Raw genomic sequence first — 72,089 nt, forward strand, 5'->3', positions numbered from 1 at the left:
CTTAAATAGTATTTGATTTCCTCAAAATTTGATTTTGAAAGTGAAAAAAAAAAGCACAATTCAGAGTACTTTGTCCCCACTGACATCTCTGTAATAAGAGACATACACATCTTACATATTATAAGGATTAACAGGGGTAGGGAACCTGCATCCTTGAGGCCACATGTGGCCCTCTAGGTCTTTGAGTGCAGCCCTTTGACTGAATCCAAACTTCACAGAACAAATCCCCTTAATAAAAGGATTTGTTCTGTAAAATTTGGACTCAGTCAAAAGGCTGCACCCGAGGACCTAGAAGGCCACATGTGGCTTTGAGGCCAAAGATTCCCTACCCCTAGAATAGAAGACGTTCTGGTGATAGCTATTTAATTTTATTCAATTAATCAAGTCAATAAGCATTTATTTTATGACTACATGTGTGTGCATACCTATGCGTATGTGTGTATAATACATATATATGTATAAACACATATATATAAAATATAGTCAATATGCTCATTAGCACATAGACCACAAAACAGAGTTAATGCAGAGGGTCTAAAGTTAGTAAAAGGGACCAGCAGGGATGTGCTGGAGCCGGTCTAACCTGCTTTCTCCCGTGATTGCTAAATTTTCAGTTTGAGCATTCACACCTTAGAAAGCTGCAAATCATGACTTGATTTGTTTTATTGTGCCTAAACTTAAGTGATGGAGAAAAATCTTAATGCAGATTAAACTTAAAAATATGTCATGGGTGTGTTTTTCCCCCCATGGAAAAACAATTGTTAAACATTTTCCAGCGTATCACTCTGCCCTATTAATATCTAGAGAGCCAGAATCTGAAACAAAAAATCATGCTTTTACCATGTATGGAGGGTACTCCATCCTATGAGTCCAAATTTTAATGAGGTATAGTTATGTAAATCCAAAATAGCTCCTCTTTCAAAAGCTTCTGTTCTTTGGAGGCCTTGACTTGTCACTCTTTCCAAATCTGCCTTCTGATGCTCCTCTCAGTCTTCTGAGCCCATGCCTGAACAGCCAACCACCTAAGAGAATTCTGCCTTATGTAAGTGTCTAAGATTGTGAAAAAGAGGTGTTTAAAAAAAATGGTGGTTGCTATCTTCTGAATCTCTTGAGGAGTCTTTCTCCTACTTGAGTAGCTGCTGAAAGTAATTCTGCCTTATCTAAGTCTAATAAGATTCTTGAGAAGAGGTCTTAAAAAAATGATTTATTTGATATAGAATAATTTTATATATACATGCATATACTATGTCATCTATACATACATTTATGTTACACCTTCATGCTATTTTTCATTCATCTAACAAGATAGAGAAGTAAGATGAATATGTAAAGGCATAAAAGGGGCACCGTGAAACTGTGATATGAATGAATGGCCCACCAGGCCCTTCTATCAGCCCTGCAGCTGAAATCTCTACTGTGTGTTGTCTCCTCCATTAGCATTTGAGGTCCTTGATGCCTGGGAAGGTTTTTCTTTTCAATCCCCAGATCTTTGCACAGTGCTTGGCACATAATAAGTGCTTAATTAGCACTTTTCTTTCATTCATCCACACATACATTTAGAATTAGTCATAGTTATCTATGGTAATGATTTTCTCTGCTCTGTCTGCAAACCTAGTCTGTCTTGGAACATGAAATAAGAACTTGTCTGATTTTTCTTTTTCTTTCTTTCCCTTTTTTTTTTTTGCAGTTGTTTCTTGTAAGCTTTTTTGTCCAGGAGGTTATTTTAGTAACATCCCAGGATTCAACCAATGCATCAATAAAGAAAACAAAAAATGGAATAAATAGCATAGCCAATTCCTTTAAGAAATGTGCTCTCCTTTTTATTGGAAGGAGGATAGAACCTCAGATAGCCACACCTTTGTCATCTGCCTTGGAAGAGCTAAAAGTAGTTCTCTTTTGGTATCTACAAGTTTAGTTTTTATCAAACTTCATTGAAAAGTCAGGCCCAAGGGCTGAATTCAAGAAAAAGAAATAATAGGGAATGGGAAGAGATTAATCAAATATCCTTTTGCTTGCTAAGCCAAGTTCTTTTGAAAGATTCCTAATGAAAAGTTTGAATAAATAGGATGATGGGGTACACCAACAAAAGTGGAAAGAGACTGGACCACGAGGGCCCAGAGGACTGAATGCCAGATGAACCCCACACTAGCAGTGTGATGTGGATTTAGAAGAATCCCTTCTTCTGATTCTCAATTTCCTCCTTTGTAAAATGAGGTTAATAATGTGTGCCCCAAATATTATAATGGTGGTTATATGGATCAAATGAGTTAATATGTGTAGAAACATCCTGTAAACTAAGGCTGTCTATAAAAAGCCAGTTATTATTATTATTAATTGTGGTAGATTAATCCCCAATTAACCTGCTAGTGAGGGAATTGTATCATGAAATGATGAAATCCATAGCTATTGATAACAAACACAATGTGCATCCTCGTTTTAATCTCCCTTCACACCATATGATGCAGAGATGCCAGATTTAAGTTTCACTTTATAATATTCCACTGGCATCATTCAGATTCCAGGAAAAAGGACAAAGTGAAAATAAAAAAATTTCTGGGAAAGAGAGGGAAGAAAAAAACAAAAAAAGAAAGTTATGTGATAACTTTATTATATATTTAAAAGGAATGGCAAGTTGTACACAACAGATTTTCAGTTTCATGTACTATCATCTTTTCTTCTATTCTACTATGTTATGGAAATACTTATTTTATTTCTTAAGTTCAGAATAAAATAAATTTTTTTTAAGAAAGAAAGGAGGGAGGAAGATGAGGAAGGGTTTGGATAATAAATAATGATTGATATTTAAATGATATTTCAAAGTTCATGAAGATCTTATGTCCATTTTTCCATTTGGTTCTCTCAGCAGACCTGTAAGGTAAGTGCTATGGTATTATTATCCCTGGTCTTTAGAGATGAAGAAACTAATACTGAAGGTTAAGTGAGTTGCCTAGAATCACACAGCTATGGAATGTATATACCCAGGTCTTCATAATTCCACTGTGTCTCTCTGCCTCATTAATCACCAGATGGATTATCAGAGAGAAGAGAGAATAAAATTATTTTACACTCAACACAATAGGAGCATTGCTTTTCCACTATCATATCCCTGGCTCTGCACTCTATAAGATAACTTATGGAATCATCAGGTTGCAGTGATTCTGCATAAAGAATAGTGATTCTGGAGTCTTTAGACCTGGTTAGTTCTAATGTTTTCCCTTTGTTAGTCTTTCCTATGTATCTTGTAAATAGCTTGTTTGTGTATATGTTTGCTTGTTGTCTCCCCTATTAGACTGTGAGCTCCTTGAGGGCAGGGACTCTTTTGCTTCTTTTTTTTCTTTTCTTTTCTCTTTTTTTTTCTTTTTAGGCAGTTGGGGTCACACAGCTAGTAAGTATCAAGTGTTTGGTCTGAAGCCAGATTTGAACTCAGGTCCTCCTGACTTCAGGGCTGGTGCTTTTACTTCTTTTTGTAATCCTGATGCTTAGCATGGTGCGTGGCATTTAGTAGGTGCTTAATAAATGCTTATTGACCAACTAGTTTTGAGTCTGCCCTTTTACAATTGAAATAAATATTTAAAGTGCTTTGCAAAACCTGAAGTACTATATAATTATTATTGTTGTTGTTGTTATTGTTATCATTATCATTCATGTCGCAACTTCTCTGGATCTCAGTTTCCTCATTTGTAAAACAAAGTGGTTGGATTGAATTATGCCTAAGGTCCCTTTCAGCACTATATAGTATGCTGTCTGTGATGTACCTTCAGATCAGGAGGCTGGTAATTAGTTTGACTTACAAGCCAAGTGTTCATGGGTATGGTTAAACAAAAAACATTCCTATATGGGAAAAGGATATATGTAACTCATAAGAACTTTATCATCATTAGGGCAGTTGGAAGGAATATATACAGACAGAGGTCATGGATGTGAGTTGACTATGGGGATGATTTCAAAAAAATAAAATTAAGGAATCTATGGTCATATCAAACAATTCTCTAAATCACTGTTGATTAGAGAAATACACATCAAAACAACTCTGAGGTATCATATCACACCTATCAGATTGGCCAACATGACAAAACAGGAAAATAATAAATGTTGGAGAAGATGTGGGAAAATTGGAACACTAATGCATTGTTGGTGGAGTTGTAAACTGATCCAACCATTTTGGAGAGTGATTTGAACTGTGTCCAAAGGGCTATAAAATGTGCATACCTTTGACCCAGCAATAGCACTTCTAGGTTTGTGTCCAAAAGAGATCATAAAAATGGGAAAAAGAGCCACATGTACAAAACTATTTATAGCAGCTCTTTCTGTGGTGGCAAAGAATTGGAGATTGAGGAGATGCCCATCAATTGGGGAATGGCTGAACAAGTTGTGGTATGTGAATATAATGGAATACTATTGTGCTATAAGAAATAACGAGCAAGCAGACTTCAGAAAAACCTGCAAAGACTTGCATGGAGTGAAGTGAGCAGAAGCAGGAAAACGTTGTATACAGGAACAGCCACGCTGTGTGATGACTAACTTTGATAGACTTAGCTCTTCTCAGCCATACAAAGATCTAAGACATCTCCAAAAGTCTCATGATGGAAAATGTTATCCACATCCAGAGAAAGAACTATGGAGTTTGAATGCAGATTGAAGCATATTATTTGCTCTTTTTTTTTCTTTTGTTTTGTTTCCTCTTTCTTGTGGTTCCTCCTATTGGTTCTAATTCTTCTTTTCAACATGACTAATGTGAAAATATGTTTAACAGGAATGTATATGTAGAGCCTGCATCAGACTGCATGGTGTCTTGGGGATGAAAGCAAGGGGGAGAAAATTTAAAACTCAAAAGCTTATGGAAGTGAATGTTGAAAACTAAAAATAAATAAATAAATTTTAAAAATAAAAATTAAGGGAAGAGAAAGAGGGATGCATTGGAAGAAGAGGGAAGAGAGAGGTAAAATGGGGGAAATTATCTCACATAAAAGAGACATGAAATGAAGAGCTTTTACAGTGGAGGGGAATATGAGGTGTGGGGTATAGTGGGCAACACTTGAACCTTACTGTCATCAGATTTGGCTTAGAGAGGGAATAATATACAGAGGGGAGAAGGGGAGAAGAGAAAGTGAAGGAGAGAATTTGGAAATCAAAATTTTTTTTTAAATATTAAAAAAAATTTTACACGTAACTGAGAAAAAAAATAAGACAAGAGAGGAAAAAGAACAGCGACTTCTAGGCAAGAAACTGTATAAAGGCATTATCAAGGAGATGGCTGATCAAATTAGATAGCTAGCTGGAACAATGGATAGATCATGAACCTGGAGTCAGGAAGATCTAATTTCAAATTTAACCTCAGACACTTGTTAGCTGTATTACTGAGGGCGCATCATTGAACCCCTTTGTGCCTCAGTTTCCTCTTATGTAAAATGGGGAAAATAATAGCAGCAACCTCAGAGTAGTTGGAAGGATAAAATTTGACAATATTTCTAAAGTGCTTTGCAAACCTTAAAGCATTATATAAATGCTAATTATCATTATTATTGTTAGAAAAGATGAAAAATGATGGTCAGCTTGAGTACTGCACTGGTACCCATGAAATATGAAAAGAGTAGACCCTTTCCTTTTCTGCACTGTGGCTGCAGCCCCATGTGTGCTCAAACTTCAGAAGAGGCTTGCCTCTAGTATTCTTTGATGTGGAAAGAAGGTATGGCTTGACCCCAGTGAGACCAATGAATTGCCAACACCAATTCCCATCAGCAGATATGGAAGCTGATTGAAGATGGGCTGATCATCTGGAAGCCTGTTACTGTCCGCTCTAGTGCCCAGTGCCAGAAAAATACTCTGGCCTGACAGAAGGGCAGGCACATGGGCATTGGGAAGAGAAAGGGTACTGTCAATATTTGTATGCCTGAGAAGGTGACCTGGATGAGGAGAATGAGGATTCTGTGCTGTCTAATGTGAAGATATTGTGAATCCAAAAAGATTGACTGCCATATGTTCTACAGACTGTACTTGAAGGTGAAGGGAAATGTGTTCAAGAATAAGCAGATCCTCATGGAGCACATTCATAAATTGAGGGCAGACAAGGCCCAGAAGAAGCTCTTGGCTGAACTGGCTGAAGTTTGCTGGTTCAAGACCAAGGAAGCATGCAAGTGTTGGCAAGAGTGTCTACAGGCTAGGAAAGAGGAGATCATCAAGACTGTCTGGGGAGCAGGGGACCAAAAAATAGTTTTCCCCTATTTCCTCTGTACATAGTACACTTCTACTTGGCTCATGCAATAAAACTTGACAGATTCTCAAAAAGAAGAAAGAAAGAAAGAAAGAAAGAAAGAAAGAAAGAAAGAAAGAAAGAAAGAAAGAAAGAAGAAAGAAAGAAAGAAGAAAGAAAGAAAGAAGAAAGAAAGAAAGAAAGGAAGAAAGAAAGGAAGAAAAGAAAGAAAGAAAGAAAGGAAGGAAGGAAGAAAGAAAGAAAGAAAGAAAGGAAGAAAGAAAGAAAGGAAGAAAGAAAAGAAGAGGCTAGATCAATGCTTCCAATAAGTTGGGTAGCCCTCTTATTGAAGATTTGTGGGAGAAGACAGGGAACAGTTGCACAGGATGAAGTCTATTAATATTATATGATTAATATATATATATATATATATATATATAATTATATATAATATATTAATGATAGGGGAAGTACCTATAAATGAGATTGTGGATACATTTATGTATGGAAGATGTGAATGACAATCTGGCACCTAGTGTAGTGCCTTGCACACAATAGACACTCAATTGTTGTTGATTGATTGAATTTAACAACTGGCATATAGTATGTTCCAGATAAACTAGTTTAACTGGCAGTTTGTGTTTTGTCTTCCAACACCATGACTTTGCCCAGGCTGTCCTGTATGCCTAGCATGTACTACCTCCTCACTTCAATTCTCAAGAATCCTTGTCTCGCTTCAAGGTTCGTCTCACAGTTCTGCCTCACTTAAATCCAATTCATTTACAAGTCAAGATATCACCCTGCTGATGTCATCGGTTGTCTTCGAGAACCAAGGATGAAGGACAAACAATTGCCATCTTTTACATGAGTTATTAGTGATCACTCCTTCTACATTCAAATTATTTTATAATGCTTTATTTGTGTATTTGTGTGCATGTTGCATTTCTCTGGAGGGCAGTGATTGTTTCCTCTCTTATTACCAGTGCACAGTAATGTGCTTCTTACATCACTAATAATATTAATTATAGCTATCATTTCTATAGCACTTTAAGGTTTGCAAAGTGCTTTACATGTATTATCTCATTTTAGCTTTACTACAATCCTGCCTTTAGTCAACACCAACCATATGAGTATCATTACTATGATTGCTATTATTGTTTGAGCTGAACCCGATTTTGTACCCAAATGGGAGCTCCCAGTGTAGAGATGCCATCCACAAATACAGGGCGTCTCAAAGTCTTAATGCAGTTTTAAGCTTTAATAGTTGAAAACTACACTAAAGCTTGCACAGTAGGAATGGAATAAATTCTTATCAAATGTAATTTTATCATCATCATCATCATCATCATCATCATCATCATCAAGATTACTCTTCCCAATTTTGTTGAGTAAATAAAAACTATTAACACATGCTTTCTTTTGTAGAGAAGTGCCATTAGCTGGCTTTGGCTAATGGTGACTTCTAGGCATATCCCCACACCCTAGGGAGAAACCATCAGCCCTTCAGAAATCATCCCTGGAGGATACAATGCCTAGACTCTGTGTCCTCTACCCCACAAGGCCAAAAAGATTTGCATGCTGGAAAACCTTGATTAAAAGTGAAAGAGTTTCAGAACAGATGGTAGGGGGACACAGCTGCTCACACGCTGGGGTAGCTAATGCTTGGCCAGAGAAAGGACGCTCGCAGAAGATGGACACATGGCTGGATGCACCTTCAGACGGTCTTACAATCTGGGGAAGGGGCCCAGAGTGAGAAAGAAACAAAACCAGATTCACAGCAGCTTTATAAGAAATACAGGACCTAAGAAAATGGAAAAGGAAGAGACTGCTCTTACATTCTTCTTCCCACTAGTATTTGAATGGGTGGGGGTGGGGGTGGGCTCTTCCACTTGTTATAGGCTCACAGAGTCACAGAGTTAGCATCGGAAGGGGTGTTAGGAATCATTTAATTGTATCATCCACTTCCATTTTCCTGATGAGGAAAATGAGTTTCATAGAGATTAAATGACTTCCTCCAAAGCCATATAAGTAGCAAGTAGGTTTAAGTACATAAATCCTGGTCATTTGACTTGATGACATCCAGTCCTCTTTCCACTATACTATACTTCCTTTTATTTTGAAAGGTTTCCAATAAGTTGGGTAGCCCCTTCATTGAGGATTTATGAGAGAAGATGCACAAAGGTTACACAGATTGAAGTCTATTAATATTATCCTGTGACACTGGAGACAGTACCTTTCAGTGAGACTGTGAAAATATTTGAGTTTTAGAGGCTAGGTAAGAGTTGTCTTGGGGAATGACCAATCAGAGGCAACTTGGAAAAGGCCAGAAGAATGATGATTTCTGATCCTCCAGCTCCCATACTCTGTGATCGGAATAAAGAGGATTTGACAACAGGCATCCATTCCCTTGCCAGTCTAGTGGCCTGACACCTTGATTAGTTGTGGTAGAAGGTTTCTTTGATATTAAACAAAGGCTGCCCACGGGCTTTTCCCCTTGTTCTTTGGGAGAGTGTCCTTGCTTCATTCCTGGAGGCTGCATTTGGAATCTTCATTTCATTTTTTGGAACTTTTTTCTGAATATTTGAAGGCTTTTCTATCCTCCAGCTACCGGCCCTGAAGGTCTTTTCCAGTTAGTCTGGCTTTGGTCCCTTTGTAGTCTTCCATGTGGATGAAGGAAGGTGAAGCTGGATGAATGGGATGGGGGGAAGAAAAGTGAAGAGGGGGTAATCTAAAGACTGGAAAGTAGGGATTTAGATGATTTCTCACTTTACACCATTCCTTCAACTCTCATCTTACCCACATGCAAATGCCACTCCCCAAAGAAAATCAATGCTTTTGCTTTAAAAAGGGAGACAAGGATCCACTTTCACTGTCATTATGGCAATTGGCTTCTCACGGGAAGGAGATGGATTATCATAGACTTCTCTACCATATATGTGTATGCCTCCTTCCTAGCCCTGTTACCCTTGCACCATCCTGACTACAAAGTCAATCTTTTTTAGGCAGCATACTTTTTGAGGTATCCACTATGGAGAGATAGCATTGTTCAAGACCTTGGAGGCAGGAGGAAGGGAGGGGAGTCTAATCTAGGCTTGTTACTTTCCCTATCTGGTCTCATATCCAGGATCCTAGTTAGAGCTGTGTGGGAATCCTCCCCTCCCCCCCAGGCCCCCTCACTTTATCTGCCATCCCTGAGACAGTGTTTCCAGATTGTTGTTAAGGGAGCAAAAAGATGGTTTTTGTGAGGCCATGGAGAACAAGTTAGAAGGGAGAATCTGGGAGGGATTAAAACAAGGATTGTTGTGTTCTTTACTAGGCAGCAAGGCTCAGATCAGAACCTTACCATTATCTGCAGATATAACCAAAGAACTAAAAATTTAAAGAAAAAATGTTTTCAGGAAAAACAAACAAACCAGATTAAGAAGTATTTTTTTTATTTTGCTTTTAATCAGCACCAGCTATATGATTATCATCACTATGATGGCTATTATTGTTTGAGGTGAATTTGATTTCATTCCCAAATGGGAACTCCCAGTAAAAATGCCATCCACAAATGCAGAGTGTCTCAAAGTCTTAATGCAGTTTTAAGCTTTAATAGTCGAAAAAACTAAACTAAGGTTTGGGGACACCCAGTAGAGGTGGGGACTTGAAGGGTTAAGTGACTTGCCTGTGGTGACAGAGCTGTATGAGTTAGGGGCAAGACTTGAACCAAGGCAATAGAATCATAGATTTAAAGAAGAAAAGGACCTCTCAGAGGCTTGCTGCAACTTCCTCATTTTACAATGAAGAAATTGAGAGTCAAAGTGACTTGCCCATGGTCACCTTGCTATAAAATATCAGAGGCTGAATTGAAACCCAGGTCTGGTCTTTGGGGGCAAATCATATCATATCCCTGGGCCTAAGATTCTCAAGATGTAAAATAGGGCTTAAGTGGCTCAGTGGATAGAGTGCCAGGCCTGAAGTCAGGAAGACTCATCTTCCTGAGTTTAAATCTGTCCTCAGACCCTTATTAGCTGTATGATGACCGTAAGCAAGTCACTCAACTGTGTTTGCCTCTGTTTCCTCATCTGTAAAATGACTTGGAGCGGGAAATGGCAAACCACTCCAGTATCTTTGCCAAGAAAACCCCAAATGGGGTTATGAAGAATCAAACATGACAGAAAAACAACTGAACAACAAAAATAGGCCTAATGATACTTATTCTACTACCTCATAAGATTGTGGGGAAAGTGTAACTATGAAGCCCTATACTATTATTACTGTCTCTGCTTTTGCAGATGTGCAACTTTACCATGCCTAAGGAGGCAGTCTACAGGGTTACTTTTCCTGACTCGCTGACAGTCCCTCTGATAGTATAGATTACAATTTAGCCTCATTTAATCCTGAGCTACTCTGTCATAGTCTCTTTTAAATCCTCCTCATTCAGTCCATCCAGTGGACTAAGAGCCTTCCTGTATATCAGGGCTTCTTAAACTTTTCCCACTGGACCCTTTTTCGGTTGTGGCAGCCTTTATTAGCACTGTGTGGCCGAGGGCACGTGCAATGCAAAGTGTGCATGCTTTTTGTTCAGAACCAAGGCTTCAGTGAAACTGCCCAATGTAACATGGGCAAGCGCGGCCAGAAACACCTCGGATTCACTATGTGTTTGATTTTGAATTAATTTTTGGTTGTTGCATGTTCAGAAACCTTTCACTGTTGCCAAATTTTTCACAACCCCATATGGAGTCATGACCCACGGTTTAAGAATCACTGCTCTAGTGACCCTGAGCAAGTCACTTACCCACCATTGCCTCAAAAAATGTGCTGCTCTAGATTAGGGGTTCTTAAAGTGCTGCTCATAGACCCTTTCAGAGGGTCAAAATTACAAAGTCAAAACCATTTTCATAAAGTACTAAGACATTGCTTACCTATTAAATTAAATTATGCCTCCCTTTTCCAACTACATTTCTGTATGAGGCTGGGTTTTCTTCATAGACTTCAACTCAAACCAGATATCTTAACAGATTGAATGCAGAAACAGATAGGAGAAACCAGCTGCCATTTGTTAAGCCAGGCACTAAAGAAATTTGCAAAATATGTAAAACAAGGCCATTCTCAGTAATTTTGTTGTCCTTGTTGTTTTAGAAAACAGTGATTTTGGGGCTTGTGATCACATGTTACTCTTTGGAGTAGGAGTGGCTTTTTTTTTTAACCTCACTGTCATCCTCTGAATATGAACGCAGATCTTCTTTTACACTCTAGTAGCTACCTATGGTTAGGTTCTTTTTCCTTTGGTTGCTCACTTTTATTTTCATTTTATTTTTAGCAGCTTATTATTGTAAATAGGTTTTAATCCTGAGTCGTGGGTAATGGCACCTAGGTCCTCCTTACTGTTATTTTCTGAATTCTGTCCAGGGGCTCAACCTCAGGCACTCCTCTCCTCCCCTAAGCCACAGTTATTTTATTTACATTAATATTCAATGGGTTTATTAGTTGTTTTTAAATGAATTAACTAAATAAGTATTTTAAAATTTGTCAGTTTCCTCTTCCAATTTGGTAAATATTGATAAACATAACCCATATTAATAAAAGCTCTTTGGGATCTTCAACAATTTTTAAGTGTTAAGGGGTCATGAGACCAAAAAGTTTGAATACTTGCTGTTCTAAATCTCCTGATTTGCATGGATACCAATGGAGCACATCTGTTAAACCTCATTCTTGCCAATCCATCTTAGTATTTGGACTTATATTTCCCTGATGACATTCTTCATGCCCCTTCTGTACATTTCTGCCTCAGTGATCTATTACGCCTGCCTATTTTGTGCCTCTCTGTTGCCCTATTTCTAACTCTCAACCTGAATTCTTAAGAAACTATACTGATATTCTATGACTTCTAGCCATCCAGAATCACTGGATGTTTGATGTTTGAAAGATGGGCCATTGTTTTAGGGGAAAACTTGCAGTCTTTAAAAGCCCTGGACAAAACTTTTCAAATGCATTCTAGCTTGCTTGCCTTCTCATATTCAAATCGAGGCCCAATTAACTGTCCATTCTCTATGTGTGTTTCAGACATACCCTGACGGATACAGGGTGATGAATTTATTTAGCTATAGAAATTCATGAAAACCATTGGCTAAGGACAAGGGGACTGAAATCTGTATTGAAGTAAACATGAGTAATGAACTATATTAGGTGTTAGGAGAGATAAAAGGATGAGCGAGATTTCATTCTTGTACTCAATGGGCTTATAATCTAATAATATTTTAGTATAAACAAAAAAAGTCCCTGGGTCTAAGATTCTCCACATGTAAAATAGGGCTTATGTGGCACCATGGGTAGAGTGCCAGGCCTGGAGTCAGGAAGACTCATCTTTGTGAGTTCAAATCTGGTCTCAGACCAAACACTTGACACTTCCTAGCTGTGTTGACCCTGGGCAAGTCACTGTTTGCCTCATCTACTATACTATAAAACCTAAATAGTTATTTAGTGATAGGCTGCTTACTTTAAAAAGAGTTTGAAAAATGCCAAATAAAGTGATCCCTTAGAAAGATATAAAACACAGCAGAGATTAGATTAAAACAAAATTTATACATTCCTTTTTTTTTGTGGAAAAGAAGGGAAGTTGATCAAGTTTTGATTTTGCTTTAAATTTGATGCTAATTCATCCATTTTCAGTATCTGTCATCTGGATGCGAAAAGGTCATTTGAAATGTTTCAGTTCTAGTTTTAAGCATAATCAAGGCTGCACAGAAGATTATAAAAAGCAGTGAAGTAATAAATGACAAAACATTTTTGGTGAGTGTATGTCTGATGAATATAAGGGGCACATGTTTATATATACATATATGTATATGTATATATATGTATATGTGTGCGCGCGTGTGTGTATATATATATATATATATATGTATGTATGTATATAATATTTTAAAATTTCCACCTACCTTTTCCATTGTTCAGGCTTCCAGAAGATAATAAGGAAACATTCACGGAATAAGGAGATAGTAGCACACTTCTATGAGATCAAGTTTCCCATTAAGTTTTCAAAAAATTGAAATAAAAAGGGAACAAGGTTCAAATATACCCTAGAAGGCATTGCAATCCATTTAAGATATTGTTACAGGACATTAGCCTTTTCAGCATATAGGGCCACTACGAAGAGTCAATTAGAAATTCCCATTTGGGTTTGTCATTCATATTCAAACAGAATTTCTTAAATTAGAAAACCACTTTATACTCATTTTATTCTAAATAAGCAACCATAGTTCATGAAGTATGGGATGGGGAGTTTTCCAACTGGGGATTGTTTTATCCATTGTATTTATAATCCCAATGCCGAGGACATAGTAGGCAGCTTTAAAAATGTTTGTTAATTGATTAGAAGATTAGGAGTTTCTTCCTCTCCTCCATTCATTATCTGCCTTATTGGTAACTCAACTGATAATATTGTGCGACTCACAGTCATACAAAATAAGTCTCTTAACCATTAGAACAACCTGTTTCTACAGATGCCATCTTTCAGTATTACTATTTATTGGAAACATAAATGTGACAATCAGCTGAGACTTCAGATTTGCAAATAAAGAAATAAACTTCACTTTCAGACATTTTTTTCTCTCTATAAACCAAGGCTAATGGCAGTTTAAGAGCTCTGGTTGTCTGTGCAGAGAGCTGATGCTGCCACCTATAGGCAAGGATTGGTAATGGCCAGTGAGTCAGAGTCACTGACTTGAGGCTATAGGTTCCATAAATGTAACCCTAAACTTAACGTTTGGAGGCCAGGAGGGGTTTTCCTTGTGAATGTAACAGGTGGAAATAATAAAAATAATAAGAAAAAAAATCTCTGTTCTTTGATATGCCCTTTTGAATATCTAAAATAGGTTTTAATTTTTAAATTTAATTAAAACAGTTTAAATTTCTGTTAAATAGAAAGGAGTAGTTATATTCAGGGAAGTGCCATAATTTGAAATCACAGGCCACATGAAATCCTAGGCCTCAGTTTCCATATCTGTAAAATAGGAATAACAATAATATCAGTCTTACAAGGTTGTTGTAAGAATAAAGTAAATAGCAGTTGTAAAGAATTTGTTAGCACAAATGGTGCATAGGGGCTAATATCAATATTATAAAAATGAACAGTTTTGAGAATTTTTATAAATTAACAAAGAATAAAATGAGCAGAACCAGAACAGTTTATTTAACAACAATATAAAAATAAAACACTTAAAAGCTGTGAGAACTATGATCAATATGGTGAACATTCATGTTTCAAGACGACTAATTAGGAATGATTCCATCCATTACAGAGAGGTCATGGATTTAGAGTGTGAGATGAGTAATATGCATTTTTATATATACTTACCGAAAAAATTTGTTCTGCTTGACATGTATGTTTGTTATTTTTAAATGGCTATGACTATTTGAACATTATCCTACACGAATGTGGTGAAAAATTGGGGCAAAAATGGATTTATCAGTCATGAGGCAGGAGCCATGAGCAGGGAGAAAGAAATGGATAGAATAAGCCTAAGGATAGTATATACTTTTACCTCCTCAACAACCAGGCCACTAGTATGAAATTAATGTAAAAGTTTCTAAATTTTTAAAAAAAGCAAACACAAAGAAGTCAAATTCCTTCCATTTACCAAGATAAATTACCTTAAAAAAACCTGCATATCTCTTGTCATTAAACCTATTTCTTCTGTCCCTGGAAGGAGGCACCAGCTTCTGGGGGCACTGGAATTTGCTTATCAATATTATGATTTGCTTAACTTTCTGGTGCACTTGCTGACTTTTCAAGAGAAATCCACCGTCTTAACTTTTTTTTCCCTTCAATTACGGTCAACTCACTGTCAATGTTCTTGTCTTCTGTCTCAATGATTTCTGCAAAAATAGAGATCTCTTTTCCCTGAAGCCAACTTCTCAACTATAAAAGAGGAACTCCCTGAGAAACTCATTCCCTTCTTAATGGCAGTTGTGTTGAGCCAACAGAGTAGAGACAATGAAGGCCTTCCTCGGCATGGTGCCAAGTGGGATAGGTAGAATAATTAGAGAATGAAGAGAAATGGTTTCTCCATCTCCATGCCTTTGGAGAAGCTAGCCGCACATACCTGCAATATATTATCTCCTTGCCTCTTCCTCAAAGTATCTCTAGTTTTCTTCAAAGTTCAAATGTCACCTCTTACAAGAGGCCTTCCTTGATCCCCCTAGCTGCCACTGCCTCCTCCAATAAAAGTATTGGATTTTATTTTGTATATACTTGTGTGTGTAATTGTTTTCACCCTATAGAATGTGATTTCCTTGAGGGAAGAAACCATTTCATTTTTCCCTTTGTGTTCCCATGACCCTAGCACATAGTAGGTACTTAATAAATATTTGTTGATTGATTAATTGATTACCCTACCCCTGAAAAACCTGAGGGGAGAAGTAGTCAGCTGACTTCTGGGGACCCCAACCTACCAGTGTCAGTATGGATTGGGAGAGTGAGACCGGAGAGGGTGCTGTGATATACTGCTATTAAATTTAATATTATTAGATTTGGCTCATCATTCAGTCTGTTGGATCTTTTTAGATTCTGCTGGTGCATAGTAGGTGCTTAATAAATGATGATTAATTGATTTATTGAGGCCCTCCCAACATGTCTTTCAATGTGTCAGTTATTCCTCTTTATCCTCTTCACTTTTTAGACTTGGTGATGAACTAGGAAGGAAGTGCCTATGTGGGGGTTTTCTAATTTTTGTCTTGAATTTTCCTGATATGATGACAACTTTTTCAGAGCTCTGAAACAATAGTAACTGGGATTCAAGGTGATAATTCAGGTAGAAAATTGTTAATTAGACACATATCACACTGCAAAACAAACTGCAAAATAATTTATCTATACTATACTACTTCTTAAAAAATTCTTACTAGAAAAAGTCTACTATATGCAGGTTGAATCAAAGAGACTAGTATTAACCCCCTATTAACTAACTAATCAATGGACCAAAAAAAAAGGAGCAAACAAATTTATAATTAAGACAATTTAAAAAGAAGTGGTATAATATAGATAAACTATTTTGCAGTTTGTTTTACAGTGTGGTATGTGTCTAATTAACAATTTTCTACATGAATTACAACCTTGAATCCCAGTTACTACTACAATTAAGACAATTTTAAAGTCAAATTTTGGCCTTAGATATCTACTAGCTGTGTGATCCTCGTCAAGTCACTTAACGGTGTTTGCCTCAGTTTCCTCACCTGTAAAATTAATCGGGGAAGAAAATGGCAAACCACTCCAGTATCTTTGTCAAGAAATCTCCAAATGGGGTCACAAAGAGTCAGACACTACTGAAATGACTAAATAACAATGAAAATACTTTGTGGGTTTTGTTTTTGGTTTTGCTTTTTTGTTTTGGTCAGATTAAATAAGGTTTCTTTTATATTTGTTCTTCTGTTAGCCTGGGAGACAATGGCCTTTTTGCCTTGGTTGAATACACCTGGATATGAGGCAAATGCTGATATTCTCAGGGGAAATTGTTTGAAATGACCTTGAGATCTATAGTCTGTTTAAAACCCAGAACTGCAGTTTTGGTTACATTTTGGCCATCACTAGGGGCTAGTGTGAGAACCTAGGACAATGCCAGTGTATATTCATTATATATATGTTTCCCAGGCCAAAAAAACCATACCAGGTTCCTGGAAATTTGTAACAACAAAGATAATATTGTTTAAGGATTCTTTAATTATTAGCATCAAGTGAAGCACAAATCAGAGAGATGTATGCTTACCAAATTGGTTGCCTCCAACATGGAGAGGATCCAGTAGAGCCCTAAATGAAAAACAAAGAAAGGCAAGGTCCTCCAGAAGATCCTGTCTGTGGGTGACATTGTACAGATTACGTCAAGCCTGGGACATTGAATTCTTTCTAAGTGAAATCCATGATCACTCAAAAGAATTCAGCCTAATTATGTACACAGGGAAAATCACACACACACACACACACACACACACACACACACACACACACACACACAGTGCTGGGTCTATAGTCAGGAAGACTCATCTTCCTGGGGTCAAATTTGGCCTTAGACACTTACTATCTAGTTGTGTGACCCTGGGCAAGTCACTCAAACTTGTTTGCCTCAGTTTCCTCACCTGTAGAATGAGCTGGAGAAGGAAATGGTAAACCACTGTAGTATCTCTGCCAAGAAAACCCTAAATGGGGTCAACAAAAGGCTAAAAAAAAAAAAGATTCAGCAACAGCAGCATATATATACATATACACACATATATATACATACATATGTGTGTATGTGAGTGTGTGTATATATATTATATGTGTGTGTGTGTGTGTGTATATATATATATATATATATTTTTTTTTTTTGTAAAGACACTTCGAGTGAAGCCAGTCAAAGATTAAACAGAAGAACAGGCTGATTGCCTCTGAGAAGCCCTTTTAATAACTTTAGGATCTCCCTGAAACAAAGACCTTTTGAATAACAGTAGTCTTCTGCTGAGGTCCTTAAGTGCAGAAAAAAATGGGAGTGGGATAGTGAGACTTTTTCGGTGTGTGGCCAACACTGTCCAAGGAGAGGATTCCTGACCAGCTGATATGAGTCAGCTTAAATAGTATGTTTCTAGAGTAGAGAAAATAACTTTTTCCAGCTACCACAGCTTTATAAAACAAAAAAAAAATTCTAACCAGAGGTGTGTTGGAGCCAGCCCTACCAATTCTCAAGCAGACCATTACATTTTCAATGTGCATTTATGCCTTGGAAATTGACAGACTCTATAAACCAGGGTTTGATTTATGGTTTTGTTGATTTCTAAGAAAGTGACATAGAAAATGTTAATTCACATTAAACTTAAAAATGTGTCATGCATACACTATACCCCCCCCAAAGCTGGTTGTTAAACATTCACTGGTGCATCACTACCCAAGACCATAAAACTCCTATGATTCTATATTCACTCAACAATCCTTTTGTTACTAATTAGGTTTTCCAGATACCTCAGTATCAGAAAAATTATTAGCGTATCTAAATTCCAGTATCCCCTCCAAAACTGACTCTTTCCATTTTTTGTCATCTTTGCTAATTTGCTGACTATGAATGAGGTAAAAATCTTGTTTGCATTTCTCTTAATGGCTTGGAACATATTTTTATGTGATTGTTTAGTTTGGAATTCTTTTAAAAATTATTTATTCTTGTCTATTGGGGAATGGCCCATGGTAATTACATATTTACATCAATTTCCTGAATATCTTGGGTAGTAGACTTTTGCTTATGATATTTGAGGCAAATGTTTTGCCTTCTCTACAATTTCTTTTTCTTCTGTGTTTACTGATTTTATATGATTCTTTTGTTGTTGTTTAGGTGTTTTCTGTCATGTTTGACTCTTTAGGACCCCATTTGGGGCTTTCTTGGCAAAGATACTGGAGTGGTTCGCCATTTCCTTTTCCAGCTCATTTTACAGATGAGGAAACTGAAGCAAATAGAATTAAGTGATTTTCTCAGGGTACCACTTAGCTGCTTGTATATAAAAATATAACTTTAATGTAATATGAATTGTCTACTTTGTGATGGATCCTTTTGTAATCCTCTCTTAGTTTTTATTTAATTAATAATCCTTTCCTAGTCCTGGTTCTCATTCTCTTCTTCAGGTTGTATATCCATTTTGAGTTTATTATATGTTTTAGGTTGTATAGACACCTGGACTCTGGACCAAGTACCAAAATCCTGCCTCATGCTTGTTTTAGTACTACTATGAACTAAGAACGTTTTAATATTTTTAAACATGAAAAAACCTCTTAAAATGAAAAAAAAACATTCTTTGCTCTTGGGCTGTACAAAAACAGGCAGCAGGGGTGGCTAGATGACATAGTGGATAGAACCCTGGAGTCAGGAGAATCTGAGTTCAAATTCAGCCTCAGTAATTTACATTCTCCTGCACACAGAACAAGTGGTACAGTGGATAGAGTGCCAGGTCTGGAGTCAGGAAGACTCATACTCCTAAGTTCAAATCTGGCCTCAGACACTTACTAGCTATGTGACCTTGGGAAGGCATCTAACTTTGCCTCAGTTTCCTTATCTATAAAATGAGCTGGAGAAGGAAATGGCAAATCACTCTAGTATCTTTGCCAAGAAAACCCCAAATGGGGTCACAAAAGATTGGATACAACTGAAACAATTGAACCACAACCCACCAAATGAACGAAAAAGCATTTATGAAGTGTTTGCTATGTGCCAAGCACTGTGCTAAACATTGAGGATATTAGCAAGCCAGCCAGCCGCTGCCCTCAAGGAGCTTCTGTCCTAATACAGGAAGAAAACACATAGAGGGGGAGTGGTATCACTTTGGACAAGAAAGTTGAAGATGTGGTGATTAGTTATAGGGCAAGTGATGCATCATTTCTAAAAATGGTCGTTTTTTATGGCTGTTGTTCTCAGAGCTAGAGTTGGAAGAAGATGTGCCCCTGGCACACAAGCAGCAACATGGTGTACGACGGTGAAGATGGCTGAGAAATAGCATGGTGAATCTGAGTCTGGGCAGGAGAAGGTGAATGAATATTCACCAACCAGAAGTCCAGGGTCCCAAACTGAAACTTGAGTTTTAAGCTGGAGCACAGGAGCCTGGCAATTTGAAGATGGCCCTGAAATAACGATTGGTCTATTGTGGGATTCTTTCGGATTTATTTCCAAATATGCCACCTGTTTCCCCACCTCCTGACCCCTTAATGAAAAACCTTTAGGCAAAACTAAGTAACAAGTGAATGCTTCTAGATTTCTAGAAGATGTGCAACGTTCTGCCCTGGTAGCACCTGCTCCACCCCTTTTCTATTTAATGGAGGAAGGTGCTTTTTCTATTCTTCTCCATCCTGAACATTTTAAAGCACAATTTGGAACATAACAGTAGCTTTTAAACAACAATAGAGTAGGTTAATAAAATACAGCTCCTGGTGATTGAAGTAGTTTTATGGGTAGCTTACGAAAAGCCCATACTGTAAACATGCAATAACTCATTCTAAAAGAATCTAAAAGATGGATTCAATAACCTTCTATAAGGTATCCTATCTACTACTTTAACAAATATGCCCTAAAGATAATAGTGTATATAAACACATATAATACCGTGGTTGATAATCAGAATAATTTCCTTTGTCAGAAGGTTCATTGGCTATTTTCATACATGAAAAGTATGGGCTAGTTCTTATCCATAAAACCAAGGATTAGAAACTGACTTTCTTTCCTAGCTTCACTTTCTATCTATATATATAGTTGTGTTTTGCTGTCAAAGTTGCTTCTTCTACCAGTTTGGTGATTTCTCATTTCTCTCTTGGTTTTGCTACTGATTCTCAGGGCTTTGTCACCATGACTCAGTTTCCCTCTCATTCTGGAACTTCCTTCAGGGCCTGGGACCTTTTCTCTCTGGAACATATCTCACTCTCTCCTTCCCCCTTCTACCATGGCAAGTTCCTGTCAGAACCTCCATTTTGGAGACAGGACCAGGACAGCCATGCTTCCTTCCTCTCTAGGTTCTGTCTCTGACTCTCAAGGCTTCACCAGTCTGTCTCAGTTTCCCTCTCACCCTGAAACTTCCTTCCTGAAGCTCCTGGAGCTTTCTCACCCTGGGGCATCCCTCCTCCCCTCCAAACCTCTCTCACCCTCCCCACCTTCAGCTGTTGTATGTTGTTTTACCTGTTAGATTGTAGGCTTTTTGAGAGCAGGCACTATCTTTCTTATTTTTCCCTCAGCTCTTGGCTCAGTGCCAGGCACATAGTAAGGGCTTATTAAGTACTTATTGCTTTGTTTTGCTTTGCTTCTGTAGAAGATGGGCCTACTATGTTTCATGCCTATCTACAGCAATATAAAAGATGAATGAAACAAATCGCTGTAGGGAAGATAACCCAAATAATGCTAATACAAGGGAGAATATAATAGTTTCTGGTGCTTGGAGAATTCCAAAGTATGTGCAGCGAAGCACAGAGGAGAGAATACTGGATCTGGGGTCAGAGGCCATTGGTTTGAATCCTGCCTTTGTCACTTGCAATTTCTAAGAGTTGGGTAAATTACTTAACTTCCTCTGTGGAAGAAAGAGGTTGACAAGATGGTCCCTGCAGCTACGGATGTTTTAGCCAGCTTATTCGCATGAAGGAGTTATTTTCACCTATCAGTAGATTTCTGAGTGGTATTACTTTTCCGAGGGAATGTATTTTATAGTCAGGCCATTAGAAGAGCATTACAATTCATGTCACCGGACTTCCACAAACCTTTTCCAGATAAGGGTGCCGCTATTTGTGAGTAGGGCTAATTGGTTATATTTGTGTGGCAATACTGCACCCTAGTGGTAAAATATATTTCCTTCGTAATAACTATATAATTACTGACATTACTCCATTAGACAAAAGTAGGTTTATTGGATGAAAGGAGAAAACGAAGGTTAATGATCATGTCCGAGTTGATGGCAAACTGTCTGATTCAACTCCCATTTCTTCCTCAGATATCATAGCATTTTGCCTTTCAGAATCCTTATCTTCTTTCAAGATTCATCTTAGGTATCACCTCCTACCTTTAGCCAGACTTCCCTAGTTGTCTCAGCTTCAAGTATTCTCCCCTTTGCAACATTTTCCTAAATTGTTTTGTCTGGATTATAGGCCTGTGGGCTACACACCCACATACATACCCACATACACTAATAATACATATAAGCATACACATTACGTATGTGTACATATGTTGTAACATTCTACACAAACATATACACATTTGGTGATCAGGATTATTTGACCACTCCTATTTCCTCTCACCCTTATTGCCTAGATGGGTTTCTCGGTATGAGCATTCCTTTTCCAAGTTAGATTTTACTGCTGTGGTGAAATCCCTGTGAGCAAATTCCTTCTATCAATGACAGTATGCACCTTCTCTGCAACTTACAGTCAATAATAAGTCAATTCCAGTCTCATCTCTCTCCTCTATAGAAGTTACCTCTTGACTTATTAAAAAACTCACTCTTTTGAAAAAGTCAACTCTTACTCTCCATTTATTAAAGTCAAAGGTTAGGTGGATGAGCTGATTGATATGAGGATCCTAGGTAGGTAGGAAGAGCTGCCTTGTCCTTAGGCGATCATATGGTCTTATGCCCAGCACACCATGTCATCACCACCGCTGTGTCCAGATTGGCGATAGATTTACCCTCCAAACTCTGCTGCTCTTGTAACAGCTCCAACGTGGTTATTTAACATATGACGTCTCTGAGGGGAGCTGATCTACCCACAAAAAATGGTGTGCTGTGGGAGGCACTGGCAAAATGACTTCATTAGTTCTGACTCCAAAGAAGAGAACTTTTGATTGTCTAGTCTTTTGCTTTCCAGGCCACAGAACACTTGGCCAGACCCATATCTATCGCCCAGGCATTAGTGTAGATGAAGATCTTTCCTGTCACCTCACATACTAAGCATGCAAAGTGCAGCTAAGGCCACTTGCCAGGGCTCCTACTCCTTAGGGTATATCCTGTTACCAGATTAGTGCGTGATGAAGTCCAGCTATGTATGCCTTTCTCACATGGATCAAGCAATTGGTAAGTCAGGCAAAATGTCATTTCCCAGGACCCAAGTCCTTACAGGTGGGAGCTCATTATACCAACAGAAGAGACAGGCTTCCAGGGTCTGGACTGGACTGGAGACCTCAGTCTTTGGCACAGTTTCCACCTGTTTGTGAAGGGTACTAACACAGGAGGGACCAAGGCAACTGTGATTTTTAACCTTCAAGTCTGCAGTTTCTATTTGCAGAAAGGTGGCTCAATGAATAGAGTGCTGGGCTTGGAGTCAGGAGGACCTGAGTTCAAATCTGGCCTCAGCCACCCTGGGCAAGTCACTTAGCCTCTGTTTGCCTTAATCCACTGAAGAAGGAAATGGTAAACCCCTCCAGTATCTCTGCCAAGAAAATCCCAAACGGGGTCATGAAGTCAGACATGATTGAAATGACTGAACCACAAAATTTCCGTTTAGCCATAGGGTCTCCTATGCTTTACCCACTTGTGGTTGAGGGGCCATATTGCATTACCCAACCCATAATAGGCAACTCTAGAGAAAGAGTATGACCCTAAATCATCTGTTTAGTAGAAACTAGGCTTTGGTAACAGGCAAGCAACTGCTTTTCAAAAGTAATATGGTGAGTCTGCTGGGGAACTTGGAGCTCCGTAAGGCTAAGTTTCTTATCCTAGGCCCCTCAAACCTTTAAGGAGAGAGAGCTCCATAAACACAAGCTTTTCAGGGTCACAGAGGCAGCTCAGTAGATTATAGGAGAGATTCCAAAGCTAGCCTGTTCTAGGCTTACTTGAAAGGGGTAGACTTGCAGGGGACTCAGTAAATGGTGGGGGGTGGGGGGTTGTCAGGATACCAGGCAGAAAATTTGGGTTCTTCAAACTTGAAGAATCTAAAAAGTCTCTGGGTTCATGGCTTAGATCATGGGGAAACAAGAGTCAGTGCTGATTCCAAATTGTGCCTAGAATCCTTTGGGTTTTCCCAAACCATGTATAACCAAAACTTGGCTAAGCAGATTGGACCCTAGATTTTCTTAAGATTGATTTCCCACCCTGTCCCTCATTTGGGTTCCCATCTGATCTAAGGCCTCTAGAATTCAGGTTGCCCTATGGAAGGATAGTGAAGATATACTGAACTTCTTTCCCATCCATAAGCTGCCAGGTGCCATTTGCCTTCTTCACAGGAAGCCCAGGGTTGTTGTAAGAAGATCTAGTATAACAAAGTATACTCCAGCTTCTTTCATCTCCATCGCTAGAAAAGAAATATCTTTCACTGCCTTATGGACCCAATATCTTTTAGTGTTAATTACATAGGATAGTTCAGGTAATTCTGTGGGTTTCTACTTGGTCCTACCCACACTAACAAAAATAAAGGTTGTTGAAAGAGCCCATGATACCTCTTCCACCTGTGATCTGCCCTTTGTAGCTTCCCCTGAATTAATCAGATGGGCTATAGGCTTTAGTGGATGGCTCAGACTTGGAAAGGGGCTGACAGCTTCTTAGGTCCTTGTACAGTTTTACTAGCATCCCCATGGGCTGGCCATTGATTGCTTTCTTATCAAACCCATGGTTTAGGAACCACACACAAAGTGCCCTTGGGGATAGGATGTCATTACCTTCTGCTCACCTAGCAGGGCAACTGTCTCTATGATTCCTCTCTTTATTCCCATGGTGCCTAATATTTGCCCAAGCCACAATTGTGTCATTGTTGTAGATTGTTCAGTCATTTCAGCTGTGTGTTTTCATGACGCCATTTGAGGTTTTCTTGACAAGAATATTGTAATAGTTTGTCATTTCCTTCCCCAGTTTGTTTTTACAGATGAGGAACTGAAGCAAAGTTAAGTGACTTGCCCAGGGTCACTCAGCTACTAAGTGTCTAAGTCTGGATTTGAACTCAGGAGGATAAATCTTCCTGACTCCAGGCCTAGTGCTATGCCCACTGTGCCACTTACCTGCCCCTTCCTATACAAATTTCACCAATTGATCAGCCTGCACTTAAATAGTTGTGTGGTGAGGGAGACCTACAACTAAAATCTGAAGCTTTCTGGTGATTTTCTTCTCAGAAACCTTTAGTCAGGCTGGTCATAGGGTGTGACAGTTTGTGGCAATGGGGCTCCATAAATCCAATTTTTCCAACATATTTACTTTAGGAATTTTATCCCCTCCCTTGCATGTCCTCATCTTGGAGCAGGTTGCAATGGGAATTCATCTTTATGGTGCCAGATAAGAAATAACTCTCTGTCTCAGCCACCTGAGAAAGGACCAAAAAGTCTTCTCTCTGGATGTTCTAATAAATTTAGCTGATTCTGTAAAAGTAAGTCCATCCCCAACTGTGGAAATCTGATGAGGAAGCATCAGCATTGGCTTCATTAGACCATGTTCCCAAGAGTCATTGTTCCATGACTTATCAGGTTTCTGTTTGAACTTCTCATGCAACTATCCTAGTTCCTTGTCGGAGAAGACCTACACATTCCCTGTTCTCTTAGAGCAGGGAAACACCTGCTTCTTGAATGCAGTAATAAAATAATCCTAGGGATTTTTTTTAACATTAGTGAAAGCTCTCAAGTTTCTTTCTCACTTTTACTATCATTCCCCTGTCTGATGGCTCGTACCCCACAGGAACTGGAACCTCTGGTTCAGAGACCTGTTTCCTGTCTTCAGCCTGTCAGTCCCCTTACTTGTGTAACTCTTGTGACCTGCTGCCATGAAGTATCCCACCATTTGATCATCCCACCCTTCTCCTAACTCAACCACAGTATGAGCCAAGAAGCTATATCATATCTCATCCCAATTATTGACATGTATAATGCCAGCATCCTATCAGTTCAGGTTCAATGTTGAGAAAGAATGAGATACTTGCAAATCATTGCAAATCAACAAAAGAAGGTTTACTTTGCCCTAATATACAAGCAAGGATATGTAACAAAGATATAGTGGCATTTAGCTCATACAGATGCATCCTTCTTTGCCTCCATATGGAAATGCATCTGTTCATCAGGGCAGAATGATGATTCATGTGGTCTTCATACAACTGGTTTTTATGCCCTTAATATGACCAGGAAGCTGTGTCAAGAGAGGCAGAGGTCAAACAGGTCCGAGAGACAGGTTTGTTGCCTCTGTGGTAACGAAACTAATCTTGCTTGCAGGGAAATAAAAGAACCCTGGTCCTATCATATCATGTGTTCATTGATAAATTATAAATAACAATGGTGATTTTGCAGTCCATGTAGCAGAAAACACATGAAATACTCCTTTCTAAGACAAATGTGTTAAACTATCTCATAAAACCATATCACTATACAACTATTTCTCTTCCTACCATTTGGAGTAGGTCCATTCTTCATTGTTATTTAACGAATTTGACATACATATCGTTGTACCGGCTATCATTGTCTGTTAAGACCACATTTTTAAGACTTTGCCAAAACAAGTCTTCTGCCTTTGGATTATCAGGCCATTTGAGAACAGAGCTTTTACAAATCCGCCTCCTCAGTCTCAGATACTGAGAATGCTGTAATACTGGTTCCAGGAGAATAAAAATGATCACATCCATATTGTCATCCATAAGTCTCTGCAAGGCTAAGTAAAAAGCAGTTTTAAAATTCCATGTTTTTGCATATTTTTTTGTTAAAACAAATATTGTCTTTTTGCTTTGGTTAATGCTCTGAATGAGATTATCAATAATAGCTATTCCAGGGTCCCAATCCCTTTCTTCTAGACAAAGGAGGACTTTCTTTTCTTCATTTTCCTCCAATTGAAATCGGAGCTCATTTATTACCCAGTCAGTAACACAAATATCTTTGGTGTCATAAGCAATAAAAGCATCATAGAATGTTTGGGATGTGGAAATAGACTTATAACCTTTTATTTTTGCTGAGCATAAGTGGTAAATATACCATATGTCCCAATAGAACAAACGATGAAAAGTGGCCATTACCATAGTGGTCACTGTAATAATGAATGAAAAGGAAAAACAGATGGCAGCAACAAGATCCGAAACACAGGCTGTTAACTCCAGTTCCATAATGCTTTTACCTGTTTGGTCTCCAGGGATGGAACAAGTGACATCCACCAATCTAGGAATTGTGACATTAAGGTTTTCATCCATCCATCGACGAAAATCCCCAATTTTACAAGTACAATCAAAAGGATTCCCTCTTAAGTTTAAAATCTTAAGATGATTTGAGGCCTTCATTTGAAATGTTGACTTATTGATCATTTTTATGTGATTATAACTTAAGTCAAGTTGGTAAAGTTCCTTAGCATTAGAAAGTAAGTCATCAGGGAGGTATGAAATTCTGTTTTTCCCAAGCAACAGGGTCTGCACTGAAAAATGAGATAGATCAAAATTTATGGTGGATAGTGAATTAGAGCGTAGATTAAGCAGTCGGAGGGAGTGAAAGTATTGGAGTGATGTCCAATTAAAGTCATTCAAGTGATTATTGTTTAGCATTAGTTCCTCAAGGCTGAAGGGTAGATTTAGGAATGCCTCAGTTGGGATCATACGAAGCCTGTTGAAGGATAAGTCAAGTTGGGTCAAGTTGTAGAGTTTTTTAAAAATTGCAATGTAGCTTTTATCTTCCTTCTTCCACAAGATGTCTAGGCGATTGCCTTTGAAAACTAATTCCTTCAGGGATTTGCTTATCAGTTGATTCTCAGTTAAGGTGAAAATGTCATTCTGGCTTAAGTTTAAAACTTTTAGTTGGGTTAAATTTTGAATAAATCCCAGTCGGTGGGTTACCCCTGCTATTCGGAAATAATGTTCATTATGACTGAGGTCTAAAACCTCCAGTTCCTGTAGTTCTTGAAAAGCACCATCATCATCAAAGTCCAGCCTATTGTTAGATAGGTCCAAATATTTGGTGCGATTTATAGATGAAAATTCACTGCCGTTTAAAACTTGTGCATTACCATTGGAAGATAAATTTAGACAGACTATGTCATGAAGACCTTCAAATAGGTTGTGGTTGACAAAAAAAATACTATTTAAGCTGAGATCTAAGGCTTTACCGTAAGATGTACATTCTCGCTTCATTAAAGGATGAGTATGATGGTAAAAATTTCTATGTGGATCTATCATATAATGAACTAATGGTTCGTTATTGGTATGTGTTGAACGTAGGTGAATTACATGATCAGAGAATGACAGAGAGTTATCATTTTTACCCCAATTATTGGTTACCTGGGGTGATATTCTATTTTCTGACAAATAAATTACACTCAAATTACTAAACTCTTCAAATAATGTGAAATCAATGTGATTGATAAAGTTAACACCCAAGTTGATAATCTGTAGGTTTGGAAGCTTTGCTAGGGGTCGAAAATCCTCTTTTCTGAGTTCCTGGAACACATAACCTCTAAGGTGTATTGCCCTGAGAAAGACCAGTTTGGAGAAATTATTAGAAATATTAATATAACGTGGATAAGCATTTTTGAGATAGTTGTAAGAGAAGTCAAGAATTTCTAAATTGGGCAATTTTGTTAAAAAGTCCCCAGTGGCTATTTCTTTTACTAAGTAATTGAATTCAAGAAGTAACACCTTTAGCTTTGTCATGTTGCTGAACCAGGAAGCAGGTATGCTTCTGAGAGAAGTGCTGGAGAGATTCAAATAGGTTAGCTGGGCCAGATTCTGAAAAGCATTTTGGTGTATTTGGATTGAAGCACCATTTTCACAAGGTTGACATGGGTATGGGGTATTGAAACATCTTGGACAATTCCCACTAAGATCCAGAACCGTTAAATTTTCCAGACCTTTAAAATCATCTTGATCAATGATTTTGATGTTGTTATTGCTGAGGTAAAGTTCATTGAGAGATGAAGGAAGCTTGGGAGGCACATGGGAAAGGTTGTTGAAAGACAGTGATAGCACAGTCAAATTGGCAAGGTCTTCAAAGGCCCCGTCATCTATGAAAACTTTTTTTTTACATTCGTTGCCATAAAAACAGTTCCAACCTAAATAGAGGCTTTTCAATTGAGTAAGTCCAGAAGTGCTGCTTTTGGTGATGTTGCCAATGTTATTCAGTACAAGGCTGAGTGTTGTTAAGGAGGGTGGTAAACGAAGAGGTATTTTCTGTAACTGGTTGTCTTCTAGTTGTAGTTCTTCTAAATTTGTCAAGTTAAAGAAGGCTCCATCTGTAATTTTCATACCTCTTTTATTGGCATCAACGTTCCTATTCTCCACCTCAGAATTTGCATTGCTGTTTAAGTTTATCTTAGTAAGATTGATCAATCCTGCAAATGACTCACTTGTTATATTCGTGATGAAATTGAAAGAAAGATCTATTTCTGTCACATTATGCTCCAGCCCTTTAGGAACATCGAGAAGTCGACAAGCTCGGCAGTCAGCAATAACAGAAGAGTTCTTTCTGACACTGCAGGGATAGCCCCTAGAATTAACTTTCTGACTTAGGAGTTCCGAACTGCAAGCCACCAGAACGTACAAACAGGTAAAACTTAAAGATTGGAGAATCATGGTTACCTGAGGAAAAAAGAAAAATGGAAGGGGTTTTAAAACAAGGGTTTGCTTTTCTTTCTTTTTAAATGAAGATGTATGTGTATATGTGTGTGGGAGAAGTCAGAGGGAGACCAGGTGGATTTTTGTCAAAAGAATAAAGTTAAGCTTAAAAATGAAATTAAATTTTCTTTGTTTTTTTTAAAGTAGCAGACTAGTGAATTAATTGATAGTGTTTAAATGGTATTTCATCATGTAGATTAGTCCCAAGTACCTCCCTTAAAGTATCTCTGCTTTTGAAGTCCAATGAATCATACCAAATTAGGTCTATAATGTTTCCCCTTAATTTTAACTTCATGGAATTCCTACATATGAAAAATAGTCCAAGATGAAAACTATATGACATTGAAATGATGGTAGGTTTTTATTCTCTCTGTGGTGACTATCAAAGTGACATGGCCTTTTCACACTCATTACTGACACAGCTGTATTGCTTTAGTGGTGAATTTTGTAATACCATTCATTCATTCTTTTTTTTTTAAGAGAAAATTTTATGTAGGAAGGCAGCATTAGTGCACTGGACAAGAATGTTGGCTATGGAGTCACAAACCTGGTTTCAAGTTCTGCCTCTAATATTGAAGGTCTGTGTAAGCTCAGGCAAATCACTTAAAGTCCTTGGGCCTCAGTTTCCTTATATATAAAATGGAGGGGTTGGTTTAGCTGGCCTCTGTGGTTTTCTACAACTTTCAATCTATGATCCTATATATAATGACCTATTCCAGGGTCTGTTGGCAGGGGGGAAGAGACAAAGATAAATAAAAATATTTTTCAATTTAGCTCTTTACATACATTATCTCATTTGATCCTCAAAGTAACCCTGTGAGCAGACACTGTGGGTATTATTAGCTTTATTTTATGAATGAAGAAACTGAGGATAGGTGGATTAAGTGGCTTTCCCTCCAGAGCAAGGATTTGGACCCACCTCTCTCTTGATTCCAAATGTAGCTCTCTTTCCACTATGCTAGAGAAATAAGAGGATTTTCTAATAGCCAAGATAAGGCAAATTTACATAATTTTGTAATTATATAAAGTGAATGGAGCAGCTGAGTGACTCAGTGGGTAGAGCATCAGGCCTGGAGTCAGGAAGACCTGGTTCAAATCCAGCTTCAGACACATACTAGTTGTGTGACCCTGGGAGAGTCACTTAACCCTGTTTACCTCAATTTCCTCATCTATAAAATGAGCTGGAGAAGGAAACAGGAAACCACTCCAGTATCTTTGCCAAGAAAATCCCAAATGGGATATGTAGGAATTCCATGAAGAATAGGACGTGATTAAAATGACTAAACAACCATAATACATCTGTGTCTATGCCTATGTTAATATCTATATCTACATATATTTAAATGTATACATGCATACTCACATATATGTATGTATATGTATATATGTGTGTATACACACACACACACACACACACACACACACACACACACACATATATATAAAGAGAGAGGCAGGGGGGTGGGGAAGAAAGAGAGGTCGGAAAGCAAAAAGTAATTTTGGAGAGAAGAAATCAGCCATATGGAGAATAAAATCAGGGAGACCAATTATGAGATTAGCAATAGTCCCGATGAGAGGTGATAAAGTCATGAACTAGAATTGTCACTGTGTGAATAGAAAAGAGAAGGTACATTTAAAAGATGTCATGAAGGTAGAACCACCAGAACATAGCAATTGATTGGGTATGGAGGGGTGAAGGAGTGGGAATATTTGCAAATGACTCTGAGTTTATGATCCAGGTGTCTGGAAAGATGGCGGTTCCATCAACAGAAAGAGGGAAATTAGGAAAAGGAATGGTTTTTTTAAGGGAGTAGAAGGTACATGGGGTAAGGATGAGAGAAGATAATGAGTCCTGTCTTGGACATGTTGAGTTTGAGATATGTGTGGGACTTGTACGTGGAAATGTCTAGAAGGCAGTGATACAGAACTCAGGAGTGAAAGGAAAGCTAGATGTGTACATTTGGGAACAAACTGCAGAGAGATAATAGATAATTGAATGCATGGGAGATGATGAAATCATTCAAAAGAGAGAGAATGTGCAATGAAGAAAGAAGAGAGGGCCCAGAATAGAGCCTTAGGGGACATCCATGCAAGTGTTTACTAAGAACATATTGTGCTAGAGGCAGGGATACAAAACAAAGCAAAAGACAGGTCTTTCCCACAAGGAGCTTACAGTCTAATGGAGAAGCCAAAGTAATTGAAAATAAAATAAATTTTTTAAAAAAACCCAGCTCTGTACAAATAAGATATAAAAAGGATAAATTTGGGTAATCTCAAAGGGAAAGCACTAAGATTAAGGAGGCCTGGGAAAGGCTTTTCATAGAAGGTGGGAAGTTATCTGAGACTTGAAGGAAGCCAGGGAAGCTGAGAGGTAGAGATGAGGAGGGAGAGAGGTGCAGGCATGGGGGCTCCAGTGAAGATGCTTAGTGCAAGGAGATGAAGTGTCTTGTTTGAGGCCAGCGTCACTGGATCACAGAGTAAGTGGAGGAGAATAAGATGTAGGAAGCCTGGAAGGGTAGGAAGGGGCCAAGTTGTGATGGGCTTTAAAAAGCCAAACAGAGGTTTTCATATTTGATCTTGGAGGTAAATAGGAAGACATTGGAGTTTATCAAATAGGTAGGGTTGATAGGGTCAGATTTATGTTTCAGTAAGATCAACTTGAAGGCTGCTTTCTACAAAGGGAACAAGATGTGGATCCAGCAAAGGATATTGAAAAGAAGCAGATGTATGGGTCGGAAGGACACCAGAAGAATGTGTCACAGCTCCGAGAGGAGTTTTCTACATGCGGAAGGAGTGGTCATCACTATCAAGAAGGATGAAGACTGCAAAAATGGCATTAGATTTAGCAGGTCAGAGAATGTTGGTAATCTTAGAGGGAGTACAGTTATCCCTTCCACATTGCGACTTTCCCCAACATGTTTTTGATATATCATGGGTCAGCGTAAGAAATTAAATGGGAATTTGGGGCAGGGGGAGTTTTGTGGAAGCCACAGACAATAATAATAAAAATAGTAATAGCATTTATATAGTGCCTACTACATGCCCTGAACTGTGCTAAGCGCATCACACGTATCATCTTATTTGATTTTCAAAACACCCATGGGGGCTAGGTTCTATTATTCTCTCCATTTCACTGTTGAGGAAACAAGGGAAGATAGGGAAGAAAAAGGATTCTTTCTTGACTACCTGTAGTAGTATCTCCCTGTGCTAATAAAAGGGTAGTTGTCAATCAGTTTTCATGCTTTACCTCTCCTAAAAAAAAAGACTTTAAACACATCTGCACATAACCACATTTCTAGAAGATAATTTAAGTACAGAGAATTTGGCCAGCCCAAGGAAAAACATAATTTCTATATAACTGATTTATTTAACAAATATATTCCAGAAAATTGTGAAAAATTAAGTTTTAAATTGTATTCATTTTCTGCTAAAAGAACATTTTATAAAAAATAAATTTATATAAGTAGGCTTGAATGACAACCCAGTGCCTAGAATGCAGTGAGGAACCTGCAGCCTTGAAGCCACATGTGGCCTTCTAGGTCCTTGAGTGTGGCTTTTTGACTGAATGCAAGTTTTACAGGACAAATCCTTTTATTAAGGGGATTTGCTCTGTGAAACTGGTATTAAGTCAAAGGGCCAAGTCAAAGGGCCTAACTTGAGAAACTAAAGGGCCACATGTAGCCTTGAGGCCACGGGTTCCCCGCCCCTGGAATAGATTGCATCTTGCCCAGGGTAGCTGTCTGATAAATGTTTGTTGAAATGAGCAATTAAACCTCCTTACAACTACACATTTAAATATTAAATTTATATTACAAATATAATATATATTACATAAATACATGTTTATAGTTGTCATTCTATTTACAGAACTCCTACTAATGTTTTTTTTTTTTACTTACAAATGGATTTTTTAATAAAATTGCATTGGGGAGAATTTTGCCATGAGTGGCAACATAGAGGGGTTTGAATTTCTGCCATAGCCAAGTTGACTGCATTTCATGCTTACAGGGCAGGTTAACCTGCCTTCTAGAAAAAAGGAGTAAGAGCTCTACATCTTCATCTCCACTTCTTGGCCTTCCCGGCTTTTTTCAAGTCCTAGCTAAAAGCCCCCCTTCTACAGGAAGCCTTTGCTGATGCCCCTTGATTCTGTGCCTTCTCTCTGTGATTATTTCTAATTTATCCTGCATGTAGTTTATCTGTACATATATTGTTTGCATGTTGTTTCTCTCATTAAACCATGAGTTCCTTAAGGACTTTGACCTTTTTTTTTGTATTCTCAAAACTTACCACAAAACTTGCCTGACACATGGTAGGTGCATAATAAATGCTTACTGAGTGACTGAATGACCTGGACATGACACGGGGACAGTGGAAAAAGCTGATCAAGAAGTTCACTGTCCTTTTATAGGCCTCTTACTTTCTCATGAAACAGGAACCTATAGGTAGCTAATTCACAGCTGTTGTTATCTGTCTAATTCTGATCTCTTTTTAGCTACTAGTTGCTGGAATGCATTAGAGATTCTCAGATATTCTCTCTCCCTCATTGCTCACATTCATGCAGTTGCCAAACCTTTTCTTTTGTTCTCCCTTAAATTAAAAAAAAATCTTATTAAAAATTACTTTATGATAATGTTTTATTCTTACTCTCATATAAGGCTGGAAAAAAATACTGGCTACTTTTAGGGCTTTAAAGCAGATTCCAGAAATATCACTGATGTGACCCTTACTACCAACTATAGCTATCAAAACTTCATTCTTATTTCCTCTATTCAAGTTTAAGCAACAATTACCGGAAACTGGAATCTAAAACTAATTCAATATTGCTTGATTCTTTCCATTTTGTGATTGTCTTTCATTTTGTAAGTTAGGCCTTGCTTTATTGTAAAATCGTATGATTAAGATGTTGAGACACTTCTGAAAAACTGGTGTAAATGGGGACTGACTACCATATGTTCCATACATCTTGTGGTATGTTTTTGTAATAATCACAAAATGTTCTAGGATGTCCTAGAAATAATCACAAAATTTGTACAACTCTGGCCAGTCAGAAAGAGAGAATGCCTATGTCACTCAAGATTGTGAAAGTTGATAAGTTCCTTATTTTTGCCTATAAGAAAGCTTTATTAACTGCCAAATGGCATCCTTGTGCCTATTGAGGGACCTTGAATCCAATTTGTTGTACAACTGCTGGTCTTACTAGTTGATATGCTCAGATTTTGTTTCCTCAGTCCTAATCAATTTCATTTTTGGTAATTGGTGAACCATGTAGTAGGTCAATAGAGGGACCCTGGCCCTCAAGACGTCTCTTAGAAGAATTCCCTAAGAGTGCATTGAGGGAGTTCTCCATGAAGGACTGCCCCAGAGGTCAGACTCTCCCTCAAACTCAATTTCAATTTTCCAAGCTAAGGTAAGGGGAAGGGGAATCCCTTCTATAGGCAGGAGAATTCATCCATTCTGTAGGTAGAATAATCCCTTCTAGAGGTACAGGCTGCAGTGTAGGAGTCCCTTAAGGAAATAAAGCCAAGAAAAGGCGTTATGGGAATAATGAGATTCAGTAGTAGCATACTGAAAGGAACTCCCTTAGAGAAATTTCTCACATCTTGGAATCAGGGAAAGCTCTGGTTCAAATGGGAATGACAAAAAAAAAAAGCGTACTATTAAATTGTGTGAAATTTTGTCTAAAACTGCAAGAGATTCAGCTGATAAATTATTCTAGCCTAAATATGGCACATTTGATTATAGTTTATTAAAGAAATTGAGATCGGCCATGGAACAACTCCTATCAAATGAACTATTGATTTGTTGGGATGCCTTGTCTAAAGGGTCATGCCCTCTGATCCTTAAAAGGTCCCATTTTTATTTGTCAGATTAAAGGATTTGAGAGTGTTTTTGGGAAAATGTATACACTGACTTTTGATTAAACTTTAAATGGAAGATAAGAAGGAAAAAATTGGCAGGCAAGAACATCTATGTGTCTGTCACTATATTTTTTGTGTAACTTCTTCCTATGGCCTGATCAACCAAAGGAAAAAGGGTCAATTTTTTTTTTTCTGAGGAACTTTTAAAGTCTCTGAAAAGGAACCCCTCTCTCTCTCTTTGCCTTTTTTCCCCTCTGATCTAGCTGGTAGGGCCCACAAGAGATTCAGATAAGAAGGAAGAGAATCTTTGTTCCCAGTCTGCAGTAATTTATGGCATTGTAATCTAATTAGAAACTAAATTTGTGACTGAAAATTCTCTACTGTAAATTTAAAATTTTATAAATGCTAAAATATCTTAGTGAATTTGTTTTAGGAATAAAACTCTATGAAAGTGTTAGTAAAAGGGAGGAAGGTGATTGACAAGAAGCTGAAGTTCCAAAGTGAATGAATTTGCAGTTTATTTTAGGGGAAATCAAAAAGGAAACTGAAGATAGTTTGTTAACTCTTCTCTCAACCATGAAAAGAGAGAAATGTGTTTAAATCAGAGGGCAACTTGAAAAGTAAGTAAAATTTAACATATTTTCTTCTGTGAATGATGTAAACTAGAAGCAAAGAAACCTAAAGAAATTGGAACTATGCATTTCTTGGGGCAGCTGAGTGGTGCAGTGGATAGAGTGCTGGCCTGGAGTCAGGAAGACTTATCTTCCTGAGTTCAAATCCAGCTTCAGACACTTGCTACCTCTATGACATTGAGCAAGGCTCTTAACCATGTTTGCCTTAGTTTCCTCATCTGTAAAATGAGCTGGAGAAGGAAATAGCAAACCATTCCAATGTGTCTGCCAAGGAAACCCCAAACAGAGTCACAAAGAGTTGGATATGACTGAAAAATGACTGAACAATAAGAAGAAGGAAGGCTTACAATAAAAGATGAGATTTTAGTTGCCATGGTGCACCTTGAATTTGATATTCAGTCTCTGCGCCTTTATGTAGGCTCTCTTCCACATATGTATTTATTCCTTCTATGTATTTATTCTCAGAATCCCTAGTTAAGAGTCCGAGGTTCAGCTTAAGTGTCACCTCCTGCACCAATCTTTTCTTGGTTCCTTGTAGTCAGTATTCTTTCCTTCTTCTATTCATTTATGCATGTATTGTATATCATTAATAGAATTGCTGTTTGTCCTTCATTCTTAAAGAGGACAGTGACATCTGGAAAGTGAAGCTGTAACAGCAAGTGAATTGGATTTAAGAGAGGCAGGGCTGTGCAAAGTCACCAGACTCACTTTCTCCTCCACAGCCGTTTGAGTCCAGTGGCCAGATATAGATCAATTTAAGTGCCTTGAAGGCAGGCACTACATAGTTTTTGTCTTTGTATCCCCAGTGCCTAGCACATGTAGTTTCATTGTTATTGTTCTCCCTCCAATCCCCTAAGAAATGCTCTCTGGCAACTTTATTTTGTAGAAGAACAACCAATCTCCATTGGGAGCTATGGTAGTTCTGATTGGTACAGAAGTAGTACACATTCCTCAGTACTTTTAGGGTTTGCAAAACCCTATTTTTTGGTCCTTACATTAGTTCTGTGATATAGGACTTTTAACAGATGAAGAAATTGAATCTGAGAGAAATTAAATGACTTGCCCAAGATCACACAACTAGACTGTGTCTAAAGTGGTATTGGAACCCAAGTCTTCCTGATTCCACATCTAGCTTTGTATCTACTGTGTCATGACACATCTCAATATGATTCTGAATGAAAGCTACACTCTTCTCCAGAATTCTTACCCTTGCTATTCCCCCTTTCAATGCTGTCCAATTGAATGTTTAGGCATGACCTAGGTATGGCAACAAATGGCTAGATATGTGACTTCTCTTTGGCCTTTTACCCTAATCTATCACATGCAAATGATTCTCATGGGACATTTGATATATTATATAGTCATTGGAGATTCCAGGGATCAAATTGGGCTTCCAGGAGCCAAGATGGTGGAGTAAGAAGTAAATGGCTCTTACTCTCCCTTACTTACCTCTGAAAGCTTAGAAAATATCACCCTAGGAAAAAGACAGGGTGCAGCTGTCTTGTAGCCCAGGAAGCTTGGGGGATTAATGGGAAAGGCACCTGTTGCTCTTTGGGAAGGGGAGCAGTATAGAACTGGAGGTGGCCCAGCAAGCTAGCAGAAAGCCCCACCCCAGCATACCCAGGGGAGATCCCTAACCCTAGGGTGGTAAAGCAGGCAAGCACCAACACCAGGAACCCTGAGTGCCTCACTATGAGCAAGGGAACTGGTGGAAGCTGGCTTGGAAAACCACCACATGCCACAGTGTTCTACGGCAGCCAAGTCTTCCAGTGCGTCAGCAAAACTGGAAAGCACAGCTCCAAGAGGTAAAGCTCCAGGCTGAGAGACACCCTGTAGCAGTGAAACATCTCTGTGCAAGGCCCAGGTAAGCAGGAGCCAAAGAAAGGAGTGCAAGGCCTAGGTGAGCAGGTATCCTCCAGGGGCCAGATTTCCCACCCGTACCCCTAGAGTTCCAGTATTGCTGATTCCAGCCCAATACCAGGTAAGCTGCCAGAACCCTATAGCCTCCAGGTGCCAACATAAGAGGCCCCAGCACACAAAGCCAGTGACCAGTCCTAGGCACCCGGCACAAGAAGCTTGGGTCAGTGCCCCCTGCTCTCCAGCAGGAGAACTCAATCTCTTTAAAGGCCAGGAAATAAGCAAACACCTGAGCAAAACACATGAGCAAAAACAAACGTACAATGACCATAGATTCTTATTATGGGAACAGGGAAGAACAAGGCAGAAAATTCAAAAGAGGACAACATTGTCAATATACCCACATCTGAAACTTCAAAAGGGAATATAAACTGGTCTCAAGTCCAAAAAGCCTTCTTGGAAGAGCTCAAGAAAGATTTTAAAAGTCAAATAAGGTAGGTAGAAGAAAAATTGGGAAAAATAATGAGTGGTATGCAGGAGAGAGTCAATAGCTTGGAAAAGAAGGACAAAAATTAATTGTAGAAAAAAGCCTTTAAAAAATACAATTGGCCAAATGGAAAAAAAGTACACTGAAGGAAACAAGTCCCTAAAAAATACAATTGGCCAACTGAAAAAAAAGCACACTGAAGGAAACAATTCTTTAAAAAGCAGAATTGGCCAAATGGAAAAGGAGGTACAAAATCTAATAGAAGAAAACAATTCATTAAAAATTAGAACTGAGGAAGTGGAAACTAATGACTCTATGAGAGAACAAGAATTAGTCAAACAGAAACAAAAGAATGAAAAAATAGATGAAAATGTAAAATACTTCATTGGTAAAACAACTGACCTGGAAAATAGATCCAGGAGAGACAATTTAAAAAGTACTGGTCTACCTGAAAACCATGCTGAATAAAAAACCTGGACAGCATCTTTCAGGAAATCATCAAGGAAAACTGACCTGAGGTGCTAGAACCAGAGGGTAAAATAAGTCATCAAAAGAATCCACTGCTCACCTCCTGAAAGAGATCCCAAACTGAAAATTCCAAGGAATATAATAGCCAAATTCCAAAATTACCAAGTCAAAGAGAAAATGCTGCAAGCAGCCAGAAAGAAACAATTTAAATATCATGGAACCACAGTCAGGATTATGCAGGTCCTTGCAGCTTCTATATTAAAAGACCATAGGGCAAAGAAGCTTGGATTACAATCAAGAATCAACTACTCAGCGAAAATGAGCATAATCTTTCAGGGGAGGACATGGGCATCCAATGAAATAGGGGACTTCCAAATCTTCCTGATGAAAAGACCGGAGTTCAACAGAAAATTTGATCTTCACAAACAAGACTCAAGAGAGACATAAAAAGGTAAACAGGACAGAAAAAAACCATGTTATTAATAAGAGTAGTTGTTATATCTCGACTAGGGAAGATGACACTTGTAAATCTTGAGAATTGTATTGTTATTACACCATTTAAAAGGGATGTACATAGACAGAGGGGGTGGGTATAAGTTGACTTTGAGTGTAATGATAAAAAAATCTAATTAAGTAGGTTAAATGGATCTAAGTAAGTGGATTAAGCAGATCTAATTAAGTGATTGTACTGGGAGAAAAGGAAAGGAGGGGGCAGACAAGGGAAAATTATATTATAGGAAAAGGCACAAAAACCAATCACAGTAGAGGGAAAGAAGGGAGGGAGATGAACATTGTTTGAAGCTTACTCTGATCATTTGGCTCAAGGAGGGAATAGCATAATCAGTTAGGTATAGAAATCTAACTTACTCTATAAGCAGTGGGGGGGAAAAGGGGAAAGAAAAGGGAGGATAGATGAGAGGGAAGAAGTAGTAAGGGTAAATGGGAAGAAAAGGGAGGGAGCTGATAGAAGGGAGGGCAGACTGAGGGAGATTGTGGTCAAAAGCAAAACACTAGTGAGGAGGTAAAGTGAGAAAGGAGAAGGAAAAGCATAAAGTGGGGGAGGGGGATAGGATGGTGAGAAAGACACAGATAGTAACCATAACTGTGAATGTGAATGGGATAAACTCTCCCATAAAATGGAAGCAGATAACAGAATGGATTAAAAACCATAATCCTACAATATGTTGTTTACAGGAAAAACATTTGAAATAGAGCAACAACACACAAAGTAAAGGTAAAAGGCTGGAGTAGAATATATTATGCTTCAGCTGAAGTAAAAAAACAGGGGTAGCAATCCTGATCTCAGACAAAGCAAAAGCAAAAATAGATCTTATTAAAAGAGATAAAGAAGAAAACTACATCCTGCTAAAAGGCACCATAGACAATGAAGTAATATCTTTACTAAACATATATTCACCAAGTGGTATAGTATCCAAATTCTTAGAGAAGTTCAGGGAGTTACAGGAAGAAATAGACAGCAAAACTATACTCGTGGGGGACCTCAACCTCTACCTCTCTGAACTAGATAAATCTAACCACAACATAAACAAGAAAGAAGTTAAGGAAGTGAATAGGATTTTAGAAAAGTTAGATATAGTAGACTTCCAGAGAAAACTGAATAGAGATATAAGGGAATATACTTTTTTTTTTAGTGGTACATGGCACTTACACAAAAACTGGCCATGTAGTAGAGCATAAAAACTTCACAATCCAATGCAGAAAGGCAGAAATATTAAATGTAGCCTTTTCAGATCATGATGCAACAAAAATTATATGTAATAAAGGGCCATGGAAAGATAGACTAAAAGTTAATTGGAAACTAAATAATTTAATCCTAAAGAATGAATAAGTCAAACAACAAATCATGGAAATAATAACTTCATCTGAGAGAATGACAATAATGAGACAACATATCAAAACTTATGGGATGCAGTGAAAGCAGTTTTTTTTTTTTGCTTTTTGGTGAGGCAATCAGGGTTAAGTGACTTGCCCAGGGTCACACAGCTAGGAAAGCAGTTCTTAGGGGAAGTTTTAGACCTCTAAATGCTTACATGAATAAAATAGAGAAAGAGGAGATCAATTAATTGTGCATGCAACTAAAAAAAACTGTGAGAACAAATTTAAAATCCTCAATTAAATATCAAATTAGAAATACTGAAAACTCAAGGAGAGAGTAATAAAATTGAAATTAAGAAAACTATTGAACTAAGTTCAATAAAACTAAGATAAACCTTCAGTTAAAATTACCAGTATCAAAAATGAAAAGGGTGAATTCACCACCAATGAAGAGGAAATTAAAACAATAATTAGTAATTATTTTGCCCAACTGTATGCCAATAAATTTGACAATCTTGGTGAAATGGATGAATATTTACAAAAATATAAATTGCCCAGATTAACAGAAGAGATAGTAAAACACTTAAATAATCCCATCTCAGAAAAAGAAATTGAACAAGACATTCTATCAAACAAGCAAATTCTATCAAACATTTAAAGAACAATTAATTCCAATACTATATAGACCATTTGAGAAAATAGGCAAAGAAGGAGTCTTATCAAATTCTTTTTATGATACAAATATGGTGCTGATGCCTAAACCGGGAAGAGTCAAAACAGAGAAAGAAAATTATAGACCAATTTCTCTAATGAATATAGATGCAAAAATTTTAAATAAAATATTAGCAAATAGATTACAGCAACTTATCATGAGAATAATACATTAAAACCAGGAATGCAGGGCTGGTTCAATATTAAGAAAACTATCAGCATAATTGATCATATCAACAACAAAACTAACAGAAACCACATGATCATCTTAACAGATGCAGAAAAAGCTTTTGACAAAACACAATAACCCATTCCTATTAGAAACACTAAAGAACACAGGAATAAATGGAGTCTTCCTTAAAATGATGAGTAGCATCTACCTAAAACCTTCAGCAAGCATTATATGTAATGGGGACAAGCTAGAAGCATTTCCAGTAAAATGAGGGATAAAACAAGGATATCAATTATCACCACTGTTGTTCAATATGGTACTAGAAAAGTTAGCTTTAGCAATAAGAGAAGAAAAATAAATTGAAGGCATTAGAATAGGCAAAGAAGAAACAAAGCTATCATTCTTTGCAGATAATATGATGATATACTTAGAGAATCCTAGAGAATCAAGTAAAAAAAACTACTTGAAATAATAAACAACTTTAGCAAAGTTGCAGGTTATAAAATAAAGCCACATAAATTATCAGCATTTCTATATATTACCAACAAAGCCCAACAGCAAGAGATAGAAAGAGAAATTCCATTTAAAGTTACTGTAGACATTCTAAAATATTTCAGAGTCTACCTCCCGAAACAAACTCAGGAACTCTATGAGTACAATTACAAAACACTTTTCACAGAAATAAAGTCAGATCTAAATAATTGGAAAAACATCAGGTGCTCATGGGTAGGCCAAGCTAATATAATAAAAATGACAATTCTACCTAGTTTAATTTACTTATTCACTACCATACCAATCAAACTACCAAAAAATTATTTTATGGATCAAGATTCCAAGGGATCATGTAGATCACTTTGGCCACTTGGATACTAGACCTGGATACTAGATATTTATATAAATGAATATAAAGATGTCATTAGAGTCCACTGGCAATACTACTATAAAAATCAAGCTATCTTTACATGGTAGTAAATAAAATAGAGATTTGGCAGCTGCCAGCTTATTTGATCAACAAGAAGTAATGTGGAGTAATGAAAAAATTCCTAGATGTGGAGGCAGGAAGGCCTAGGTTCAAATTTTCCTCTGATATATATTCTTTCCAAGACTGTAGATTCAATCTCTCAGTTCAATAAGTTGTGGAAAGTTGCCAATTTGCATAGCAGGAGTATTCAAACCAGAGGCTCCTTATGCTGATGAAATAGTAAGTCTGGAACCCTCCCCATCTCCTAGATAGTTTAGGTTTCAAAGAAGAGTACACTGTGTACTTTACCTGCCTATATTGATTAAATTAACCAGATTTGGTTGTTCACTTCATTCTACAAAGATATTCATCTCAAGAGTATAGCTTAAAACACAACTACTTAAAACCACATAAAAACTAACACATATCACAAGTTTTACTGACAAATCACTGATTCAGAGTCATTGTACTCATCCATTTATATCTGACGTATTTTTAAAAATATTTTATTATCCTTAAATTCATAGATTTGTCTTGCTACAAAAATACACCTCTCAAATTTGTTTAAGAAATCCTTACAGTTAAAATGTTTCTTTCAAAATTAAATAGACCTCACTATGGAGAAACTGAGGCAGATAGAGTTTAAGTGACTTGTCCAAGGTCACACAGCTAGTATGTGTTTGAGACTAGACTTGAATTCAGGTCTTTCTGACTCCTGGTTCTCTCCCTACAACTTCCTAAAGCGGTCTTTAAAGACCACTCATGTAGAATGAAATTTTCACTTACTATGTACTCTGATTTTCCAGAAAAAGGAAATATTTCAAGAGACTCTTTTCTCTTCCAGTGCTGCTCTGTGCCACTTAAGGTGCAATGGATAGAGTATCAAACGTCAAGAATATTTTCTTTTGGTGCTAGTTTAGTGCTCAAAGGGGGAATTATGATAAGGGGCAAGAAAGGAAACAAGGGAGAGAGAGGGAAGGAAGACCTGAATTCAAATCTAGCCTCAGACACATGCTAGCTGTATGACCTTGGGTAAGTCACTTAAACTCTATCTGCCTCAGTTTCTACATCTATAAAATGAATATATTAATAGCTCCTACCTCCCTGGGTTATTATTAGGATTATATGAGATATTTTAGAACACTATATAAATGCCAGTTATTATTATTATTATGAAAAGGGGAGGAAAAAGTATTATTAACAAAAGTAAAAGAAAAATAGTGAATAATCAAGGTGTGCAAGTATAATTCTGTCTAAATGAGGGCAAGATGGTAAGCAGGTATTCCTTGAACCTCACATTCATCTAAACTGGTCATAGGAGGGTAGATCAGACACACACATACATTTAATTAATTACAGAAATTAAAAAGGAACAGGGAAAGGGGAAAGGGAGGAATAAGAAGGAGGGAAGACTTAAGAAGGGATTAGTCATAAACAAAACAAACCCTAAACTCAGAAAGGGAATTGTGATGAAGGGCTTAAGGGAAAGAAAGAAAGGACAAATATCTGTGATAAAGAAAGGAATGGAGAACAAAGAGAAAATAATGTAAGAGAATAGTTTGGAGAAAAACAAACAATCTGTGATCATAAATGGATGTGAACGGGATGAAAACACCCAAGGAGAGCAAAATGAATTAGAAAGCAACATCAGGCAACATGTTACTTATAAGAAACACTTGAAAATTAAAAATTCACACAGAGTTAAAATTACGTGCTGGAGAAAAATCTGTTATGCCTAAGATGAACTCAAAAACAGAGGTAGCAATCATTACCTCAGAAACAAAAGCAGAAATAGACTTGATTAAAAGAGATAAATAAGGAAACTATTTTGTTTAAAGGAACCACAAATAATGAATTAATATTAAGATTTAACATATAGGCATCAAATGAATAGTTTATAAATGTTGAATATTATCTTTAAACATTGACCTTTATCCCTAGTTTCTGGCTACATGCTCGGTTAAAGTTCCTTGGCATACTCTTTAGATCTCGGTAAAAGAAAGGAGAATTTGTTTTCTGTCATAGGGGCAACATTTCCCCTGCATGGCTCTGGAAGGGGTGTTGTTATACCTTGTGAAACAAAAACGGCAGAACTAAGGTGAATTTCTTTAGCATAATTTTCAAAGAATCACAAAGTCTCAGAGTCAGAAAGAACTTCAGAAGTCAGCTATCCAATTCATAACTGCTCAAGAATCCCTTCTGCGGCTTATCCAACAAGCAGGCAGCCTTTTCTTCAATATGCCTGGTGGTGTAGAATGCACTACCTTCCTTCTTACTTTTGGCTAGTTCTAACTTTAGGAAATTTTTCCTTACATCAGTCCTAAATCTACCTCTTCATAATCTTTCTTTCTCCCTGTTTTCAGTTCTGCCTTCTAGAGTCAAGAACAAATCTAATCCCTCTTACGTGAGATGGACAGTTCCTTGGACACTAGAAGAGACATCACCATGTCACCCCATAACTCTTCTCTTATCCAGGCTGACCATTCCTAGTTCATTCATGCAGTGTTATCGAGGATTTTACTGTCTTCCTGAACATGATCATCAGCCTTTTGAATTTCAAAATTGAGTCTCAGGATCATATGAGCTGACGTGTAAAATAAAGAGAATTTATAGGTAGACCTTCTGATAAGAGCTGAATTTGAACTGAAATCTTAAATTTTCCTAACTCGGACTGTTTTTGTCTAAGCAATCATGACATATCTTCAATCTAGTTTGTACTATGACAGAATCATATTTTCATTCAAGAAATTACAATATGCATAATGCTAATGTTGAAACAAAGGAAGAGACCTACCACGTTGGGGGCTTTTCCTTTAATGTTCGTTACGTGTTTTCATGTCCCTGGAGCTTGTCAGAGAAGGATTGTGAAGGGTGCAGGAACACCGAGAGAAAGCAAACCAACTCACTTTCAGAAAGTAGTTCCTTTGCAAGCAGCAGAGCCAGCTTTGTTATTTGCAGAAGTTTACAACGGAAGAAGGAAGTAGAGGTTACTTAACTGTCACCAAAAAAAAAAAATCTTTTATTAACTGAACCAGTTCAAAAATAAATCTGAAAACTGAAGGTGCAAAAAGGGCTGGATTTAAAATATACCCCTTCCCAGAATTAGCTCTGAGTCAGGACCAAAATGATAATAATTTTAGAAAAGATAGTGAATATAATTTTAAAACAGAGGTGAGATTAAAAATGTGATCTGCATGGATTCTTCTTTTTTTGATGAGGCAATCGGGGTTAAGTGACTTGCCCAGGGTCACCAGCTAGTAAGTATTGAGTGTCTGAGGCCAGATTTGCGCTCAGGTCTTCCTTATTCCAAGGCTGGAGCTCTATCCACTGCACCACCTAGCTGCCCCCTCTTTATTAGTTCTTTAAGAAGAAATATAGACCTTTAGGTGGCCTGTGACTGTGGGTTTGTGATCTCATCAGCCAACAGGTTTTAATACTCCCAACCATTGGTTTGTAGACTGATCATGGGGAGGTCATGTTGTTTTTTCTATGCCTGGTTTTCTCAGCTATAAAATGAAGAAAATAAATAACCCTGACTTCCCAATAGTACATTAAGAAATGAGTCATAAAAAAGCAATTGCCAAGTTCCCTGCAGTTAGGGTGTATATGAATAAATTTGTCAGGACTGTAAGAAAGGCAGAACCTAGCTAGGTCCATCTCTAGTTTAAATAACAACAGCCCACAGTTTGTTCATCTTAGTATAATCAATCATGGTATGCCATGTTGGGTAGTAGCTCAGATTGTAAATGTCTGCTTTAAACTCATCTCTTTAACCATGGGAAAGTTGTAAAAGTTTAATATTTTATTTTCCTTCATTACAATTAAATATAATGACTGTTTTGCTGTGACTTCACTGATGTAAGAGACTCCCAATGTGGACACTGTCATCAGCATGGAGGCAGCCTGTTACAATGGAAAGAACACTGGCTGTGGAGTGAGTTAGAAGTCTGGGGTTCAAATCTCCCCTTTATGTGCATTTAAGCAAGTCATTTAACTTCCTTGGGCCTCTGTTTCCTCATCAGTAAAATTAGGGAGTTGGATTTAGATGACATCTTACATCCCTTCTGGCTCTAGGTCCATGATCTATGCAAACCAGCAGCTTATCTCTGGGACTTTTAGACATTGAGAAGGGTATTGAGAAAGTCTAGGGCACTGAGAAGTTAGTGACTTGTGTGCCAGGCCATATGAATAGATAGTATATATGTAAAAAACTGAATCCTTTGGAACCAACTGCATGAGAGACTTCTGAGTCACTGCTAAATAGCTATGCTGGGACCAATACTGATTTCCAGACATGATAAATGCAAACACCAAATACATATTCACAAGATCCATGTCTTCTGGGTACAAAAAGACACAAAGCAGACTTAATTGAATTAGTCTTTATTTATCCTTTTCTTTGCCAATCAGACTCAGCTTGGTGAGACAATTTTGTGTAACGGGTGGAGCTCTGGAATCAGAAACATTCTAATTCTGCCCCAAATACTTACTAATTGTTTAACTCTGGGTAAATCACTTAAATTTTCTCAGCTTCTTGTTCATCTATAAAATCAGAGTTGAACATGATGACCACAAGGATATAGGGTGGAGAACAAGGTATAGACTTACTGGGGAAGAAGGAAGGAGACCTGGCGGCCTGTAGATGACCTCAGCAAGGATGTGGATAGGATGGAGTAAACTCTGAGGGAGGCAGAGGTGGTTCCTGAGTGATGTTGACAAAGGGAAGGTTTAAAAGTGCCAGCAAAGATCAAAACTTATGCCAACTCTTCCTCTTAGCCCCGTGTACTGGAGGTGTGTGAAAGAAGGAGCAGTCGGCTTTGGAAGGGTACCAAGAGATCTTGGTACTTTCAATAAAGCTAGGTTTCATTGAGCACCAGAAGGTAGAAGAAATGTGAGAGGGAGTGAACTAGGATGAAAAGAAACTTAATGATGGAGGAAAATTCCAGAGATAGCAATGAAGGGCAAAGGAGGGTAAGATGGGGGACAACTAGGGCTGAGTTTATTATTGGGGTATGGGGAGGTGCCTCAGCAACCAGATGTCTTCATTATCTATCCCCACATTGATCTTACATCTATCTCCAGTGTCCCGTGTAGCACAGATCCCCAGGCTAGTAGTGTGGGCAGAACTGTGACCTAGTGGTAAAGGTGTGCTCCTACAAGAAGGGTATGAATAGCCATAACCCTGGAGCCTGGCTTTCCAGTGGCCTGATGAGGGGATGGGCTCGTCAGGCAGCAGGCAATACTTAGGATGGGGGGCTGGAGGGTAGACGAAGGGTGTTTGCTCTTCCCTTCCTCCAGCTCTTGGGGAAAATACCCAGCTTCCCCAGTCTAAGTTTTGATTGCCTTACTTACCACTTCTAGGTCCCTGTTCTTCCTTTTTTTAAATTTTTTCTTCTGTCTTTATCATTATGGTTATGCACTTTTAAAATAACCTATTCTATGCATGCTAATTTTTATCAGGAGTGTAGAATTTTCTACATGCTCCCAGACACACAATAGGAAATTTAAAAATTTTCTAGGGAGACATGGAATTAAATGGGTTGGGGAGTAATATTACAAGTCCTTCAGAGAGCATGTTCACCCCTTTTTGGGGATTGTAGATCCTTTTAGGTAGAGTACTTCTCTATTCTTATAGAGAATAGAAGGAGAAAAGAAGGAAGAAAGACTCATGCATTCTTTCTCAATTCCCTGAGAAAGCCGTGTAGGGCTTTTCCCCATAGATTTATGACAGTTTAATCATATTTAATGCCTACAAAACTTTGGAAACAGCTGATAAGAGGAAAAAGCTGAGGGTATGGGTAATTAAAAAAAAAAAGGGGAAACTGTGCTGAACATCACGTGGGAGCTTGGAGGCGTGGCCTGCTGGGAAGCCTGCATTCTTCCTCTCTCACTGCTTAGCCAGGACCATGAGACCCAGGCTATTTCTTCCCTGTAGGGGAGAATCCTCTCTCCCTTCTTTCCCCCACTCCCACTTGCTGGTGTGAAAGGAACAGAAGATGCATATTAAATGCTCCTGAAAAGTGCTGGGACCCAGAATGGTGACCATCTAGACAAGAGATCAATGCTAGATGTATATATACTCATGAAGCTGTTGTGATGATCATCTCAGTGATGATGAGCAGAAATTCTCTGAGCAAACTAGATACTGATTCAACCAGAGGTTTTTTTGTGAGAGGAGAAATACATGGTGAGGGCCTTGTTGGCAGCCCCCATTGAAAGCAATAGTGGCTAAGAACTGAACTTTCTTTTTTTTTTTTGGCCAAAGGTAGAAAAGTCTGGGAAGGTGGGAGTTGACCTATCCACAGACCAGGGAGCTTGTCTGATCTAAGGAGTACGTATATTGAGGGTGAGAAGGGGAGAGATTCCTGAAATGGATGCATCTGAATGGATGTTACTTACTTTACTACTCAAATACACAAATGATCTATGATCTCATCAATTCTGGAGTTCTTTCCAGTGATACAGGTTAAACACACCATGCCTACCTGTCCTGCACAACTCTTGCCTGTGTTCTCCCAAAAGTGCATCATGGAGGATCCATCAACATGCTGGAAATCTTCCAACAGCTAAGTAGCACAGTGGATAGCATGCTAAGCCTGGAGTTGGGAAGACCTGAATTCAAATGTGGCCTCAAACACTTTCTAGCTGTGTGACCTTAGGCAAGTTACCTGCTGCTTGCTTCAGTTTTCTCACCTGTAAAATGGAGAAGTAACAGCACCTATTTTACAAAGTTGTTGTAAGGCTCAAATGAAATAATATTTATAAAGTGCTCAGCACATAGCCAGTATTATATAAATACCTTTTCTTTCACTTTCTTGAGAAAAATCCCGAGGGCACTCTGGCCATCCATTGTTATCCTTTACCATAGCCATGTGACCAGCTCATACAGTTATTTCACAATGTCCTTTAATTTTGTTTTCTTTGAAGTTCTTCAGTGGCTATGGGCCTGCTCACTCCTACCATGTGCCTCTTCATTGATCTCTCTGTGATACTCATCTTTAGGTCTTGGGAGGTAGTGGTGATAAATATTTGTATTGGAGAGGCTGATCTTTGCTTCCATGAGAATCTTTGGGTCAGTAGAAGTGTTAGTAATTTTCTGAAAGCAGTCCTGCCCACTCCTCTCCTTTTCAACTGTGGGTCCAGCTCATCATTCACCTATACTATTTGTCCCAGATATACATACATTTGGACCAGAGTGAACAAGGTGTACATTCAAAGACATGTTGAAATCTGTGCAATAGGCACTTTTCATCCACTTGGTCTTTCTTGTGTGAATGTACAGACCAAACTTCTTTGAGTGATTGCAGATCTCTTCCAGGAGAGTCTCTTGGGATTTGCTCTACGAGTGACCACAAGCACTCTTTTCTGCCTTGGAACTGTGAGGAGAATTTTCTCTGCACCGCCACCACAAGCCACACCACGCCAGCGCGCCTCCTCACCTCAGGACCGCCATGCAGAACTGTGACTCAGATCCAAGCATGGGCAAAGCAAGAGAATCTTGCCTCAGCACCAGCACCTGTAATCTCCTTCTGATTAGCCACTTGATTCCCCCTCCATCTGTGGGCAGACAGCTCCAGAAGCAGCTGCTGCCCCGGTTCTGGGCTGGAACTAGGGCTGGGACCAAGCTCCTCTCTCACCGAGGTCAGACAGACCTTTTCTACTGACCTTCTAAGTTGTCTTTGGCATTTGTGGGCTGAGAAGTCTGGAAACTGCCACAGCTCCCCTTGATTCAATCCCCTGAGGACAGCTCCAGGTTTGCTTTGCCTGGGTGGCCTGTGTGGCTCATGCTAAACTGTGCTCCTCTCCCAGTCTGGCACAATAGACCTTTCCAATCAAGCATTCAGGTTGTCTTGGGCTGGAAATTTATTTCACTCTGTGTTTTTGTGGGTTCTGCTGCTCTAGAATTTTAGAGACATTTTTTAGAGGTATTTGCAGGGGTTTGGGGGAGAGCTCAAGCAAGTTACCGCTTTTACTCCACCATCTTGGTTCCGCCCCACCTCAATTCTGATTTTTCTTTTTCTTTTTTGGGGGGCTAGGCAATGGGGTTAAGTGACTTGCCTGGGGTCACACAGCTGGTAAATGTTGTGTGTCTAAGGCCGGATTTGAACTCAGGTCCTCCTGAATCTAGGGTTGGTGCTCTATCCACTGCACCACCTAGCTGCCCCATCAATTCTGATTTTTCAAGGAGTCATTTTCTTTCTTAAGATTCTGGATCTCCTTTTTTAATTGGTTGACTTTCTTTTTATAATCTTGTTTTTCTTGGATTGTTCTTATTTTAAAATTTTTTTTCCTCAATCTCTCTCATTTGATTTTTAAAGTTTTTTTTTTAAGTCCCTCTATGAATTCTTTTTGAGCAGGTGACCATTTCTCTTTGGGGAAGAAGAGGCTTTCTTTGCTTCAGTATCCTCCTCTGAAGACAAACCCTGGGCTTCTCTATTCCCACAGTAACTCTCTATGGTTGGATTCTTTCTCCTTTGCCTGTACATTTTTTTAAAAAATTGTAATAGCTTAGTTTTTGTGATCACCTCTAGTTCTGGGGTATGGAGGTTGGTGCCTCTGGTCTCAGATCCTCCTTAAGTTCTCCCCTTTGGCCTGGAACCAAAACCAAGACATCTAGCCTGATGTAAGTGCCCACAGCTAGTGGCATCCCCACCCCACTGCTGCCATACTCACCAGTGTGTGCTGGTTCCTTCCCTCCACATCTCTGCAACACAGCTGGGTTTGGCCTTCCTTGTCATCAGAGGTTCCCTAGATCTTCCCCAGATCAGACTCCCAACTCCCCTCACTTGCTCAGGCAGCCTCCCAACCCAGTTAACCCCAGAACTTGCTACTTACTGTTTTTAAGTGGACCTCGCCTGGAGTTGTTAATTCTTCACAGAGACCAAACCTCATCCTGGGATTTTTCTTCAGGTCATCTCTGATTCTCCCAAGAGGACCACTGTTCTTCCCCTTCTCTTATCACTGCTCTATGTTCGCCCTGAGCAGCTATTTTATCTCTTTTGTGGAGGAAAATCTTGAGAGCTTGGAATTTTCTGACCTACTCCTCCATCTTCCCAGAATCTGCTCCATCTCATTTGATTCTTACAACAATCTGAGAAAGTGATTAATTGGTCTAATTCTAGAACCCAAGAAATAGAAATTCAGCGACATATTACTTAAACAGAACTCTGTAGAGTTTATAGACAATATGCTAGTGGTACGCACAAAAAAAGGGTCATAGTCTTAGAGTTGGAAAGAACCTTAGAAGATATCATTTCTATTTTATAGATGGGAAAACTGAGGCTATGAGAGGTTAAAGTGACCTTCCCAGTGTAACACTAGGAAGAAATGGTAAAGTTGGAATTTGAACTCTGTGAACATAATCCAAATCCAGACATCAAAATACTGCACCATAGATGCAAGAATGTACATTCCAAGCATCTCTTCCAGCCAATCAGCTTCCTAGCTGTTTATTTTAGTTCTTGATTTTGTTTTTTATTTCGCTAAAAAAACCCCAAAGAAATAAAAAAACAAAAAAACAAAAACCAAAAATCAAAAAATGACATTCATGTAGATTGCTTCTAGTTTTAGATTTAGGCTTCTTAAAAATAGCATTATGGCTTACCAGATTCAATTCAGCTCAATGAAATAAACATTGCGTGTCTACTAAATACAAAGGCCTATACTGGACTAGGCACTGGGAATATAAAGACAAAAAAACAATGAAATAATTACCACCCTCAAGGAGCTTGCATTCTACTGGAAGAAAAAATGGATATTCAGAAAAGGAAATATAAGGTAATTTGAGTCAAGAAAGAATCCCAACAACTGGAGCATATTGTGAAGTTTCCTTGCCTAAAAATGTAGAGAGCATAATACCCATACTAACTACTTACTTCAGAGAGATGTTATGAGGAAATTATAATTGTAAAATGATATAATGTAAATTATAAAATTTAAAATGCTATAAAATAGGAGTAATTATTCTAGGCATAGATCATCTCACATCATTAATTGGTCAGTGGAAACAACATTTTAAAGGTGGTTAGCTCCAGAGGAATGGTGTTATAAATGGGCATTGGGCCAAAGGACATTACAGCTGGGTATTTACAGTTTGGTTATAAAGTATTAATGATACTATCATGAAATGAGATTGATTAGAGCAACCTTATTTAAGCAATTCAAGAAATGCCTGTTCTGTTTTAAGGAGCACATGGGCTCTCTAGTCTTGACTCTCACACTGACCTATGATGTGACCTTGTTCAAGTCTCTTCATCTTTCACCTCTCTCAGCCTCAGGTGTCTCTTTGGTAAAACTAGAGAATTTTTAAATTTCCTTCTAGCTTTAAAATTTATGATTTCTCTTTTGTTTTAAGGAATATTGCCTGACACTTAAGGCAATACTATCTCCTGCCTTTGTAGAAACTGTCTGTCATTTTAAGAACATATTCCTTCCTCGTGTCTTTTTGCTAAAATCCTTTTCTTCCTTGGAGGTTCAACTCATGTGACATCTTTTTTTTAAAATTAATTTTTAAAACTTAAACACACAAAAAGAGAACATTTCCATATACACAGCAGAACACAAAAAGAGAATTGTTTTCATTTGTATACAAAACCGTGAACCTCCTTTTCATACTGCTTTTTAAAAGAATATATAATAGATCTTGTATATTACTTTTAAAACTGTCCTTATCTTCACTTTCTTCTGAACTTCCTTCTGCTTTCTTATGTGCATTTTGTTTTAGTTTTATTTTTAATGTATATTCTTTAAAAGGGATACAGAAACCATTTTTTAATTTAGAATTAGCATTGATAATCTTCTCCTATCCCTCCTCAAAAAAAAAAAAGGAAAGAAAAAAAACCCTTCTTAACAAATAAACATAGTCAAACAAAATAAATCCACAAAGTGGCCACGTTGTTGTTCGATTGTTTTTCAGCTGTGTCCAACTCTTTTTGACTTCATTTGGAGTTTTCTCGGCAAAGATACTGGAATAGTTTGCCATTCCTTCTCCAGCTCATTTTCCAGATGAGGAAACTGAGGCAAACAGGGTTAAGTGACTTGACCAGGGTCGCACAGCTGGTAAATCTCTGAGCCTAGATTTGAACTTAGGACTGCAGGTTTGGCACTCCATTATACCACCACTCTATCTGCAGCCTCAGTGGCCGTGTACACAAATGTATGTTTCTTTCTGTACCTTGGGACCATCACCTGTCTGTCAGGATGTAAATAACATGCTTCATCATAGGTCTTATGGAGACATGTTTGGTCATGGCATTGATCAGAGTTCTTAAGTTTTTTAAAGTTGGTTTTCTTTACAATGTTGTTGTCCTTGTATAAATTGTTTTCCTGGTTCTGCTCTTTTCACTCTGCTTCAGTTCATACTACTCAAGAGTCTTTGAAATAATCTATTTTTGTCATTTCTTATAGTATAATATTATTACATTACATTCATATACCACAATTTGCTGGGCATCCTTCTTAAATTCTAGTTCTTTCTTTTTATTTCTTTCCTTTCAATTCCTCTTCAGGATTAGGTTTGTTTTCCTTGTGACTATTCCCTCCCTGGCAATATCCTACCTCTTGCATACCCTCCTACTCCCATTTGCTTATATATTAAATATTATATATTTCTACACCAAAGTATTTCTTTGTGTGTTTGTATGTATATGCATATATGTTTGTGTGGGTGTATTCAATCCTTATTTGTTCATTTCAGACAAGAGTGAGGTTCATCTAATGCTTACTCTTGCTACCTCTTCCTCCATTTTTGTATATTCTTTTCATGATTCCCTCCTCCTTTCTATGCTAATAGATTTCTTTTATTTTTCCATCTCTCTCCCCTTTTAAAAACCTCTTGTCACCTCATAATAGAACCAATTTGACTTCAGGTTCTTGGATTTTCTTATTTATATCTTCTAATATCCTTTGAAGACATTAAGGTTCCAAAGAGATATTTTTCTACCCCTCCTCCATTAGAATGTTAGCACTACATCATCATACAATTCCTTCCAATTTGCTCAAATAAATTTACTTTTCTAGGTTTCTCTTGGCTATTGTGTTTGCCTAACAAAGTTCCTATTCAACTATAGCCTTTCATCAGCAATGCTTGAAGTCCTGTTCCATTAAAAATAAAATTTCCCCTTATATACTCAGCTTTTTGAGGTAAGTTATTTTTTGCTTATAAGTCTATCTCTTTTTCCTTTTGTAATAGTTTATTTGAAAATCTTCCTTCATTTATTGTAGAAGCTGACAGATATTCTGTGAGCCCAACTATGGATCATAGCATTTGAACTGTTTTTTTTTTCCGAATGCTGGCAGTATTTTTGTTTGATATGGGAGTTCTGTATTTTGGCTCTGACATTCTTGGGATTTTTGCTTTTGGAGTTTCTTTCAGAGGTTGATAGGTGGATTCTTTTTATATTCACTTTGCCCTCTGATTCTAACAGAGCTGGGCAGTTTTCACTTATGGTTTCTTGAAATATAGCGTCCAGGTTTTTTAAAAATGATGGTTTTCAGGAAGTCCAGTGATTCTTAAATGATAGCTTTTTCTAGGTCAGGTTTTTGCTATCAAATATTTTACATTTTTGTCTACTTCTTCAATCTTTTGAATTTGCTCTGATATTTATTGTTATTGAATAGTTATTGATTTTTATTTGGTCTATTCTAGTTTTCAGGGGGTCCATTACTTGGGTAAAGATTTATCACTTTCTCTTCTAATCTATTAATTCTCCTTCTAGTTCTTTCCTCCAGAGATTTTTATTTTATTTTTTATGTCTTATTGAATTTCTTCTAGGTATTCATGTAGCTCTTGCAGAAAATTCATTTTTTCCTTTGAGTTTCTGCTTGCAATTGCTATAGAGTTGCTCTCTTCCTTTGGAAACCCTCTAGATTTGCAACAATTATTTACTTGGCTGCTGTTTTCTTTGATTTTCTCATCTCTCCAACTTTAGTTTCTGAATTGGGACTTTATGCCAGGGCCAGTCTCTATCTCCCTACTGTTCTTGTGGGTAAGATGGTATGCAACTGTGGGTAAGACCAGCGTCTTGCTTGCTATAGCACTGGGCCTCCTAGATTCCTGCACTTACCTTCATCTCCTGGCTTTAGGTCCCCTGGATCTTTGAAGTTCCTAGTTTGGGATCTTCATGGCCCTCTCTAGTATCTCACATCAGAACGCTAGCAATCTTGGAGGTCTCGGCACCTCGGCACTGTGAAGCATCTCTGGTCAGTACCATGCCTGTAGCTGATTGTTGTTACTCTTCCAGGGCCCCATAGTGTGTCTATAAGCACTTTGTTGCATTTGTGGAACACTCAATTCTTGATATTTCCAGTAAGAAGGAAAGCACTAGAATTAAAAGGACTTGGGGACCGCTTCCTGATCAGAGTACCTGTTGGGGAGTAAAATGTAAAAAACTGGAAAGGTAGGAGGGGGCTAGTTTACGAAGGGCTTTGAATGTCAAACAACATATATCTGTATATATACATACATATATCAGTATGTATAAATGTTATACATACATGTATATGCCCACATATATGCTACAACTACTCCGTGTTACTTAAAATAATCATTCCCTAAATTTCCCCTATCAAATCGATAATCCTTTTAAATCATATCCCAGTCTCTGAATATTTGTTTTTTGTTTGTTCATTTGTTTTTGCTAGGCAATGGAGTTAAGTGACTTGCCCAGGGTCACACAGCTAGTAAGTGTCAAGTGTCTGAGGCTGGACTTGAACTCAGGTTCTCTGACTCCAGGGATGGTGCTCAATCCACTGCACCACCTAGCTGCCCCCTCTGAATATCTGTATGATCTCTCTTTCTCTCTCTCTCTCTCTCTCTCTCTCTCTCTCTCACACTCTCTGTCTCTCTTTCTCTCTCTGTCTTAGCTTTACTTTCTTTAGTTATAAAACATGTATATGAAAGTTAGCTGGGCCACACAGCATGCTTGTAGCTCTGAATTCCATAGGGCCTTCTTTCTCTTTTGTGCCCTTAAAAATGTGTTTCTTTATACTAATACTTTTCCATTTTTTAATAAAATAAATATTTTCAGTGCCTATTTAAAATATCAAGCTTTCTGCACAAGTGAAGCATCACTCTAGATTGTTCACTAGGGGATTTGAGTCTTTATATTTACACCATAAACCATTTTTCTATCCAAAACAGTTCAAATCCCATCTGAAAGTGGTGGTTTCTTCACACAAAATTCTTTTCTTACTCCTTTTAGTTATAAAAATGTTTCTGTGTTTTATAATAGCACTCATCTTTTGACAATTATTATAAATCTTTTTCTCTGCACAAAAGTACTCTACCCTTTTCATCATTAAACTGCTCAATTACAAAAAATACCCTTAAAAGGAAAGTAAGTCTTGTATTTACAACATTATTATTCAATACTTCAAGGATCTGCGGTTTTATGAATGTTAGCACTCTCAACAACCACAGACTATAACCTACTTACAATTCAGCAAATTCTTTTTAAGTGTTGCTACAGCTAAAATTCATCATCTGGCAGCTGACCTGGTTGTGGACTTGTTCAAACTTGCCTAGGCTGGCCTCATGTACTGGGCCATAACATTTACAGCTTGATAGGATCTTTCAGAAAGTCTGTGCTCTGCTGGAATAGATTTTGAGAACCTATCATTTCCTTGCTATGATAAGGCATTACAGTCAGGCTTTACAATATTAGCATTCTTAAAATTCTTATTTTCATGGCACATACATTTAATATCTCTTACATATAGTGTAGAAGTAGGGCTAACATACCATTTTGATATAATTCAGCCATACTATGCCAATTTCCACACAAGGAAGAAGGGGAAAGGTAGACAGAAATAATCAATGAGCATAAAATACCTACTATGAGCAGACATTAGGCTAGGTGTTGAGGACACCATGGACAAAGTCAAACAGCCCCTGCTTCTAAGGATCTTACACTCTTAACAAGGCGAGATAACCTGAATATATCTCTACCTAATCTGCACCTACTCTTTATGTCCACCTCCAACTCTTGAAGGAATCAAACTGACTCTATCTTGTGAACAGCAGCTATTTTATGAGTTAAAATCTTGTAAAAGCTTTAATCGATAATTTCAGGGAAAGTAGTACAACTTGTGTAAAATGTTCTAAGAAGTAATAGTACAGCTTGACCACAAAAAGCTCTGGGAAATTGGGATACAAGGTGCTGATTGCAAAACATTCCTTATGTCTTGTGCTATGTTGTTGTAATGACCACAGAATATACTAGAACATTCTTGAAATAAACACCAGATTTGTAAACTCTGGCCAATCAGAAAGAAAGAACTCCCATGTTACTCAAGATGGTGTAAGTTGATCGGTCCCTCATTATTGGACTATAAGAAAGCTTTGTTAATTGCCAGATAATATCCTTGTACCTCCTGATTTGCTCAGAAATTCAAACCTTTGTTTCCTTAGTTCCTATCATCACACTTTCTCTACATATCTATAGCTATATCTTTACTTCTACCTCTACCTCTATCTCTATCCTATATCTATATCCATTATCTCTATACCTGTATCTACATCTATACCTATTTGTTGTTCAGTCATTCTGTCATGTCTGACTCTTTGTGACCCCATGGACCACAGCATGCCAGGCCCTTCTGTCTTCCACTATCTCCTGAAGTTTGTCCAAGCTCATGTTTCTTGCTTCCATGACACTATCTATCCAACTCATCCTCTGCCATCCCCTTCTCCTTTTGCCTTCAAACTTTCCCAGCATCAGAATCTTTTTTAATGACTCTCTTCTTTTCATTGTGGCCAAAGTATTTAAGCTTCAGCTTCAACATTTGCCCTTCCAATGAATAGTTGGAGTTAATTTCTTTAAGTATTGATTGATTTGGCCTCCTTCCTGTCCAAGCACGTTCAAAAATCTTCATTGTGTGACCCTGGGCAAGTCACTTAATCCCATTGCCTAGCCAAAACAAAAAACAAAAAAAAACTTCTCCAGCACCATAATTTGAAAGGATCAATTTTGCGACTCTCAGCTTTCCTTATAATCCAACTCTCACAACCATACATTAGTATTGGAAAAACCAGACCTTTGACTATAAGGACATTTATTGGCAAGATGATGTCTTTGTTTTTTAATATGCTGTCCAGATTTGCAATCGCTTTCCTTCTAGGGAGCAAGTGTCTTTTCATTTCATGGCTGGAGACACCACCTGTAGTGAAATTTGAGCCTAAGAATATAATATCTGACACTGCCCCCATTTCTTCTCCCTCTATTTGCCAGGAAGTAATGCGACCAGATGCCATGATCTTAGAGGATTTTTTTAAATATTAAGATTAAAGCCAGCTTTTGTATTCTTCTCTTTCACCCTTACCAAGAGGCTTCTTAATTCTCCTTCAGTTTCTTTCATTTTTTTTTTTTTTAGGCAATTTGGGTTTGCCCAGAGTCACACAGCTAGTAAGTGTTAAGTGTTTGGTCTGAGGCTGCATTTGAACTCGGGTCCTCCTGACTTCAGGGCCGGTGCTCTCTCCACTGTGCCACCTAGCTGCCCCTCTTCTTCAGTTTCTATCATCAGAGTGTTATCATCTACATATCTGAGATTGTTAATATTTCTCCCAGCAACCTTAATTCTGGCTTTGGATTTGTCTAGCCTGACATTTTGCATGATGTATTCTGCATGTAAGTTAAGTAAATAAGGTGACAATATACAGCCCTGTTGTACTCCTTTCTCAATCTCGAACCAATCTGTTGTTCCATATTCAGTTCTAACTGTTGCTTCTTGGTCCACATACAAGTGTGGAGACAAGTGAGATGATCTGGTATTCCCACCTCCTATCCCACATTTTTGTTTTGATCCAGTTAAAGGCCTTAGTGTAGTCAATGAAGCAGAAGTAGATGTTTTTCTGGAGCTCCCTTGCTTTCTCCATGATGCAACAAACACTGGCAATTTGGTCTCTAGTTCCCTGGCCTCTTTGAAAACCAGCCTGCACTTCTGGTAATTCTCAGTTACATATTGCTAAAGCCTAGCTTGCAGAATCTTAAGCATAACCTTGCTGGCGTGTGAAACAAGCACAATTGTTTGGTAATTTGAACATTCTTTGGCATCGCCCTTCTTTCGGATTGTGACATTAAATTGCCTTTTTCTAATCCAGTGGCCACCGATGAGTTTTCCAAATTTGCTGGCATATGGAGTATAACATTTTAATGGCATCATCTTTTAGGATTTTACATAATTCAGCAGGAATTCTATCATACTTATATCTACATGTAATCTTTCCATATATTTATATGTATGTACAAATGAGTAAATTGATACAAGGTTATTGTTGGGGGGGCAGGGTGAAAAAGGCACTAGTAGTAGCAGGAATTAGGAAAGGCTTTGAGTAGAAGGTAGACCCTGAGCTGAGCCTGAGTGAAAGTAAGGCTTCCAAGAGGTGGATATGAGGATATGCATTCCAAGTGTTGGGAACCATCAGAGTAAAGAATGGCACAGTGATAGGAGAATGAGTACTGTGCCTGAATAATAGGAAGAAGGCCAGTTTGGCTAAACTGTAATGTACATGAAGGGGAGGCTAGAAAAATAGAAAGAAGTCAGGTTGTGAATTGATTCATTGTTAAGCACTTATTAAGTGTGTACTGTGTGCCAGGAACACCAGACATTGGAGATAAAAAGATAAATATGAAATAATTCCTGCCATCAAGGAGCTTCCAAAGGCCTAGGCAATGAATGGTATGCTGGAGTGAACTCTTACTGTAGAATGTACATTAGAAATTGGCAAATGCTATATAAATCAGGGCTTGATTTATTGTTTTATTGGTTTTCTACACTTATAAAAGTGATAGGGAAAATGTTGAGAATGCAAATTAAACTTAAAACTGTGTACTGCATACTTTTTTTCCCCCTAAGAACCAATTGTTAAGCACTAACCAATATAGTCCTGCCCTAATGATAACAGAGGGTAGCGAAATGACCTGGAGAGACTCATGCTGTAAGAAAATGTCTTTGGTAGCTGTATGGAGTATGAATTAGGCTGGGGAGAGATGTGAGGCAAGGAGAGAAGTTAGAAGACAATAGTCCAGAAAAAGGGTGATGAACACCTGCACTATGGCGGCAGTGTCAAAGAAGACAAAAACATACATAAATGTTGTAAAGGTTAGAAATGACAAGATTTGGCAACTAATTGGATAGATGTATGGAGTGAGATTGAAGAGGTAAGGGTGATGCCAAGTTTAGAGTTGGAAGGATGGTCATGATCTAGACAGTAATTAAGAAAGTTCAGAAAAGGGGTAGGTTTGGCAGAAAAGAGAAAGAGTTCTGTTTTGGACATTTGAGTGGTCTCTGAAGTTAAAATTAAGTCAAGAAGAGTACCTGAATCTGATCAAGTTTGTACAAGAGAAATGTGCTAGAGGTAACACAATTTTAAAGGCACATGGGTACCAATTTTTGACACATCTCCAGCTGGGGAAGGTTTTAAAAGGTTTGAAATGATTGTAGGTGGCACATTTTTAAAAAGTCATCACTTCTCATTTGGCCTCCTAATTGATCTCCCCACTTTGGTTTCTCTGCTTCCAGTCTCCCCCCTTTCCAGTTGATCCACTACTTAGCTGCCATAATAATCTTCCTAAGGCTCAGGTCTGCCAATGCCCCTTCCCTGATTAAAAAATCTTCGGTGACTTCCTATTGCCAGTAAGATAAAATACCATCTCCTCTTCTGTTTGGCATTTATGGCCCTGCATAATCTGACCCCAATCAACCTTTCAAGACTTATTTCACATTTGAGACTTAATTCACATTATTTCAGGTATTCTCCTTCACAAACTCAAAGGCCCAGATAAACTGGCTGTTCCCCAAATTGCCCTCAGGGAACTTATATCTCACTGGGAGAAAACATGTCCAGACAAGTAAAATCAAAGTCATTTTAGGCATAAGAAATCACAATTGGGAAATAAGTCAAGACTTTAGAGGTGGCATGGCTGGGCCTCAGACAAAGCTAGAGATTCGAAGAGCCAGAAGTAAGAGGCAGAACATTCAGAAATGAAACATAGCTCATGCAAAGGTAAGGAGCTGGGAGACAGTATGTCTAGTTTAGAGAGCAGCTAGTTGGAGGCATGGTGGCCTTCATTTGAATCCCAGATCGCTTACTTTTATCAAGTCACTTAACCTTTTGGTGACTCAGTTCCCTTTATCTGCAAAATGAGGGAGTTAGACTAAATGGCCTCTAAAACCTCTTCCATCTCTAGATGAATGATCCCATGATCCTTCCAGCCCTAAATTTGTGATTCTAAGTAAACGAAATCAGTCAAGCAAGTACTGTGCTTAGCCATTGGTATGACTGACCTCATTCTCCACTAGATGGCAGTATTGTCATCTTAAGTACAGTCAGGGTTTTAGCTCCTAGGTAAAGTACCGTAAATTTTTTAGGATTCTCCACAAAGTGCACACCTTGGAAGACACAGTACTTTAATTGCAAATTTAACAGAAGAAAACAGCCCCATTTTTCAGGATTTGCAGGACTGAAATTCAATTAGTCTGTTTTTTGTTTCTGCTCTAAATCATCTGCAGAGTTCTTGTCCAAATTCCCTTCACACTCTAGCCTGCTGCTGAACCCCCTATCCTGAGGAGGGTAGTGCGGCCGCAACTAAATTAAATCCTTCAGATAAATCATTTTGCTTAAGTCAGCTTGAATCCGTTCAGAGATGCAGTATTAATACCTTTTCAGGTGAAGGACCATAACACTGAGGCTCCTATAAAGGAGGGAAGAAGACATGGAATTTGCTCTGGAGGCAAAACACATCGTAGCTAGAATCGCTGACATGATCATAGGGCTTGAGCTTATTCCCTTTAAGAGGACCAAAGACGTCAGGAGGGTGATGTTTTGACGTGACGTTAACATCAGTGGCCCTCTATTCCTACGTCTCTCCTTTTACAGAGGGAGCACGGAGGGTAGTGGGGTGCCACGTGTAGCATACTAAACCTATCTAGAGTCAGGAAAACCTCAGTTCAGATCTGGCCTCAGCTATGTATTAAGCTGTACAATCCTGGACAATTCTCTAAAACTCTATCTGCCTCAGTTTCCTCAACTGTAAAGTGAGGATAATAATAGCACCTGTCTCCCAGAATTGTTATGAGTCTCAAATGAGATGATATTTTAAAAGAGCTTTGCAAAGATTAAAGGGCTACATAAATGCTAACTTACTGTTGTTGTTGTTACAGATTAGGAAATGAGGCCCAGAGAGATTATGATTTTTCCAAGATCCTATCAGCGCCTCAGATGCAGAATTTAAAACCGGGTCTTCTGACTCTAGAGTCCCTGCTATGTCCATTGTACTCTGGTACAGAGTTATTCAACACCCTGCCTACATCACTCCATAGTGTGCCCTGAACCAGATTAAAATGTAATTGGGAAATATTTAACAAAATAAATAAAATACAATAGAACATAGATAATGCTAATATGTAATTTTCTAAGTTAATATGCTTCCCATAGGGATCCTTATATATATAGTTTAGTGGCTCCTGTTTTCATTTGAGTTTAACATTAATACTCTAGTAAATGTTTATTGATTGATTAATTTATTCAGGCGAGGTCCCTGCTTTGAATGACTTGTTAATCATAATTCACATCTACCTACGATAGGGCTTACAAAGCACTTTGCCCCCACAACAATCCTATGAGGTGAGTTGTACAAAGACACCCTGTATTATCACCATCCCGTTTCAGTCACTACACCCCCTTTTACAGATGTGAAAACTGAGGCTCACAGATGTTAGGTGGCTTACCTACATGACATGCTTAGTAAATGTCAGAGTTGGCATTTGAGGTCAGTTATTTCTCTAATCTAAGAACTTACCTAATCACACTAGAATGGGGTTTTAAATTTTTTTTTTTGGCCATGGTCCTTTTTGACAGTTTGGTGAAGCCTATGGACCCCTCCTTAAAATTATGGTTTTAAATGCGTAAACTAAAATACAGAATATTACAAAGGAAACCAATGACATCAAAACATAGTTATCAAAAAATATGTATTTTTTAAATAAGTTCATGGAACCCAGCTTCAGAACCCTTGCTCTATAGACAATGGTTGTTGTTATTTGGTGGTTTTAGCCTTGTCCAACTCTTTGCAACCCCACTTGGGGTTTTCTTGGCAAAGATACTATAGTAGTTTGCCGTTTCCTTCTCCAGCTCATTTTATCCTTGAGGAAGCTGAGGCAGAGGTTAAGTGACTTGCTCAGGGTCACACATCTAGTAAGTGTTGGGGGTCACATTTGAACTCAAGTCTTCCCAACTCCAGGCCTGGAGCTCTATCCACTGAGTCACTTAGCTGTGCACAGTCATAATCAGAGGACCTGGCCTCATACCCCACCTCTAGTGAGAGATACCTTACAGCTATAGCCCCATGATCCTACCCTAGAAAGGGTAATGCTATAATCATTTGGTGACTCTGGCTGTTGATTGAAAGGTTGGTGGTTGCAGCTCCCACAGCACTCACACATCCTAACTCAGTGTTAGTGGGAGTGGAGTGAAGAGGCTCTTAACCTTTCCCTTGTCATGGACTCCCTTTGGCAGTCTGGCGGAGCCCTTGGAGCCCTTCTCGGAATAATGATTTTAAATGCATATTACACATAGAATTACAAAGGAAAACAATTATATTGAATACAGTTGTCAAGATAATTTTTAAAAACCAAGCTTAACGATCGAGTAAGAACCTCTGCACTAGAACTATAGTAATTATTGTTGGGTGAGGAGGTAGTGGCCGTGGGAAGGGAGCTGGACGTGCATCAATCACAAAATAGGGAGAGGAAAGAAATATCCCTGAGGGAATACAGCATACAAGTGAAGTCTTCATTGGGTAAGTGTTACAGATGATTTACAGATCTAGATTAAGGCCACCTCAAATGCCAAGCAGCAAGTCAGAACCAGTTTCTTTCATAACAACCCTGCATATTTGAGATAAAGAGAAAGAAGACAAATTCAAATGAGGCTAGAAGTCAGACCAATGTCACCCATAGACAAATTCAAAAAGGCCTTCATTAACTAACCCTAAAAAAGTATTGGACAGTATGGATGGGTTTTGCAACCTGAGAGGTAGAAATGAAAGTAAAAACCACATGGTTAACCTGCCTTCATAAGGTATCACAGGCAATAACAGGTACTTTCTTTTCATCTTTGTAAATGACAAAAAATTTGTCTTAAGCAAGTACAGCAGACAAGAAGGTAAAATGCCTTGATGGGGACAGGAGAAGAAGGAAGAATGTGGGAAGAAAAAAAACCCTTTTAAAAAAAAACAATGACATGAAATAATCTGGCTGTAGCATCATCTTGCCGTGTTCACTCAGTCTGCGTCTCTCCACCTCCCCATTGGATCTCAGGGTTTCCTTCTCTTCATCTCACTTCCCTGTTAGTACTAACCTTATGTTAGAGTTCTTCTTAGTGTAATAGGACTTAATGTCCATCAATGACAAAGAAAAACCCCATGTAAACACACAAAATAAGGAATAAAATCACACGAGCAACTCTTAATCTGTAAAATTGAGCATTTTAGTAAAATGTGTTGTTTAGTCACATCTGATTCTTAGTGACTCCATTTGGAGTTTTGTTGGCAAAGTTTTTGGAATGGTTTGCCATTTGCTTCTTTACCTCACTTTATAGATGAGAAAATTGAGGCAAACAGGGTGACTTGCCCAGGGTCACACAGTTAGTAAGTGTCTGAGGTCACATGTGAACTCAAGTCTTCCTGACTCTGAGCTTGCATTCTATCCAGCTGCCCCTTTAGTAAAATAGAACCAACCAGCCCAGCAACAACCAAGAAATGATTTTTGCTCCATGTTGTACGTAATACAACCCCAGCTCTTCTACTTACTAGTCGGGTAGTCATTTTCAGGTCACTTAACCTTTCCTAGCCTCAGTTTCTTCATACGTAAAATGGAGATAATAATACTTGTGAAACCCACTTCAGAGGGTTGTTCTGAGGATCTAATGTGATAATAGACGCGTAACACTTTGCTGTTTCCTCCAGAGTCTTCAGAGTCCAGTGGCAAGACAAAAGTCGAAAGGACTGGTGTTGGTAAATCTTAAAATCGTACACACATAGGTGCATGTATATTATATACATGTATGTATACATATACACACATATACTTACATATGTTATACATATATGTATCCACACACATATATATATTTATCTATATACAGTTACCGACCTTGATAAATATGTTATTTATTATGATGATGAATAATAACATCTAGTTGTTGTCAATGTGTGTGCTGCTCTGGCTCTGCTTTTACTTCACGTCACTTCATGCACAGTAGATCTTTACTTCTTCACATTCCTCACTTTTTTTTTTCATTTTTCATCATGCCATATTCCATTCCACTAATATACCATTGATTTGGTCACTCTTAATTCTTTGGACACATAGACTGTTACCAGTTTTTCTGCTGTTATCAGTAAAGAAAGCAACAGTGAACATTTTTGTGCAGATAGGATCTTTTAACCTTTGTCTTAATTTTAGAGCAAAAGCTTGAGCAATGGACTCAATTACATTAAGCACATTAAGGGTATGGTTGGTTTTGTTATTCTTATTTTATATTGTCATGTTACTTTCCAGAAAATTCATATCCATCTACAACACTACCAATGTGTACTTTATAATTTTTTCCTATATTTCGGCGTATTTTATCTGAGGTTTCTCCAATGTGCTTCTGTGTTCTTCTATATACACGGCTACATTGCAGAAATTCTCAAAGCATAAAGGACTCTGAAACTTTCCCTGGGTTAGAGGGTTCAGTCTTTAAATAGGCTCAACTGTCAGCTAAGTCAGATAATTAACTGCTATTGAGGTCTGCTATTTCAGCCTTCATATGAGGGGCAAGTTACCTATTGTACTGGCAATAAATCTACCCTGTGACCCATGATCCCCATTCAGTTCAACACCTGCAGTAATGGCAGAGGGAAAATAGAAGTTTCCAAATGTGATCATAAGGACCCAGAAGACATGGAATAACATATACAAGTTGCTTGTCTATCCATCTCTCTGGGTAACTTTCAATGAGTTGAACACATCTGAAGTGTAGAGATCAATTGGAATATGCATAACTAGGAGATTGGGTAGCCTTGGCTGCCCCCACTTTGAAGCTCTTAAGGTATTGGTGGGGCAGGGGTGGGAGATAGCGAGAGGAAAAGCTATGCTTTTTCATTGACCCACTGCTCTGTACACCCCTGTCCAGCTGGCTCCTCAAATAGGTTCAAATCCCTGAGCTCACAAAGTGACATTCTGGAAAGAACACAGAACTATGAGTCCAAAGACTGGTATCTGAAGTTCTGTTCTGTTCTGTCACTAACTAGCTATGTGACTTACAGCAAATTAGCCTCGGCTCCCTCTTCTGCCTACCTCTCAGGGCTGTTAAATGTGTCACTTTAAATAATCATTATAAAAGCAGTTTGTAAACGGAAAAGTACTATATGGCCATACCTTGTTTTATTGCCCTTTGCTCTACTGCCCTTCACAAATACTGTGTTTTTTACTTTAAACTGAAGATTTGTGGCAACCCTGTGTCCATCGAGTCCATTGGTCTCCAACTGCACGTGCTTACATCATGTCTCTGTCCTATTTTGGCAAATTTCACAGCATTCAAACATTTCCATTACTATTTTGTCTGTTAACGGTGATCCGTGATCAGTGACCTTTGAGGTCGCTATATTGTGATTGCTGCTTTGGGGCACCATGATCTATGCCTATATAAGATGGTGAACTTAAGTTAGAGTCAAGAACTTAACTGATGAATATGCGCATTCTGACTGCTCCACTGACTAAATGTTCCCCAGTCTTCCTCCCTTCTCTGGCCTCCCTGTTTCCAGAGAAACAACAATATTGAAACTAGGCCAATTAATAACCCTACAATGGCCTTTAAGTGTTCAAGAGAAAGAAAGAATCAAGCCATGTGGAACACTTCACTGTTGTCTTATTTTAAGAAATTGTCACAGCTGCCCCAGCCTTCAGCTTCAGTCTGCAGCCATCAGCATCAAGACTGTTTACTAGCAAAAAGAACATGACTTGTTGAAGGCTCAGATGATGGTTAGCATTAAAGTATATTTTAAATTAGGTTATGTACATTTAAAAAAATAATACTATTGCACACTTAATAGAATACAGTATAGTATAAATATAACTTTATGCTTATGCCTGGGAAACAAAAAAATTCATGTGATTCATTTTTTGGCAATATTCTCTTTATTAAGGTGGTCTGGAACCAAACCTATTGTTGTTGTTACAACATTATATCTGAGGGATGACTGTATAAATATAAGGCATTATTTTTAAGAGGAAGGAATATGATTTAAAACTGACATTTTTTAACCTGACCTTTATAAACACGCACACAAAAAAATGTTTCAATGTGCAAAGCAGAACACAAAAGAGCATAGCACAAAACCTGTAAATTACTGCCTTTTTAAAAAGAGTACTTTCAACCCATTACTTTCAAAAGTCTGTGCTTCCTGTTGAACTTCTGTCTATATGCATCTTGGCACACTTTAAAACATTGCATTCAAAAAATGGTCCAATGGCTGAGGCGTTGTTTTTATATTCTGTTGCTTGTGATTTTAAGACATAAGCTTGAGGGTATAAGAAATGTTGAGACAAAAAAACCCAAGTTTTCTTGTACTTACTTATTCCCTCTCCCAAATCCTGCCCTTCCAAATCCTTACTCTACCTGGACTCTGTAAATGTCCAGATCCCTAAAAGGTCCTACTACTGTTTTTATATCCTAGTGGTAGGGGAGGTATGTTAAGGAGTAGTACTGAGAAAACTGTAAATTCAGAGACCAGGACTGTAGGAAAGCGATGGATCTTAACGGGACACTGAGAGTGAATCCAGGAGTGGAACTGGACACCCAAAGGTTGACAGAGAATCATTGGAAATGTAAGTGTTCATTTGTGTCAGGTTATTTTTTAAAAGTATGATAACTATTAAAAATTTTATTCAGCTTACTGTGCTAAACATTAGCATAATTAAAAAAAATATGGGATAGCTCAGAGCTGTAGCTAACAACTACTGTTTCTGTGGCTAGTCACAGTGGAAGTGGGAGGAGGAGTCACTTACAGTACAGCTGATGGGAAGAGAAAGAAACATCATGGGACTTCATAGGACTACCGAAGGACTGGAAATGCTGCCATTCTAAGTCTCAGTGCCCAGTGGCAAAGGATCATTGCCCCACCCCAGTAATGGCTCTGAGATACCTACAGCCACACAGACCTCCCAGGAAAATTAGCTAACTCTTAACAAATGGCTTGTAGAAATTAGAAAGGTATAAAAAAATTTTAGGACCAGTTGCTATATATTTTTAGATTTCTTTCCTTTACCACAAACCACTGTATAAACTTTCTGTTGAAATGTGCCTTGGTTCTGTGTTATGCAATTGTTAGTTTCTCTTCCGCTTGAACCATTTTGACAAATGTTGAATTTTGCCTTCAAGTGTTTATGATCATAAATTATACTTCCCTCTGAAATAACTAAAGTTTTATGTACTTTATATACTTTAATAGCAGAAATTTATGGGGGATTTCATTCTATTTTTAATGAAGCTATCTTAATCTTCAGTGAATCAGAAGGCATTTATAGGCCTCCAAAATTGATCTACTTTTGAATGTGAGAAATGACTATTTCTCTCTTGTATTTAATAACTAATTATTGCATTAGGATCAAGGTTTTTCCTCTTTTCTACTTCCTCATCCAGACACCAGCTAGTGTGGGAAATCTCTCTTAGATTTACCTAGGCCAAGATTTAATCAGACAGTAAAAGAAATTCTAATTTTAGGCTATTTAGGAATGGTTGCATTCCTGCTCATTGCGTTTGCTCAGACAGGTGTGGGAAAGTGTGGATCCTCCCTTTTGTCAGACAGGTGAGATGTAAATTGATCTCTTTGACCAAGATTTCGGTGACATAGGTCACCTCCCATTGTGTTAACCCATCAGAGCTTGTTAACCTTCAGGAATGCCTCCTTTTCGAAGGGCATATAAACTATGAGCCTACCACCATGAGGGGTCTTCGGTTTAATAGTCAAATGACCATCCTTTTACTAAGATGCTGACAATATTAATACAATGATTAAATTACCCAGAAACAATGTCTCTTGGAATTTTTTAATTGTCACAAATGTTATAGAACTTATCAAATAGTTGACAAATGGTAAATTCATTACTTTTCTACTTATGGTAGAGACCAATTTGAGGAGTTGTATTGCACAGGATACATTCAAGCATTTTTTGGAAATCATTCACTCAGCGTATATATACAGGTCTACTTCAGTTGAAACGCTGGAGCATTTCCATGACAGATCTGCACAAGGAGATCTGTTTAAAAAGCGGTAAAAAAAATAAAAGTTTAATGATCCAGGAAAATATTGACAGATATATATTATCTTCCAAATGGCACAGTCACCACCATATTTAAGTTCTCCCTCCATAAGAAATAGCATGGGTCACTTTTCAACAAAAGTGTAGAATAGGAATGGATAACTTGCATGAAGACACTGGATATTTAGATAATGTAGAAAAATGAGAAAAGAAATAACTGAAAGCAGTAAAGTGACCTATTAAAGCTGCAATCACATATATCTTAATGAGATCTTTCTTATTATTGCTCCACCCTTGATACCTCTTCCTTTGATGTGTTATTTCCTTCCAGATCTTTCAATTTAAAGCTTAGTGTCTTGAACATCCTCGTAAATCCATTTTGGGGTTTTGTTGACAAAGATACTGGAGTGGCTTGCCATTTCCTTCTCCAGCTCATTTTATAGATGAGGAACTGAGACAGACAGGGTTAAGTGACTTGCCCAGGGTCACACAGCTGGCAAGTGTCTGAGGCTGGGTTTGAACTCGTGAGGATGAATCTTCCTGATTTTAAGCCCAGTACTCTATCCACTGTACCACCTAACTGCCCCTGCCTTGTACATAGTGTCAACAGGCAATCACAATGTCAGGAGACTCATGAGAAAACCAAATTTATTGCAAAAGAAATGAACATGCATGTAGAACCCAAAGAGTTCATAGAAGTTTGCGTATTTATTACAGCACAACAAAAAGAGGAGGAGAAAATAGGAAGGGTTGTGGCATGAGAGGGGAAAGGTGGTAAAAGGACAAAACCCTTTCCAAAGGGGAGGAGCGAGGCGATGGTGAAAGCCGCATTCTTTTCCCTTGGGAACTGCTAGACTAGGAAGACAGGAGGGTCTGCTTGGGGGTGCAAACAATAAATTTTGCCACTTTGGGGGGTGTGGTGCTTTGTCCTTGACACATTGTAGGCTTTCTGCATGTTCTGGGTGCAGTGTTTCTGGAAAATATGGCAACTCAAAAAGACAAGTTCAGGGGACCCCTTAACATCCCTCAACAATAGCAGGCACTTAAATAAATGTTGGCTGGATTGGATTGGATTGGATTGCCACCTCAATTGAATTTTGTTTATTGTGTATAATTTCTTAAGAAAATATAGATTTTAAAATTATACATAGCTTGGAATTAGGTCTTTACTATACCATTCTTTTATCTTCAGAGCTGATTAATACTGAGAGTTTTTCCATTCTCACTTAGCTTCTGTATCCAAAGCATTGGACCTATCTAGGAGTGTGCGATGAGGAACTTTGGTGTTGAAGAATTAAACCCAGAGTTTAAAATTTTCCTTATTTTCTAATTAACAAAGTTCCTAGATTTGTGTTGTTTTGAGCTGAATTTTTAAAAACCCATGTGCTTGGACATCTTACTATTGTACCTATAATAATATCCTTGGCCTCCTACTTAGGGTTGACAGACTAAAAAAGTCCATTTCCATTTGCCAGAATCCTGCAGTAATATGGCTTGAATATAGCAACAACAATAATAACAGATGGCATTTAGATGCCATTCTAAAGTTTGAAAAGTTATTTATATTCATTCTCTCATTTGAGCCTTACAATAACTCTGTTCAATAAGCTATTCTGTGGATGATAAGGAACTAACAATGAGGAACTTCGTTGTTGTATAGAGAACTAACTTCAGGGTTTAAAATTTTCTTTATTTTCTAATTAACCAAATTCTTGAATTTCTGTTATTTTGAACTTAATTTTTAAAAATCCATTTGCTTCCTGCAAAATAACAATTATAAACAATTAAAGCCAGCATTGTTCCCTAAACAGAACTCTGATATATATATATATATATATATATGTATATATATAAATGATATATATACATATATATATAATATATAAATGAAGAAAAAAATCAGTGTTGAATATTTTGAAATAATTTATTTTAAATAATCATTAGGACTCAAGGAAGACCAGACAAAATGTGTCATTTTATGGTTCATAATGGTTAAATGCACAATACCGAGTAAAATATGAAACCAAACAACTTCAAACGTATATTCATCAGATCAAGAAATTTAAAACTATCAGTTTGTACCCATTCACTGCTGAAAGGGATAGGTGATCATATGAAAGAGATTTTGTAACAAGGTAAAGGCAAGAAAAGGTCCGTCTGAACTTAAGGTATGGATTCCATTTTGTTTCACACTTGGTTTTAGTCTTAAGGTCAAAATATTCAATGTACTGACAGATGTATTACTCTTTTAAAGTTTATCCATCTGCAATACCTGCTTAGAAAAGTGTTGGTAAACACAATATAACACAGTGATCTCATAAGAAAGGTGTTGGGTCCAACTCTTTAAAAAAAGCATTCTTTGGAAATAAGTCATGCAATGTACATTTGCTATTCTAACTTGAGTATTAAGACTATGTTGTATTCTCAGGAGGGGTTAGTACAAGGGTAGCAGTATGTCAGCAAATCCCATATCTTAGGAAAATAGAAAGAAGTATATGCAATCTTTCAAATGTCACAATGCCCTCCATGCCTCCTCCCTTGAAGTCAGTGGTCTCAGGAACAAGTGGAATGACTCTCTCTTCTTAAAGAAACAC

General features: G+C 38.0%; 1 protein-coding gene, 1 long non-coding RNA gene and 1 pseudogene across 2 annotated transcripts; 1 reads left to right on the forward strand and 2 right to left on the reverse strand.

The window, feature by feature from the left end:
* Nucleotides 1-5,581: 5,581 nt before the first annotated feature.
* LOC110222466 (large ribosomal subunit protein eL19 pseudogene) lies at nt 5,582-6,237 on the forward strand (annotated as a pseudogene).
* An 874-nt stretch (nt 6,238-7,111) lies between these two features.
* On the reverse strand, nt 7,112-20,253 carry LOC144454334 (uncharacterized). The gene is made up of 3 exons (XR_013482730.1): nt 16,939-20,253; nt 13,114-14,177; nt 7,112-8,874 (listed from the first exon to the last, which is right to left on the reverse strand). It is a non-coding gene; the product is annotated as an uncharacterized LOC144454334 (long non-coding RNA).
* Nucleotides 20,254-25,559: 5,306 nt separating this feature from the next.
* TLR8 (toll like receptor 8) lies at nt 25,560-45,156 on the reverse strand. The gene is made up of 2 exons (XM_021007491.2): nt 44,984-45,156; nt 25,560-29,171 (listed from the first exon to the last, which is right to left on the reverse strand). The coding sequence occupies exon 2, from the start codon at nt 29,163-29,165 to the stop codon at nt 26,040-26,042; it is 3,126 nt and encodes a 1,041-aa protein (XP_020863150.1). The 5' UTR covers nt 29,166-29,171; nt 44,984-45,156; the 3' UTR covers nt 25,560-26,039.
* Between the last annotated feature and the right edge of the window lie 26,933 nt (nt 45,157-72,089).

Source organism: Phascolarctos cinereus, unplaced genomic scaffold (assembly GCF_003287225.1).
Source record: "Phascolarctos cinereus isolate Bilbo 61053 unplaced genomic scaffold, phaCin_HiC Scaffold_726;HRSCAF=1367, whole genome shotgun sequence".
Lineage (NCBI taxonomy): Eukaryota > Metazoa > Chordata > Mammalia > Diprotodontia > Phascolarctidae > Phascolarctos > Phascolarctos cinereus.

Bases quoted from the DNA above. Each gene is read 5' to 3' on its own strand.
- TLR8 (XM_021007491.2), bottom strand. From the start codon at position 29,165: ATGATTCTCCAATCTTTAAGTTTTACCTGTTTGTACGTTCTGGTGGCT.